We start from the raw sequence: 60948 nt of genomic DNA, 5'->3' as shown, positions 1-60948 counted from the left end.
CCCCTCCCTGTCCCATCTTTCTTGCCACATTCAGTTGACTTTTTCCCAGATTACACACTTAACCTCTGCTTTACTGATACTAATGTGCATTTCCACATTTTCTTTTTTTAAACGCCCTCTTTGCCAACTCATCCACCCTCTCATTCCCCTTCACCCCTACATGTGCTGGAACCCATAGAAATTTTACCTGACCTCCCTGATTTGCAATTCTTGTAACTAACTGAAGGACTTCATAAAGTACATCTTGCCAACTGTTTGTGTGAAAAGACCTTAAACTTGCTAGAACTGAGGATGAATCTGAACATATCAATGCTTTGGCTTGTCTGGCTTTCTGCACCCATTGCAATGCAACCAACACTGCCAGCATCTCCACTGTAAACACCCCTAACTTATTAGATGTTCCTCTGCTGATTCCAATTTCTTTTGCTGGTATTACCACCCCAAACCCTGTCACTCCTGTTTCAGGTTCCTTCGCACCATCCGTATAAATGTGAGTATAATCACTATACTTTTCTATCACATGACAGTTAAATGCATTTACCAAATCTGTTTTATATCTTTCTTTCCTTTTTACCTCTAACAAATGCCAGTCTATGTCAGGCCATACAAGCTTCCATGGAGCTACAACCGGATAAGCTACTGAAGGACTTATCCTCAGATCAAATACTCCACATTCTTTCGCAATATCTTCCCTACCCGACTAAAGGTATCCCTCTGAAATCTCCCATTTTCCCAGCACTCCTGCAACACTCCTTTAGTAGGGTGAGAATCATTGTGCCCCTGCAGGTTAGCCCAGTAGTTTGCCATCAGTTGCATCCTTCTTAGTTCCAAAGGCATTATTCCCATTTCTACCTGTAGGGCTGACACTGGTGACGTTTTAAAAGCCCCACTGCACACTCTCAAGGCCTGAGCCTGAATCACATCCAGTTTCCTTATAAGAGACCTAGCTGCTGATCCATATACTATATTTCCATAATCCAATACAGATCTCACTAAAGCCACATACATTCTCTTCAAAGCTGAACAACTTGCTCCCCATTCCCTACCAGTCAAACATCTCATCACATTTATTACTTTTTTACATTTCTCCTCAACTTTCCTGATATGGTCTGCCCATGTTAATGGTGAATCAAATATAACTCCCAGAAATTTAAATGATGCAACCCTTTCTAATTCAACCCCATACATTCTTAACTTCTTCCCTACCTCAACCCTTTTCCTGGTAAAAAAATACAGTTTTAGTTTTATCTACTGAAAATCTACATCCCCAATCCTAACCCCACTCCACCACTTCATCAATTGCTTCTAGTAGTTTCCTGATTATATGGTCCATGTTCCTGCCTCTTTTCCACAAGGCCCCATCATCCGCAAACAGTGACCTACCTATATCCACTGGTACCTTTGTGAAGACATCATTGATCATAATCATGAAAAGTAATGGGCTAATCACACTACCTTGAGGTGTGCCATTTTCCACTATGTACTGTTTTGATAATTCTGATCCAATCCGAACTTGAATTTTTCTACCAAACAAAAAATCTTTAATCCAATTTAAAAACTCTCCCACCAACTCCCATCTTGTGCAGTTTAATTAATAATCCTTCCTTCCACATCATATCATAGGCTTTTTCAATGTCAAAGAACACTGCCACTACTGACTCTCTATTTGCCTGGGCCTTCCTTATTTCAGTCTCTAACATAATCACTGAGTCCATGGAATTCTTTCCCTTTCTAAAACCACTCTGATAACTTGCCAGCATTCCCCTTTTCTCAAGCTCATATGATAAACTGTCTGTTATCATCCTTTCCATTATCTTACATATACTTGATGAGTCACGGGTTCAATTCCCGCCGCTGCTTGGTTCTCCCCGTGACTGCCTGGGGTTCCTTCGGGTGCTCCGATTTCCTCCCACAGTCCAATGACCTACCGGTAAATAGATTAATTAATCATTGTAAATCGTCCCATGATTAGGCTAGGATTAAATCGAGGACTGCTTGCTGGGCGATGTGTCTCGAAGGGAGGAGCCTATTCCGCGCTGAATCTCAATAAATAAATACATTTATTTTATAAGCAATTTTTCATTAAAACTCATTGTCTGGTGAAGTATATAATTGCAATTTGCGGTTTCAGTGAAGTGGGTGAAAAGGGCAGAAATATTTGCCTTCAGGTAGTACTACATCTGGGAGTTGAGGAAATCAGGAAAGGACGTCACCAGTATGAGGCTTGGAGCGGTGCAGCGTGATTATATAAAAGGGAATTGAAAAGCAGCCGCGCTGTACACTGAGACGCGGGTATGGCAGAGAATATGTTTCTGTATTGGGGCTCCGGTTCTCCACCCTGCTGGAGGATTATGATTGCCTTGGAAGAGAAAAAACTGCAAGGCTATAAGGAAAAGTTGTTGTCCTTCGAGAAGATGGAGCACAAATCGGAAGAGGTTATGGCGATTAATCTCAGGGGTCAGGTACTGATTGAGAATATGCTCCTTTCCGTAGACTACTATATAAGACTGATTTTACTTTTCAATTAAGTCAGCGGCTGCAGAACACATTAATTTTTATTTACAATTTATTTTTAAAAATAAAAGACGAAATGAAATCAAATTGGACTTCTGATTACTTTATTTTAAAAACTGCTTCAACATTGTAATTGCAGTTACCCAGTTTCCGTCATGGGGACATTATCCTGAACGAATCTTTTGGAGTCTGTCTATATTTAGAGGTAAGAATCGTCTCCTACTGCCACCTCCCAAAAACAAAACAAACTACAAACTTCGCTCTTTAAATCTCCCAACCTTTTGTTTCTCGGCGCTGTTGCCTTCCTCTGTAATGGAGAGGGCGGTGGAATGGTTGTTGGCGAGGTATCACCTGAGTATCAGGCGGCTGTGTTTCCCGGGTTGCAATGTCTCGGCGCGCTCATTCTGGAATTGTCTTGTCTTTCCTCAGAACCAGTTCAAGTCTCAAGGCACCCAACTGATTCCGGACTCCGGAGCTGAGCAGGCTCTTGTTTACCAGAGAATGTTCGAGGTTCTGGCTCTGCAGGAAAAACTTGGTAAACCCACCCTACACTCCCAGCCCCCATGTGGCACCTGTTATGGTTTCATGTCACTTCAAAGCACAGTTGCCATCTGAGCCTAACTGACTTTAGTCTCTAGAGCAATTATTCTTGTGTAAATGTTTTGGTGCTTCTCATTGCTGTGAGAGGGAAGAAAAAGATTGTACACAATATTAAGCCAAAGAAAAACATGAAAGGCAATTGTTCAGAAATTGCCTTGAGTTGTAGTTTGTCAAATCATTGATAAAATGATGAATGTCTTTCCCATATGCTCACAGAGCTCGTTTTTCAGTTAAACTGGTGAATCTTGAAATGTCTATTCCTCTAGATATTTATTTAGAGTACTTGACAGAATTGCTTCCTGCAGCAATCATGTTTGTTGTTAACATATCTTTTACCATCTTGTTTGGTTGTAAATGCAAAATATAACAAACTGGCTGTACAAAGTAGTCTGTCACAGTCCTTTCCCTTGTCTTCCTGATGCTTTGAATATTGCAGTTTCTGCTTGAAGGAGATGGGTATTTTGGGGTGAAGCCAGCATAGACTGTTAAATATCAGGGAGGTTTGTTAATGCTATTGGGGAGGCTTTAAACCAGATTTGCAGGGGGATGGGAACCAGAGTGCCAGAGCTGACGGTGTGGCTGGGGTGAAAATAAATGATGTTAAAAGCTCAAGCAAATCTGCTAATAGAAAGGTTGTGAGTGGTGGTAAAAATCTTCTGAGGTGTATATATTTCAATGCTAGGAGTATTGCGGGGAAGGTGGATGATTTGAGGGCATGGATTGACACATGGAATTATGACGTTACAGCAAGTAGTGAAACTTGGCTACAGGAGGGGCGGGACTGGCAGCTAAATATTCCAGGGTTCCGATGTTTCAGATGTGATCGAGGCAGAGGAATGAAAGGTGGGGGAGTAGCATTGCTTGTTAGGGAAAATATTACAGCAGTGCTCGGGCAGGACAGATTAGAGGGCTTGTCTACTGAGTCCTTATGGGTGGAGCTGAGAAACAGGAAAGGTATGGCCACATTGGTGGGATTGTATTACACACCACCCAATAGTCAGCGAGAATTGGAAGAGCAAATCTGCAGAGAGATAGCAGGCAACTGCAGGAAACATAAAGTTGTGGTGGTAGGGGATTTTAATTTTCCATATATTGATTGGGTCTCCCATACTGTTAGGGGTCTAGATGGTTTAGAGTTTATAAATGTGTTCAGGAAAGTTTTCTAAATCAATATATAGAGGGACCAATGCAATATTGGGTCTCCTGTTAGGAAACGAGTTGGGACAAGTGACAGAAGTCTGTGTAGGGGAGCACTTTGGTTTCAGTGATCATAACACCATTAGTTTCAACTTGATCATGGACAAGGATAGATCTGGTCCTAGGGTTGAGGTTCTTAACTGGAAGAAGGCCAAATTTGAAGAAATGAGAAAGGATCTAAAAAGCGTGGGTTGGGACAGGTTGTTCTCTGGCAAGGATGTGATCGGTAGGTGGGAAGCCTTCAAAGGAGAAATTTTGAGAGTGCAGAATTTGTATGTTCCTGTCAGGATTAAAGGCAAAGTGAATAGGAATAAGGAACCTTGGTTCTCAAGGGATATTGCAACTCTGATAAAGAAGAAGAGGGAGTTGTATGACATGTATCGGAAGCAGGGAGTAAGTAAGGTGCTTGAGGAATATAAGAAGTGCAAGAAAATACTTAAGAAAGAAATCAGGAGGGCTAAAAGAAGACATGAGGTTGCCATGGCAGTCAAAGTGAAGGATAATCCAAAGAGCTTTTACAGGTATATCAAGAGCAAAAGGATTGTAAGGGATAAAATTGTTCCTCTTGAAGATCAGAGTGGTCGGCAATGTGCGGAACCAAAGGAAATGGGGGAGATCTTAAATAGGTTTTTTGTGTCTGTATTTACTAAGGAAACTGGCATGAAGTCTATGGAATTGAGGGAAACAAGTAGTGAGATCATGGAAACTGTACAGATCGAAAAGGAGGAGGTGCTTGCTGTCTTGAGGAAAATTAAAGTGGATAAATCCCCGGGACCTGACAGGAATGTTCCCTCGGACCTTGAAGGAGACTAGTGTTGAAATTGCAGGGGCCCTGGCAGAAATATTTAAAATATCGCTGTGTACAGGTGAGGTACCAGAGGATTGTGGAGTGGCTCATGTTGTTCCGTTGTTTAAAAAAAGGATCAAAAAGTAATCCGGGAAATTATAGGCCAGTAAGTTTAATGTCGGTAGTAGGTAGGTTATTGGAGGGAGTACTAAGAGACAGAATCTACAAACATTTGTATAGACAGGGACTTATTAGGGAGAGTCAACATGGCTTTGTGCGTGGTAGGTCATGTTTGACCAATCTATTGGAGTTTTTCGAGGAGGTTACCAGGAAAGTGGATGAAGGGAAGGCAGTGGATATTGTCTACATGGACTTCAGTAAGGCCTTTGACAAGGTCCCGCATGGGAGGTTAGTTAGGAAAATTCAGTCGCTAGGTATACATGGAGAGGTGGTAAATTGGATTAGACATTGGCTCGATGGAAGAAGCCATCGATGGAAGAAGTGGTGGTAGAGAATTGCTTCTCCGAGTGGAGGCCTGTGACTAGTGGTGTGCCGCAGGGATCAGTGCTGGGTCCATTGTTATTTGTCATCTATATCAATGATATGGATGATAATGTGGTAAATTGGATCAGCAAATTTGCTGATGATACAAAGATTGGAGGTGTAGTAGACACTGAGGAAGGTTTTCAGAGCCTGCAGAGGGACTTGGACCAGCTGGAAAAATGGGCTAAAAAATGGCAGATGGAGTTTAATACAGACAAGTGTGAGGTATTGCATGTTGGAAGGACAAACCAAGGTAGAACATACAGGGTTAATGGTAAGGCACTGAGGAGTGCAGTGGAACAGAGGGATCTGGGAATACAGATACAAAAATCCCTAAAAGTGGCGTCACAGATAGATAGGGTCATAAAGAGAGCTTTTGGTACATTGGCCTTTATTAATCAAAGTATTGAGTATAAGAGCTGGAATGTTATGATGAGGTTGTATAAGGCATTGGTGAGGCTGAATCTGGAGTATTGTGTTCAGTTTTGGTCACCAAGTTACATGAAGGATATAAATAAGGTTGAAAGAGTGCAGAGAAGGTTTACAAGGATGTTGCCGAGACTTGAGAAACTCAGTTACAGAGAAAGGTTGAATAGGTTAGGACTTTATTCCCTGGAGTGTAGAAGAATGAGGGGAGATTTGATAGAGGTATATAAAATTATGATGTGTATTGATAGAGTGAATGCAAGCAGGCTTTTTCCACTGAGGCAAGGGGAGAAAAAAAACTAGAGGACATGGGTTAAGGGTGGGGGGGGGGAAGTTTCAAGGGAACATTAGGGAGGGGGCTTCACACAGAGTGGTGGGAGTATGGAATGAGCTGCCAGACGAGGTGGTAAATGCAGGTTTTTTAACATTTAAGGATAAATTGGACAGATACATGGATGGGAGGTGTATGGAGGGATATGGTCCGTGTGCAGGTCAGTGGGACTAGCCAGAAAATGGTTCGGCACAACCAAGAAGGGCCAAAAGGCCTGTTTCTGTGCTGTAGTTTCTATGGTTCTATCCTTCTAGGTAGTTAAGAGGTTGCAGGTTTGTGTGGTGCTATTAAAATGTACAAAGTAGATATCAAGCAATATACATCAAAGTTGCTGGTGAACGCAGCAGGCCAAGCAGCATCTATAGGAAGAGGCGCAGTCGACGTTTCAGGCCGAGACCCTTCGTCAGGACTAACTGAAGGAAGAGTGAGTAAGGGATTTGAAAGCTGGAGGGGGAGGGGGAGATGCAAAATGATAGGAGAAGACAGGAGGGGGAGGGATAGAGCCAAGAGCTGGACAGGTGATAGGCAAAAGGGAATACGAGAGGATCATGGGACAGGAGGTCCAGGAAGAAAGACGGGGGGGGGGTGACCCAGAGGATGGGCAAGAGGTATATTCAGAGGGACAGCGGGAGAAAAAGGAGAGTGAGAGAAAGAATGTGTGCATAAAAATGAGCAACTTCCTACATTTGTAACCACTATTGTGTGTGATTCTGTTCAGTTTGTAGCTAGTTATAATTTTTGAAATGGTAGAATTAAATATCGTGTGTGTGTGTGTGTTATGTCCTTGCATTGATTTCCTCACCCCATTGACATGCTTGTTAGTAGGTGAACTGGCCACTAATTGGTTCCAAGTTTAGGTGGGGGGGGCAGGAAAATTTAGGGGTCTGCTTCACAAGTACTTTCACTCTACCTGTGACCATGTGTATGTTTTCCTGGTGGACATGCATTTCAATTCTACTTTCCATTCCCATTCTGACATGTTGATCCATGACTGTCTCTACTGCCTCGATGAGGCCACTCTCAGGCTGGAGCAGCAACACCCCATATCTGTATGCATAGCCTCCAACCTGATGGTTTGAACATTGATTTCTCCAGCTTCCTGTAATTTCTTCCCCTTCTCTCTTTTTCCATTTTCCTTTCTGATTTCCCTCTTGACCTTCTTACCAGCCTGTCCATCACCTCCATTTATGCCCCAGGGATTTGTTTTTTTTAATTCCCAGATTCTTTTAGGAGTCCAAGAATGAGTGAAAACTTGTTGCTTCATGATCATTTATTTTAATGTTTAAACAAAGAAACAGATAAAGAGCATACAAAATTAGGGGAAGACAAAGAAATGAGATGGTGATTTATTTTTGTTTTGCAAAGCCTGACACTTGAAAGGCAAATTCCTGAGATAAGGAAGGACTAATTAAAATGTATACAATCACAGCACTGTCACGTGCTAGCACTTGGCCAGTGAAAAATTGTGTAACTGCTTTTCTGCCAGAAGGTGGAGACAAACACTAGTTGTGAAAATTACAGGTTAAAAATGTTAGTACAGTAATTGCAATTTCAATCTTGCATTAATTCAACTGATACCTTTATAGAACATAGAATAGTACAGCACTGTACAGGCCCTTTGGCCCACAATGTTGTGCTGACCCTCAAACTCTGCCTCCCATATAAGCCCCACCTTAAATTCCTCCATATACCTGTCTAGTAGTCTCTTAAACTTCACTAGTGTATCTGCCTCCACCACTGACTCAGGCAGTGCATTCCACACACCAACCACTCTGAGTTAAAAAAAACCTTCCTCTAATATTCCCCTTGAACTTCTCACCCCTTACCTTAAAGCCATGTCCTCTTGTATTGAGCAGTGGTGCCCTGGGGAAGAGGTGCTGGCTATCCACTCTATCTATTCCTCTTATTATCTTGTACACCTCTATCATGTCTCCTCTCATCCTCCCTCTCTCCAAAAGTAAAGCCCTAGCTCCCTTAATCTCTGATCATAATGCATACTCTCTAAACCAGGCAGCATCCTGGTAAATCTCCTCTGTACCCTTTTCAATGCTTCCATATCCTTCCTATAGTGAGGTGACCAGAACTGACACAGTACTCCAAGTGTGGCCTAACCAGAGTTTTATAGAGCTGCATCATTACATCGCGACTCTTAAACTCTATCCCTCGACTTATGAAAGCTAACACCCCATAAGCTTTCTTAACTACCCTATCCACCTGTGAGGCAACTTTCAGGGATCTGTGGACATGTACCCTGAGATCCCTCTGCTCCTCCACACTACCAAGTATCCTGCCATTTACTTTGTACTCTGCCTTGGAGTTTGCCCTTCCAAAGTGAACCACCTCACACTTCTCCGGGTTGAACTCCAACTGCCACTTCTCAGCCCACTTCTGCATCCTATCAATGTCTCTCTGCAATCTTCGACAATCCTCTACACTATCTACAACACCACCAACCTTTGTGTCATCTGCAAACTTGCCAACCCACCCTCCTACCCCCACATCCAGGTTGTTAATAAAAATCACGAAAAGTAGAGGTCCCAGAACCGATCCTTGTGGGACACCACTAGTTGCAATCCTCCAATCTGAATGTACTCCCTCCACCACCACCCTCTGCCTTCTGCAGGCAAGCCAATTCTGAATCCAACCCTCTGCCTTCTGCAGGCAAGCCAATTCTGAATTATTAAAAGCACAAAAATGATTCCAACACCTTTCCCCCCCCCCCCACCACCCCACTCACCATCCCCCTCACCTGGCTTTGCCTATTACTTACCAGCTTATACTCCTTCCCCTTCCCCCACCACCTTATTCATATTTCTTCTCCCTTCCTTTCCAGTGCTGATGAAAGGTTTTGGCCTGAAACGTTGACTCTTTATTCCCCTCTGTAGATGCTATCTAATTTGCTGAGTTTCTTCAGCATTTTGTGTGTTCCTCTGGATTTGCAGCATTTGCAGAATCTATTGTTTCTTCAGTCTAGATCCCAAAGCATTTGGTTTGGACTTGTCATAATTTGTAACCCCCCCCCCCCCCCAGCTTGTAGTTTAAGAGCTCCAATTATTCAAGACTTTTTTTCTTGTAATTCCTGTAATTCTTGAGGAATCTATATTGGGTCTTTTCTCTTGCTTTAACATTCATACCGCTAACTGTAAGCCCGACACTGAACACTGCTCACACCAATTCAGCCAGACATGTCTGTGGTTACACTGAAAGAAGTTGCATATTTTATCCCACAGGAAATGCATGTCTAGTGATGCCTGAATCTGAAGTAACACAAAATCCATCAAAAAAATCCAGACAAACGGCCTTGATCTAAATGTCTGCTGTCTATTTCACTCCTGGATGCTGCCTGGACCACTGAGTTCCTCCAGTATGTTGTGACACTGAATCCTTCAGTGCTGTTTACTTGCTCTGGAATTATTCATATTTCAGATTTATTTAGATATGTACTTGGAAATAGCTTCCACCTTTTGGGTATTGCTCCAATACCTAATGAGTATTGATAAAATCTCATCCCTTGCCCACCTTCAAATGTGATCTGCTAGTCCACCAGAGGAACTTCTCTTCCATCAAACATCTGGTTGCCTCAAAGGATAAGACTTTGAGAACTGGAGTTCATGCAGTAACAACTTAAATGTCAGCTTTACCCTTTCAGCTTCGCATTTCATCAGTAATGAGGTGCTGCTTTGAATGTTATAAATCAAATTGACTAATATTCACATTCCCACGCTTGTATTCTTGAAGAACTTAATTCTAGATGCATACTGTTAGTGGATCACTTTTCATTTGGGTACTTGTACTGTTGATAATGCCTCCAGTTTTTGGTGTTCAATAAATTACAGCTTAAGCTCCAACTTTGTTGAAATTACTCTGGCTGAGTGTAGCTCATAGGCCTAGAGTACGGAAATACCAGACACTAGTCAAGAAACCATAGCAATTGCAACTGTTTGCTTCCCGTTTGCAAACCTGTTTGCAACTCTCAGTCAGGGCTTTTCACTGGGGTGAAAAAGGCAAAAATGATTTTTCTCTTGTCTTTGTTATTTTAACTGGCATTTCCAGCTCTGAGCATATTTTTCTTGTGTTGGTAGATGATTTTTATTCCATTACTTGCACATACAATCAGTCTGTCTATAAGAATCTTGTGCATATACAGCCACCCTCAACAGTTCTTTACCTTTACAGCCATTTTACCTGTTCTGCTTGTCTCTTCCTAGCTTCATTTCTCCCCTCCCTGCCCACCTGGCTTCACCTATCACCTAGCTTCTACTCCTTCCCCTTCTCAAACCTTCTTGATCTGGATTCTTTCCCCTTCCTTGTCCTGAAGCCCAGCAGAGACCCTACTCTGCTCAAAACACTGAATTCTTGTTCATGTCTATAGATGCTGCCTGACCTGCTGATTTCCTCCTGTATTTTCTGCGTTATTCTGGATTTCCAGTATCTGCACAATCTCTTGTGTTGGAGTTACTTGTACATTATTATAGAGTTGCTTTTATTTATAGTCTTTGGGGTTTTTGTATTTCTTGTTTTTAATGCTACAACAGATCTGGAGTAACAATCCTTTTATTTTCCTTTACAGTTGTACTGAAGAATGACAATATCGAATATTGAATCTGGAATCTAATTAATCTGATTTCCTTGCAGCGGCCATAGTCTATTACTTTATGAAGATTCCAGAAAATGAGCGCCATGACTCTGCTGTGGAGAGGAACAAGAAGGCACTGAATGCAGAGCTGAAGTTGTGGGAAGGATACTTTGAGAAGGTAAAGGGGTGTTTATGAAGAAACCGAGAGTTAATTGCTTGGTCAGTAGGAGTAATGACAAATTTTGCTGCAGAAGTATTGTATTTTTCATTGAGTACCTGGATTTGAGCTCAGATCCAATCTACATTCCAGATGCTGTTTGAATTTGGCTGATTTGACTCCCTCTGTTTTCTGTTCAATTTGGTTTAAATCTGCAGTGGGGTTCTGCAGCCCAAAAAGCAAAGGTAATTGGCTCCAGTAAGATGGTGGCACACTCAGATGCATTGGCCTCTAGGCAGCCAACCAAAGAAATTATTGTCCTTTTTTAATTACTTTATGATTACAAGACACTGCTGAAAATTAAGAACTTCAAGTACTGCAGGTCTGCCACATCAGTGGAGGAGCAGGATGGTGTGGACTGTTCAAAGGCAGTGTTCAGTCTAACAGCATTTAGTCTTACCAGTCTCGGACATTTTTCTCGTGATCATAAGATCCTGTTCAAATTTGGCAATGTGGAATGCTGCAAGTCTGGTTCACTGGTTTATTGGTGGGACTGGCAGTGTGTGAGCTGTGTGGCCTTGGTTGTAGCACAGACATGCTACACCTCATGCTGCAACTACTCCTTGAGGAAGCAGTATAGTGCAGCATCAGTATGGTGCTGGTATCAGTGCTGCTCTCTAGTGTTTGCTTAGTGGAAAACCAGCTGGATTGCATTTATCTGCAGACTGCTGTGGGCTTCTTGCTGATAACATTCATGCACTGAGGGATGTGGGCTGTTTTATTTTTGTATGACTGTATATTTACTGCCATCTTGTGTGGCTTGTGCTCAGTATGAATGTTAGTAATGTTTTGCACCCTGGTCCTGGAGGAACACTGTTTTGTTGGACTGTATTTGTGTATGGTTGAATGACAATTAAAAGTAAATGACACATTCAAGACAAACTGTTGCAAAGACATGCTAACCTTCCAAATATCCCATATGTGTATCTGTTCTATGCCTGTGAGTAATGTACTAATAAACACAGGAGATTCTGCAGACGATGGAAACCTTGAATAACACATAAAATGCTGAAGGATATCAACAGGTCAGGCAGCATCTATGGAAAGGAACAAACAGTTGACATTTTGGGCTGAAACTGGACTAGAAAGGAAGGTGGGGGTGAGAAGTCAGAATAAAAGGTGTAGTGATGGTTGGGGAAGGAGTACCAGTTGGCAGGTGAACCCAGATAAGGGGGTAAAGGGAGGATGAAGTGGAAAAAGAGTTAGTAATAGAACCATAGAACACTACAGCACAGAAAACAGGCCATTCAGCCCTTCTAGTTTGTGCTGAAATATTATTCCGCTAGTCCCATTGACCTGCATCCAGTCCATAACCCTCCAGACCTCTCCCATCCATGTACCTATCCAATTTATTCTTAAAACTTAAATGAGCCAGCATTTACCATGTCAGATGGCAGCTCGTTCCACACTCCCACCACTCTCTGAAGAAGTTCCCCCTAATGTTCCCCCTGAACCTTTCCCCTTTCACCCTAAAGCCATGTCCCCTCGTATTTATCTCTCCTAATCTAAGTGGAAAGAACCTATTCACATTTACTGTCTATACCCCTCAATTTTGTAAAACTCTCAAATCTCCCCTCATTCTTCTACGCTCCAAGGAATAAAGTCCTAACCTGTTCAATCTTTCCCTGTAACTCTTGAAGACCGGGCACCATCCTAGTAAATCTAATGGACTGTTTGATTACATTATATACCCCATCATTAGTATAGAATGTTTTGCCTGTTTTTATTGGCCCACACTGCCTTTTAATATTGGCAGTGTTTCAGTCATCTCTTTAATTTTATAATGCAAAATGTATTGGATTCCCGGTTAAGATCATTGTAGTTAGTTTTGCAGGTCAGTGTTTTATAAAGTCAAACCAAAAACAAAATTAGGACATGCTTCAAGCTAAGTGTCATTGGAGAGGAAGTTAATTAGTCAGAAATTGTAACATTCTTCTCCTCTCCTGCAGATGCTGACTGTCTCCTGAGACTTCCAGCATATTTTAGTATAACGGCTTATACTGGAAACATGAAATACTCTGCTTCAGAATGTTAGTTTAAATTTGTTCATTGCTATCAAGATTTTCTCTTGTTTGTGGCTGTAAATTGACCAGGAGAGCTAGTTGGCTGTTTATAAGGGTAGTAATCAGCTCCAGATAAATTCAATGCCACTTGCCCTACAGTTTGTCTGTTCCCATGTGTACAATTAATAGCTCTTGCTTGCTCTTTAAATTTGCCCAAAAGTACTTTTTTCTTTTAATAAAAAAAAAAGTGTGTGTGCTTTTTAGGGCGGGGGAATGTTCTTCTTTTATAGAGAAAAATCGTGTTTCTTACCCCAGGTTGTAACAACTTTATCTTGTCTGTTTGCTATGTAGAAATTTTCTTAATGGTGTTATTGAATTACTGTCCTTGGGAGTGTCATCGATAGATGTATTTGTTTTTTTACTCATCATTCCAAAGTTATCTTGATTAGAAATATTTTGGATTTTTCAGTTGTATGAAAGAATACAACAATCAATCTGAGCCTCAACTCTGACTGTTTGGCATCAATCCAGATTTGATGAAACTCTTGTTGCACGATGATGTAGAGGGGGGGAAAATGCAGTCACTTTCCAACTAACATGCACTGATGCCTGGTCTGATAACACCCAACCCTTGTTTAAGTGGTGCCATCAGCTCAACTTTTGGATGAATTATCAGATGCTGGAACATAAATCTTTAAGTTGCTGTGAAAGTATTGGTCACATTCTTTTTATGACACTTAATCTCTATTCTATTTTGGTTTAGTTATCTTTTACAGAATAAACTCAGTTCTATGATTTACCATTTATTCTCTCCATTTTTAAGTATCTATCAGGGTGCATCTTTTGATCAATTGCACATCTGAGTTTGCTTTCTCTTCTAGTTGCCTACCGATTCCCACATTGCAGGGAAGAGTTTCACAATGGCGGATGTAATGCTGTTCCCACAGTTGGCCTGTGCTATTCGCTTTGGGTGAGTGGAAAAATAGAATTAGTTTATTGACATATTTTACCAGCATAGCCATTTCCTGTTTGCCGTCTCTAGTGTCTTTCACTCAGAGGCTTTTTCCCAGGGCTGAGATGGCTGCCACAAGAGGGCACAGGTTGAAGGTGCTTGGGATTAGATTCAGAAGAGACGTCAGGGTAAGTTTTTTACGCATGGAATGGTGAATGTGTGGAATGGGCTGCTGACAATGGTGGCGGAGGCGGATACAATGGGGTCTTTTAAGAGACTTTTGGATGGGTACATGGAGCTTAGAAAAATAGAGGACAATGGGTAAGCCTAGTAATTTCTAAGGTAAGAACATGTTCAGCACAACTTTGTGGGCCTGTATTTTGCTGTAGGTTTTCTATGTCTACCAGTGTTTCAACTGTGCAGAAAATGGCATAGCTAGCTTGTGCACAGTTAGCTCCACCAACCCATTATCTCACTGTTTAGTTTCAGTAATAAAATAACCAAAATGTCAGGGGCAACTGTTCTAGTGCCATGAAGCTATTTCACATCTGAAGCTATTTGATGATTTGTCTTGGTTATTGTCCCTCAAAGGGTACGGCTCTTCCTGTGCTATGTAGCATTACCCTGAATTTTCTGCTTGTTCTTTGCACAAGGAAAACATTGGCTCTCTAGCACTTCACTGACAGACGTTCAGTTCAAAGAGAACACCCAGTGTTATAAGGGGGGGGTGTTGGTGGTGGACCCAAATGCAAGACAGACACTGAAGTACTAGGAACAGGACTAAGTGTCAAAGCAAGGGAAAAAAGTGGAGAAGAAACGACTCTGGACAAGACACAGGCCCTGGATGAGACTAGGATACAGGGCCTGGGCTAGGACTAGACTAGGAAAGCGGGACCTGGACGAGGAATTAGGAACTTGGAACCAGGACAAGAACTCCGAGCCAGGGACTGGACGGGGACCCGGAACCTGGGTCTTGACTCTGGCTCGGACTCCAGATCTAGGTGAGGACAACACGTGACAAGGCAACAGGACTGAACTTGGCGGCAGGATGCGGCACCAGAATTGGGTGAGGGCACGAAGCTCAGACTTGGACTTGGGAGACAGGAACGCAGAACACAGACCCTTGGTTTTGGGAGACAGGAACATGGAACGTAGGGCCGGGACCCCTCCTTGGGAACAGGACATAGGGCCAGGACTCATACACAGAATGCTGAACATGACGAGACGGTTCCCAACGCAAGGTAGCGGCAAATGGCCGGACCTACCTTGCGAAGGTGTGGACACAGGTGGTTCCCAACACGGTAGCGGCAAACGGCTGGACCCCACACACAGACAGTTCCAAACAACGATAGACAGTTCCTTATCTGGACACAGCAAGGTTCCGGTCTTGCTCTGGCGGTAGAACTTGACGGCGAGAGTAGGCAAGGACGCAGGCGAAGCTACAGCCAAGTGCTGCAGAAGGAAGGGAAGGGAACAGTCCAGCAACTCAGGCTGAACCCAGGAGCAATTTATGTAGCAGCCCAAAATGAGAATCATGTTCCTCAATAGAGGCACCCCAACAGAACAAGGGAAAAGCAGAAAACCTGGAATGAGGATCGTTGGACCGGACCGAGAACCAGAATGCGGACTTTATGGACTGGACCATGACACCCAAGCCTACTGTAGAGCTGAGGGAATGCACAATTCCCTTCCCTACCTGTTGGTCTTGTCCAATTTGCATGTAAAGTCTGTTGCCTAATGCTAATTGCTAACCCTTTGAATATTATAGAATATCATTTCACTTCCCTTGTGCTAAAAGTTCTTGAATATGAGAATGCATAATTTCACTTAACAGTGTCTTCCACCCATTCTCCATGATAACGAATAGTGGAGTTTCACTGTCAGATGGCAACATGATCTATAAGCTTTCTCAAATTGGACTAAATCTATACAGCAGATCTGGTCCAAAAGTTGTTCCAAGGCAGCTTGAGCATGTGTCAAATTGTAGGAAGGTATCTATTCCCGATTAGATATATAAGTACCTCTGCTATAGTTTAACTTGCTTTCAGTATTCTTCCATTGATTTTCTAGGCTGTCAGTTGACAAATACCCCAAGCTGTTCAATTATTACACCAGAGTGAAAGAGCGGCCAAGCATCCAGGCCTCATGGCCTCCCCATTGGAAGGAGAGCCCTCCAACCATAGATGTACTGAAGGATATTTGAGGTTCTAGAAAGCACCACTGTCTTGACTTTTTAATTCATGTAACGTATGGTGAAATGTTGCTCCTGTTTGCCTTGGAATTAGCAGTAACAATGCAGGATTGTGCTGTGCAATAAAGGCTGTAACACACTGCAGGCTTATTTTTGTTGCATTAAAAGTTAATAAACTATTCAGAAATCTGTCTTGTATTTGTGTTCTCTTGTCTACATCACCAAATGGGAATTTGGGTGAGTTGCCAAGAGGACATTAGTCACTGGCAAGTACTTTGTTCCTCATTAAGGGCAAGCCTCTCAAAATCCCGCCAAGGGCAATTGGGAGTCTTTGGTGAAAAGTGAATTATGCTGATGTATTATGTGTTGTTTTTGGGTGGTTGTACAGATTTGGTCCAAGATAAGAGACCATACTCTACCACATTGGCATCAATACACTTGTATGTTTATAAAAATACATGTCACATACAGACATCTCTATTATCCATTTCTTTTATCTTCTGTCCCTCACTTTGGAGAACAATATCACTGAATTTATTATTAACTAATGAGAATTGAGGACTAAAACAAAACAATTGTGCATATGAAACTGAGAACCAGTAGAATTTTGCATTGTCTTCCCTGTCATGTGCTGTTATGACCATTAGACCATTATGACCATCAGGAGTAGAGCCAGGTCATTCAGCCCATTAAGTTTGCTCTGCTATTTGATCATAGGTGATTTATTAACCCTCTCTACCCCATTCTCTTGCTTTCTCCCTATAACCTGTGACAACGTCACTAATCAAGAACCTGTCATGCTCCACTTTAAATATACTTGATGACTTTGTCTTCACAGCTCTGTGCAATGAATTTCACAAATTCTGAGGGTAAAGAAACTTGTCCTCATCTCTATTCTAAAATAATGTCCTTCTATTCTGAGGTTGTCCCTTCTGATTATAGACTTGCCCACTCTACTCTTAACCTGGCCTTCCACCATTTAGTAAGTTTTAATGAGATCAGTGAGAAAATTTAATAATTGTCACTTTATAAAAGTCCTTGCACTGTTCCCTCCTGCTTCATTCCATCACCACAACCACCACATCCCTTTTTAAAATAACTTTGCAATTCCTAGGGCTTTGGCAGACCTATCTATGAAAATTCATGAGCCCAACTATGGGGCAGGGGTTGAGAATCTATTTCCTATGCTGCCAGTCAGAAATAATAAACAAACCTTCACAGCAACCCTACACCAGAAAGTAAGTCTGGGCAGCAGGATTAATCCATTGCCTTTGAAGCTAAGATTATCAGGTTGTCACAGAATTTGTTTTTAGCCTCTTTAAGAGAGGGAGGAGATCACAGCATGCACTCTGCTGACTTCCACACAGTCCTCTTGATGTGGTGATATTGGAGAAATCAAATGCCACTTTGCAAATCTCTCCCCTCAGCAGTGGAAACCCTGAATTTATAGTTGTCTGCCACTTTAATTCCCTGTCTGTCCCACTTCACCCCTCCACCTTTCCCTCTTCCTCACCCTCACTTTCTCCCCCCCCCGGCACCTTTTCTCCCTCACTCGTTCTCAATATCCTCTAATATATCAACTGGGCAGTTCATATCACCATGGAAACCTTTTCTGCATCCTATCGAACATATACCTTCAACCCTCCCCCATCTCTGCAAACTAGAGCCCCCCTTTTCTCACTTTTCTAGTTTTGAAACACACTATTCACTAGCTCCTTTTGTACATGCGTTACTTGCTGAGTGTTTCTAGAGTCTTTTGATTTTCGACATCTGTCATCTTCATTTTTTTCTTGTTTTTCCACAAGGTAAAAATGTCAGTCTCCCAAAATAGAACAGAGAAATTAGAGTACTATTGTTACATACCCGTGGGTATCTTGTGACTGTCTTATGACCATGATGTAATTGAGTATCTTGTGAGCATGATGTAATTGTCTTGTGATGGTGGGGTGATGTAATTTTCCTGCCAGTGAGGTCACATGATGTAATTTTCCTGCCGGTGTGAGGTCATGTGATGGCATGTTCCAACAGGTATATAAGGGGAAACCCCTGTTGTCAGTTAGTTTGTTAGTTAGTTTTGCTGCGTATTCGTCTCATGATGCAGTTTCATTTTAAAGTGGAGTTTTTACTTTCTATTGTAAAGTGTAAACACATTGTGCCGGCAGTTTTGCCAGTCGCTGCTGGTTCTTGTTTGCTGCACCTTTCTTTTACCTTTATAGTCTAGTATTCGACAGTGGCAACCTTACCAAAATATGGGAACTTGAAGGATTGAGTAAAGTTGGTGTCGTTGGGCAGTTTTATTAAGGATTGACCTTATTGAATCTTCGTTCAGGAATAGTGGCCTGCATCTGAGATAACCCCTGCAAGATCAGGAAGGTTTGTGCAGTGTTCACCCTCCAGGAAAAGGTCAGTTCCTTTAAGCTGTTTTATTTCCTTTGCCCTGAATCCTTTGGACAAGGCATCTCACGGCTGGGATCAGCAGTAATGTCACGTCTTCGAAGAAATCAGTTTCCAGGAAAGTCTCTCCTTACTGACTGTATAAATCACTTGGACTTTTGAATTTACCACTTTAAGACTGCATTTGAATTTACCACTTTAAGAACTGTTCCAGAGTTCAGTTGTTGGTTAAATTGCTGTACAGCAGTTAACTTCAGGTTAAGTTAGTCATTTGTTTACTTTTCACTATTGTTGAGTAGAGTTTAATAAATGTTTATGTTTGTTTATATAACTCAATTCTATATTCATTGTTGCCAACCACGTAACCTTTTTATCAAGCTATTTTAACAATACAAGCATTATAATGTAAAAGTTGCACTGATTAAATTTGCTAGTCTTTATTGACATTTCGAATCTCTTCAAATTGCTTATGAAATATAGGTGCTGACATATGTTCTTTGTTATTTCATTAATATGATGGGCTGAGTGCAAGGTTGTTGTTGTGACAGCACTCCGACAGCTGATTACCTCACTTATGTATGCCTCCTCATCACCATCTCTCTCCTCAGGGATTCACTGACTGCATGCACCGCTTACAGTATCTCTCATACAGTGTTAGCAAAACTACTTTTTTTCACACTGTATTTCTGGGAGCTGAATGTGCGCTCACTGGCTGCTGTATTTTCCACAATACAATGGGAAGCCCATATCAGAAGTGTTATTCTCCAGATGCAAATCCAAAGCACCACACACAAAATGTTGGAGGAACTCAGCAGGTCAGGCTGCATCTATGGAAATTAATCAGTTTCAATTAATCATGATTTAGCCAGGACCCTTCACCAGGACTGGAAAGGAAGAGGGGAAAGAGTAAGAAGAGGAGGGAGTACGGTGTAGGTGGTGATAGGTGAATCCAGGTGGGTGGGGAAGGGGTGATAAAGTGCAGACATCCTGCCCTACAAAAACTCATTTCAGGGAGGTAGCAGCCCCGCCCCCCCCGCAACCCCATATTCCCCCTCACCCCCGGGTGGACTACCAAGGGTGTGTGTAATACTTTGTTTAGTGATTTTGTCTAATCTGTAAAGCAAGTTGGGTATATGCAGAAAATGTGACATTAAAATATGTAAGTATATTATATTATCATGTTTATTCTATTACAACTTTAAGCAAGTCTACAGGGAGTTTGGCGTCATCACGTAGGATATCAATAGAGTAGCTCCTTAGCACCTAGCCAGCTAGTTTAAATAACGCTAATGAACGAATGACACCTGTTAAACTCACCTCAACATGTCTTTTACATTTTAACCCACCATGGGCAATAGAAAAGTCACTGTTGCAAACAGTGCAGCGAGCAACGCTCATTATTTTTGAGGTTGACTGTAAAGCCCGCCCACAAAGAAATCTGATAGGTCTACTTAGCATGAAAAGAGACCAATCAGGATGCTGGCTCTCGCTCTCCCTCTCCCTCTCAAAAAATCGATTTGCGGGATATTGTGTATAATTTTCAGGCATCAGGGAGCCACCATGCAGGAGACTCCCGGAACTTCCGTGAGAGGTGGGATGTCTGTAAAGTGAGAAATTGGGAGGTGATAGGTGGAGAAGGTAAAGGGCTAAAGAAGAAGGAATCTAGAGGACCATGGGAGAAAGGGAAGGAGGAGGGGCACCAGGGTGAAGTAATAGGCAAGTGGGGAGTAGAGAAAAGGTAAATGGAGAGGCAAAGTACGGAACTGAATAGACTGCAGAAGGAGAAGAGGGAAAAACTACCAGAAGTTCAAGAAATAAATGTCCATGCATCCCATTCCTCCTTTCATCAGCATAGAGGCCAACCAGATGGAACATAAAGTGTTGCACCTCCAACATTAGAGTGACCTCATCATGGCAGTAGAGGAGGCCATCGATCAATGTACCAGAATAGGAATGGGGATTGGAATTAAAATTGTTGGCCACAGGGAAATCCTGCCTTTCATGGATGGAGCAAATGCAGACCCCAATCTATGCTGGGTCTACCAATGTAGATGAGGCTTCATCAAGAGCACCAGATGTAATAGAGGCTCCTAACAGATATGCTGAAGTGTTGCCTTACCTGGAAGACTGTTTAAAGCTCTGAATGGAAATGAGGGTTGAGGTGAATGCATGGGTGTGGCACTTTTTCCATTTGTGGGGTTAAGTGCTGGGAAGGAGATAATGGGGGGGGGCAATGCATGGACAAAGGAATCACAGGGAGAAAACCTTGTAGATAGCGAAGAGTGGGGAGGCGGGCAGGTAGATAAAGATGTGTTTGGTGGCAGGATCCCATTGAAGATGGTAGAAGTTGTGCAGAATGATGTGCTGGATACAGAGGGTCTGTGGATAGATTCCAGGGGCTGAACAGTGGCTGGGAAGTGGACCAAAAATTACAAGAGGAAAAAGAAAAGGTGTGTCAAAAGGGCAATGTTATGATAGTCATGGGAAATTTTAACATGCAGGTTGTTTGGGAAAATCAGATTGGTAATGGATCTCAAGAGAGTGAGTTTGTTGAATGCCTAAGAGATAGCTTTTTTAGAGCAGTTTGTCATTGAGCCTACTAGGGGATCAGCTATACTGGATTGGGTGTTATGTAATGAACCGGAGGTGATTAGGGAGCTTAAGGTAGAAGAACTCTTGGGAACCAGTGATCACAATATGAGTTCAACTTGAAATTTGATAGGGAGATAGTGGTATGAGAGACGAGTTGGCCAAAGTAAATTGGAAGGGGTTGCTGGCAGGGATGTCAGCAGAGCAGCAATGGCATTTGTTTCTGGGAAAGTGAGGAAGGTGCAGAACATGTGTATTCCAAAAGTGAAGAAATACTCATATGGCAAGATAGTACCATTGTGTCTGGCAAGGGAGGTCAAATCTAACGTAAAAACAAAAGAGAGAACATACAACAAAGAAAAAATAGGGGATTGGGGTTTTTAAAAATCTGCAGGGAGCAACCAAAAAAATCATTAGAAGGGAAAAGATGAACTATGAAAGCAAGCTAGCAAATAATATCAAAGTGGATAGTAAAAGCTCTTTCATGTATGTAAAAAATAAAAGAGAGATGAGAGTGGATATAGGACCACTAGAAAATGAGGCAGGAGAAATAATAACGGGAGACAAGGGGATGGCAGATGAACTAAATGAATATCTTGCATCAGTCTTCACTGTGGAAGATGCTAGCAGTGTGTCAGATGTAGTGTGTGAAGGAAGAGAAGTGGGTGCAGTTACTATTACAAGGGAGAAGGTGCTGAAAAAGCTCAAAGACCTAAAAGTACATAAGTCACTCAGACCAGATGAACTGCACCCGAGGGTTCTGAAAGAGCTAGCATTAGAGATTGTGGCAGCATTAGAAATAATCTTTCAAAAATCATTGGACTCTCACATGGTGCCAGAGGATTGGGAAATTGCAAATGTCACTCCACTCTTTAAGAAAGGAGGAAGGCAGCATAAAGGAAATTATAGACCAGTTAGCCTGACCTCAGTGGTTCAGAAGATATTAGAGTTAATTGTTATGGAGAAGGTTATGGAGTACTTGGTGACACAGGACAAGATAGGATAAACTCAGCGTGGTTTCCTTCAGGGAATATTCCTGCCTGACGAACCTTTTGGAATTCCTTGAGGAGATTACAAGTAGGATAGATAAAAGGGATGCAGTGGATGTTGTATATTTGGACTTTCAGAAGGCCTTTGACAATGTGCCACACATGAGGCTCCTTATCAAGATAGGAGCCTGTGGTAGTACAGGAAAGTTACTAAGATGGTTAGAGCGTTGTTTGATTGGAAGAAGGCAGTGAGTGGGAATAAAAGGATCCTTGTCTGGTTGGTTGCTAGTGACTAGTGGTTTTCCTCAGGGATCAGTGTTGGGACCACTTCTTTTTATGCTGTCTATAAATGATTTAGATGATGAAATAGATGGCTTTGTTGCCAAGTTTGCAGATGATATGAAGATTGGTGGGAGGGGCAGGTAGTGTTGAGGAAACAGGTAGGATGCAGAAGGATGGACAGATTAGGAGAACAGGAAATTATGAGTTGGGCAAGAAAGTGGCAAATGAAATATAATGTTGGAAAATGCATGGTCATGCACTTTGGTAGTAGAAATAAATGTACAGATTGTTTTCTAAACGGGGAGAAAATCCAAACATCTGAGATGCAAAGGGACTTGGGAATCCTTGTGCAGAACACCCTAAAGAGGAGATTTACAAGGATGTTGCCTGGATTGGGGAACATGCCTTATGAGAATAGGTTGAGGGAACTTGGCCTTTTTTCCTTGGAGCGATGGAGGATGAGAGGTGACCTGATAGAGGTGTACAAGATAATGAGGGGCAATGATCGTGTGGAGAGTCAGAGGCTTTTTCCCAGGACTGAAATGGCTAGCACAAGAGGGCATAGTTTTAAGGTGATTGGTAGTAGGTATAGAGGAGATGTCAGGGGTAAGTTTTTGACTGTGTGGAATGGGCTGCCGGCAGCAGTGGTGGAGGCAGAAATGATAGGGTCTTTTAAGAGACACCTGGATGGATACATGGCGCTTAGAAAAATAGAGGGCTATGGGTAAGCCTCGATAGTTCTAAGGTTTGGCACATGTTTGGCACAGCTTTGTGGGCCGAAGGGCCTGTATTGTGCTGTAGGTTTTCTATGTTTCTGTGTTTCTATAAAGGATAACTTGCAGGTTGAGTCAGTGGTGAGAAAGACAAATGCATTCATTTCAAGAGGTCTAGAATACAAAAGTAAGAATGTGATGCTGAGGCTTTACAAGGCACTGGTGAGGCCTCACCTTGAGTATTGTGAACAGTTTTGGGCTCCTCATCTTAGAAGAGATGAGCTGTCATTGGACAGGGTCCAGAGGAGGTTCACAAGGATGATTCCAGGAATGAAAGGGTTATCATACAAGGAACATTTGATGGCTCTGAGTCTGTACTTGTCAAAATTTAGAAGGATGAGGGGGATCTTATTGAAACCTTTTGAATGTTGAAAGAATTAGACAGAGTATATGTGGAAAAGATGATTCCCATGGTGGGAGAGTCTGGGGCAAGGGGGCACAGCCTCAGGATAGAGTTGCGTCCATTCAAAACAGAGATGCGGAGAAATTTCTTTATCCAGAGGGTGGTGAACTTGTGGAATTTGTTGCCACATGCAGCAGTGGAGGCTAGGTCGTTGGGTGTATTTAAGGTAGAGATTGATAGGTTCTTGATTGGATATGGCATTAGAGGTTATGGGGAGAAGGCCAGGAAATAGGATTGAGGAGTAAAAAAGTATCAATCATGATTGAATGGTGGAGCAGACTGGATGGATCAAATGGCCTAATTCTGCTCCTATGTCTCATGGTCTTATGGTCTATACTCTATTCCCCTTGAAATTAATGCCAACATTCCAATTGCCTTCTTTACCACAGACTCACCCTGTAAATTAACCTTCTGGGAGTCTTGCATGAGGACTCTTGTCCCTCTGCATCTCTGATGTTTGAACCTTCTCCCCATTTAGGTAATAGTCTGCACTTTTACACCTTTTACAAAAATGCATGCTCATACATTTCCCAACACTGTATTTCTTTTTTGCCCATTCTTCCAATTTGTCTAGGTCCTGCTGCAATCGCACTGCATCCTCAACACTGCCTACTCCTCCACCTATCTTTGTATCATTCACAAACTTTGCCACAAAGCCATCAATTCCATTATCCAAATCACTGACAAACAATATGAAAAGTAGTGGTCCCAATACTGACCCCTGAGGAACAGTACTAGTCATTGGCAGCCAACCAGAAAAGGCCCCTTTTATTCCCACTCACTGCCTCCTGCTGTCAGCCATTCTGCTATCCATGTCAGTATCTTTCCTGTAATGGATTTTATCTTGTTAAGCTGCCTAATGTGTTGGTGAGTTCTCTTGCAACCCAATGTATTTTATTTTCTATTTTTAAATACACTATTCAGGGAAGGGGTCCATAGGCTTCACCAGACTGCCAAAGAGATCCATGGCATAAAAAGGTTATGAACCCCTGCTGTAGAAGGAGGGTTCTAGAATTTTGAAAGGTGATCACAGAATCTAGTAAGATTCCAGTCTTAGACTCTGGAAAAAATGATTTGGTGTTTCATCCTGATGCAGTCTGCCATGTCCTTGTTCTGCCAATGTGTAATCATAGCTATGAGGAGCTTCTGAGAGAGTGCCATAGGGCAGCTCTAGTGGATCTGTTGTCTCACAACTTCAGTGACCTGCGAGTTCTGGTGCTGTTTGCATTGAGTCTGTGCACATTCTCTGTAACCAAACTCCACATGCGTTTCCTCCTACATCTCATGCAGGTTGGTGGGTAATCTGGCCACTGTAAGTTACCTCTTAGTGTGTGGGTGAGTGAAAAATATGGGATGGATTCAAAAATAAAGTAAAATTTATTATCAGACTACATAGATGTCACCACATATAACCCTGAGACTTTTTTTCCTGTGGGCATACTAAGCAAATCTATAGAATAGTAACTGTAAACAGGATCAATGAAAGAACAAGAGCATAGAAGAAAAACTGTGCAAATACAAATACAAATAATTAGCAATAAATAACAAGAGCATGAAATAACAAGATATGAGTCCTAAAAGTGAGATTATTAGTTGTGGGAACATCTCAATAAATGAGTGTAATTATCTTCTTTTGTTCAAGAGCCTGATGGTTGAGAAGTAGTAACTGTTTTTGAACTTGGTGGTGTGAGTCCGAGGCACCTGTACCTTCTATCTGATGGTAGCACTGAGAAAAGAGCATGGCCTGGGTGGTGAGGATCTTTGATGATGGATGCTACTTTCCCGCACCAGTGTTTTATTTAGATGTGCACAATGGTTGGGAGGACTTTACTTGTGATGTACTGGGCCGATACACTACCTTTTGTAGGATTTTCCACTAAAAGGAAAGGTGCTCCCATACCAGGTCATAATGCATCCAATCAACACACTTTCCACTACACAGCTATAGAAGCTTGTCATGGTTTTTGATGTCATGTCAAATCTCCACAAACCCCTAAAGAAGTAGAGGCACTGTTGTACTTTTTTGCAATTATATTTATATGATGGGTCCAGGACAAATCCTCTGTGATAGTAACACCTTGGAATTTACTGACCCTCTCCACCTCTGATCCTCTGCTGAGGACAGGCTTATGGACCTCTGGTTTCCCTTCCCTGAAGTCTACAATCAGTTCCTTGGTCTTGCTGACATTAAGTGGAATGTAGAGGTGAAGGTGAATCAGGAGTGCTCTGTGCGAGTGGGTTGAATTGTCTTCCTTTATGTTATAAGAAAATATGGAAATATGGACACTCTGGGATTCTACTACATTAGATTGGCCTGGAGAGGCTGATTGTATCATTGTTTTCTGCATTCTCATCAGCAATAGCCTTCATCCCCCGCATGGTTGCAGGATTACAGGAAGCCAGTAGATGGCGACAAAAGAGAAGAGTTCTGGATTTGTTTTTGTTAGGTTTTGAGGAGCCTGTTAGGGCATGAACAGAGACTCCATGTCTGAACCTCACCTTCATTTGGGTTTTGAATCACAGAGATATCCAGGCAGTGCCTGGAAATGACCATCAACTCCAGTGGTGTTACCACTATTTTATCTTTGACATTTAATGCAGAGACATCCAATGGTAACTTTGAAGATTGCCATTGTCTATGAAATGCTCTAGGCCAGGCACTAAGCTGTCTTGACCCTGGCAGTATGTGTGTTTAAGGTTTTCTTCTTTCTGCCAGACTTTGGGGAGAAGAGTGTAGAGTGAATGTCTGGGGTGAGTGGTGTCTTTGATTATGCTGGCTGTTTTACTGAGGCAGCAAGTGCAGATAAAGTCTATCAAAGGGTGTGTCTGGGTGGGAGTATTTGCTCACAGGGTGTGTGCGAAGAGTCTAGTGCAGTAGTGTAGTAGTGCTTGTAGCTAGTGCATGCTGCATGCTGTATGCCGCATAGTGCTCTCTGCTTGCTACTCTCTGCTTACAGCTATTGCCGCTGGCTAGCCTGCTTAATAGAGGGTGAAAAGGAGAGCCTAGTGTGTAAGCTTCTTCCTGCCAGTACAGAGTCCCTCCACCACCAAGGTTCCTGCAGTGCCTCCTCGGGGCCACACACGGAAACTGGGTATCTTACGGTCTCAAGCTAAACTACAGGGGATCTCGGAGCAGCAGTGCGCCCCAGAGACGTGGCGTGCAGGCCCACCATAGAACCATAGAACCACTACAGCACAGAAACAGGCCTTTTGGCCCTTCTTGGCTGTGCCGAACCATTTTCTGCCTAGTCCCACTGACCTGCACACGGCCCATATCCCTCCATACACCTCCCATCCATGTATCTGTCCAATTTATTCTTAAATGTTAAAAAAGAACCCGCATTTACCACCTCGTCTGGCAGCTTATTCCATACTCCCACCACTCTCTGTGTGAAGAAGCCCCCCCTAATGTTCCCTTTAAACTCCCCCCCCCCACCATGTCCTCTGGTTTTTTTCTCCCCTTGCCTCAGTGGAAAAAGCCTGCTTGCATTCACTCTATCTATACCCATCATAATTTTATATACCTCTATCAAATCTCCCCTCATTCTTCTACACTCCAGGGAATAAAGTCCTAACCTATTCAACCTTTATCTGTAACTGAGATTCTCAAGTCCCGGCAACATCCTTGTAAACCTTCTCTGCACTCTTTCAACCTTATTTATATCCTTCCTGTAACTTGGTGACCAAAACTGAACACAATACTCCAGATTCAGCCTCACCAATGCCTTATACAACCTCATCATAACATTCCAGCTCTTACACTCAATACTTTGATTAATAAAGGCCAATGTGCCGAAAGCTCTCTTTACGACCCTATCTACCTGTGACGCCACTTTTAGGGAATTTTGTATCTGTATTCCCAGATCCCTCTATTCCACTGCACTCCTCAGTGCCTTACCATTAACCCTGTATGTTCTACCTTGGTTTGTCCTTCCAACATGCAATACCTCACACTTGTCTGTATTAAACTCCATCTGCCATTTTTCAGCCCATTTTTCCAGTTGGTCCAAGTCCCTCTGCAGGCTGTGAAAACCTTCCTCACTGTCTACTACACCTCCAATCTTTGTATCATCAGCAAATTTGCTGATCCAATTTGCCACATTATCATCCAGATCATTGATATAGATGACAAATAACAATGGACCCAGCACTGCTCACTGTGGCACACCACTAGTCACAGGCCTCCACTTGGAGAAGCAATTCTCTACTACCACTCTTTGGCTTCTTCCGTTGAGCCAATGTCTAATCCAATTTACCACCTCTCCATGTATACCTAGTGACTGAATTTTCCTAACTAACCTCCCATGCAGGACCTTGTCAAAGGCCTTACTGAAGTCCATGTAGACAATATCCACTGCCTTCCCTTCATCCACTTTCCTGGTAACCTCCTCGAAAAATTCCAATAGATTGGTCAAACATGACCTACCACACACAAAGCCATGTTGACTCTCCCTAATAAGTCCCTGTCTATCCAAATGCTTGTAGATTCTGTCTCTTAGTACTCCCTCCAATAACTTACCTACTACCGATGTTAAACTTACTGGCCTATAATTTCCCGGATTACTTTTCGATCCTTTTTTAAACAACGGAACAACATGAGCCACTCTCCAATCCTCCGGCACCTCACCTGTAGACAGCGACATTTTAAATATTTCTGCCAGGGCCCCTGCAATTTCAACACTAGTCTCCTTCAAGGTCCGAGGGAACACCCTGTCAGGTCCCGGGGATTTATCCACTTTAATTTTCCTCAAGACAGCAAGGACCTCCTCTTTTTTGATCTGTACAGTTTCCATGATCTCACTACTTGTTTCCCTTAATTCCATAGACTTCATGCCAGTTTCCTTAGTAAATACAGACGCAAAAAACCTATTTAAGATCTCCCCCATTTCCTTTGGTTCCGCACATAGGCGACCACTCTGATCTTCAGGAGGACCAATTTTATCCCTAACAATCCTTTTGCTCTTAATATACCTGTAAAAGCTCTTTGGATTATTCTTCACTTTGACTGCCAAGGCAACCTCATGTCTTCTTTTAGCCCTCCTGATTTCTTTCTTAAGTATTTTCTTGCACTTCTTATACTCCTCAAGCACCTTATTTACTCCCTGCTTCCTATACATGTCATACAACTCCCTCTTCTTCTTTATCAGAGTTGCAATATCCCTTGAGAACTAAGGTTCCTTATTCCTCTTCACTTTGCCTTTAATCCTGACAGGAACATACAAATTCTGCACTCTCAAAATTTCTCCTTTGAAGGCTTCCCACCTACCAATCACATCCTTGCCAGAGAACAACCTGTCCCAATCCACACTTTTTAGATCCTTTCTCATTTCTTCAAATTTGGCCTTCTTCCAGTTAAGAACCTCAACTCTGGGACCAGATCTATCCTTGTCCATGATCAAGTTGAAACTAATGGTGTTATGATCACTGGAACCAAAGTGCTCCCCTACACAGACTTCTGTCACTTGTCCTAACTCGTTTCCTAACAGGAGATCCAATATTGCATCCCCTCTAGTTGGTCCCTCTATATATTGATTTAGAAAACTTTCCTGAACACATTTTACAAACTCTAAACCATCTAGACCCCTAACAGTATGGGAGACTCAATCAATATATGGAAAATTAAAATCCCCTACCACCACAACTTTATGTTTCCTGCAGTTGCCTGCTATCTCTCTGCAGATTTGCTCTTCCAATTCTCGTTGACTATTGGGTGGTCTGTAATACAATCCCACTAATGTGGCCATACCTTTCCTGTTTCTCAGCTCCACCCATAAGAAGTCAGTAGACAAGCCCTCTAATCTGTCTGGCATGAGCACTGCTGTAATATTTTCCCTAACAAGCAATGCTACTCCCCCACCTTTCATTCCTCTGCCTCGATCACATCTGAAACATCGGAACCCTGGAATATTAAGCTGCCAGTCCTGCCCCTCCTGTAGCCAAGTTTCACTAATTGCTATAACGTCATAATTCCACGTGTCAATCCATGCCCTCAACTCATCCGCCTTCCCCGCAATACTCCTAGCATTGAAATATATACACCTCAGAAGACTTTTACCACCACTCACAACCTTAAAAATTAGCGGATTTGCTTAAACTTTTAACATCATTTATTTTCACCCCAGCCACACTGTCAGCTCTGGCACTCTGGTTCCCATCCCCCTGCAAATCTAGTATAAAGCCTCCCCAATAGCACTAACAAACCTCCCTGAAAGGATATTGGTCCCCCTGTAGTTCAAGTGTAACCCGTCTCTCTTGTACAGGTCCCATTTGCCCCAGAAGAGGTCCGAATTATCCTGAAATCTGAAACCCTGCTCCCTACACCAGTTCCTCAGCCACTGTGTGAAGATGTCCTGGCACCCGTCAACCACTGTCCCAGCTATGGGCAGATAGCCCCTCTGCCTTGTGGTAAGTCTGTTGAGACAAGGTTAAGGGAGCACACATGACAGAAAAGCAATGTGCTAGTGGCGCGCAATAGGTGGGCCTTAACAGACCAAAGACCCGGCAGCCTCGTGCAGCCAAGATGTGGGACTGGTTGTCCTGGGATCACCCTTGCCACCAGGATTTACCTCATCATGGTGAAGATAGTGCTACTGGGGATGGCACTTTAAAATCTTCCTTGCTCAGGTCTCCACCTCTGACCACGGCAAACAATACCATCAAAGGGTGGCTGGTTTCCATGATATGATGAGCTGTATCGACAGCTGTGCACTTTCTTATAGTCCCAGGCAGAGCTGTTGTCATGCTAAGTCATTATATCTCCAGGTATTTATTAATATCTACTGTGGGTGCCCACAGGAAAATGAATCTCAGGGCTGTATATGGTGATATACACACACATACATGTGTGTGTGTGTATGTATATATATATTTAATTTGAACTTTGAATGCTGAGACAGAATGCTTTCTATGGTATTGTGATAAACATTGGTAAGGGTCAAAGGGGACATACTAAATTCTTTTAGGCTCGTGGGGAAGTAGAGATGCTGATGTGCTTTCTTGGGCCTGGTGTCTATGTAGTTGGACCAGGCCAAGTTACTGGTGATGTTCATTCCAAGGAATTTGAAGCTCACTACCCTCTCAACCTCAGTACCATTAAGATAAACAGGAGTGTATGCACCGTCCCCTTTCCTGAAGTCAATGACCAGTTCCTTTGGTAAAACTGAGGTGGGAAGAGAGAGGGAGGTAATGGAGCACAGAGTGGTGCAGAAAGAGGCAGAGAAGGTAGAGAAAAAGGGGACTGGAAGACGAAAGGAGAGTGAAAGGAGAGATTTGGATTCTCCCCATGACTATATGGGTGTTCTTTGCATGCTCTGGTTTCCTCCAGTGTATCAAAGATAAATGGATCAGTGGGTTTAATATGTGTGAGAAAGTGATAGAATCTGGCGATGGCGTGGATGGGAGAAAAATATGTAATTAATGTAAAGGGATGCTTGGATAACAGTGCAGAGTCAGTGGGTTGAAGGGCCTTTTCCCTTGCTGTGTGACTCTATGAATGCAATCAGTCTCAGAACATCATGCTGCCATGGGTGCTATGGTAACGTAGCAGTTAGCATGATGCTATTACAGCTCAGGGCACTGGAGTCTGGAGTTCATTTTCAGTACCATCTGCAAGAAGTCTTTGTCTGTCAACCCCAAGAAATGTGTGGGAGGAGGTGCTCCAGTTTCCTACCACAGTCCACAAGCGTACCAGGCCGGGTTAATTGATCATCGTAAATTGCCTCATGATTAGGTTAGGGTAAATCAGGGTTGTTGGGAATGGCTGAGGTAGTGTGGCTCAAAGAGCTGGAAGGGCCTATTCACTGTATCAATAAATAAGTAAATAAATAAATAACCTTCTTTATTCAGCAGCAGCCCTCCACTCCATAGAACAACAGCATAAGCATCAAATTAAAAACAGTTTTACATTGCTGCTATCTCTGCCAGATATAGCAATATAAATGCATCAAGGAAGGAGGAACTTGCTATCATGAGGACAGATACCTTTCTAGAAAGGAAGAATGTATATATTCATACAGTAGATTACAAAAATAGACCTCAGGGTAGTCCAATGTTGGACTATCCTGAGGTCTAACATAATGAATGAATTACTTTCCTTTTGTGGTATCATTGATCTGAAGCAGGTCACTAAGAAGTAGAAGGAAGTAATATGACTAATTCCATGTTGAGTTGTTGCAACTGACTCATGTGGGGATTGTTTGGACTGGAAGTCACCAATTGGCTGACCCTCCAAATATCCGGACATGCTTCTCGGTTTTTTTTTGCACGACTTTACTTCCCATTTTTCTATTTTCTATTTATGATTTATAATTTAAATTTTTAATATTTACTAATTTAAACTATTTTTAATATTTGTAATCCAGGGAGTGTGAAGCACAGAAGCAAATATCACTGTGATGATTGTACATTCTAGTACCAATTGTTTGGCGACAATAAAGTATAAAGTAAATACAGCTTTTCATTTACTTTCCCCTTTCAATAAACAGAAAGCCCACCAACTTATACTTCCTTCCCCTCTCTCCAAATTCTTATTCTAGTTTCTGCCCTTTTCCTTTGCAGACCAGATGGAGGGTTTCAGTCTGAAATATTGACTCTTTATTCCCCTCCATAGATGCTGCCTGACTATTTGAGATCCTCCAGCATTGTAGCTGTGTTATTGTGGCTGCCTAAATTGATTTCATAAGATATGTAGCATAGAGGCAGGCCATTCAGACCAAGCAGTCAATAATTGCATGTAGGTTTCACACAAACTATCTCCTAACATTTCCCTCATATGGGGATAAGACTCTCTAAATTCATTACTCCTGTATGTTTCTCCAGCTTGTCTTTCTGTGCTAAATGTCTCAACTCCTCATGTGAGCAAGTTCCTCCTACCTTCATACATTTATATTTCTATTTTTGACCACAGAAATAAGTTTCTTTTGAATTCTACATTTAATATACAAATTTTGCTCCAGAGATTATGAGATTGAGATTAGTTATTTTAAGATAGAAGGATGATGTAGAACAGCAAAAAGAAAGAACATTTCTGAAAGGATAAATTTGAAATACAGTGAACAAGCTTGCTTGTTCTAGACACACAAGATGCTGGAGGAACTCAGCAAGTTAGGCAGCATCTATGGAGGGAAATAAACAGTTGATGTTTTAGGATGAGACCCTTTATTAAGATTGGAAAGGAAGGAGGTAGAAGTTCTGCTTCATAAACTTAATAGTTTCACTAGCAAAGGGTTTTACTTTACATATATGCTAATTATCTACATTGTGCCATTATTTCCAGGTTAGTTAATTTATTTTTTTGTAATCTACACCAAGGCGTAATGAAATTCCTTGCTTATATGAAACTTACAGAGTACACATGATACATTTATTATCGAACTATGTATGTGTCTCCATACACTACTGTGAGACTCATTTTCTTGTAGGCATTTACATGAAAATAAAGAAATACAATATAATCCATGAAAAACAAAGACTGACAAATGACCAATGCATAAAAGAAGACACATCGTGCAAATAATGAAAGAAATTACAGAGAACATGAGATGCAGGAACTTTGAAAGTGTGTCTATATCTTGTCAAGTCAGTTCAGCGTTGTGGTGAGTCAGTTATCGATGCTACTTCAGGAGCTTAATGGTTGTAGGATAATAACTGTTTCTGAACCTACTGGTGTGGGACCAAGGTGCAAAAATTTCTAGTTCTTCTCAAGAGGGTAATAGTCAAACATGGATACACATTTATATCATTGTTCAGCAAATTCCCTGCAATTGGTGCTAATAGATTTGTTTACTAATTATCTGATTCCATTTATAGCAAATGTGTATGATTCTGCCCCTTCTATTTCACTGGTAAAGTGTTAAGTGCTAAGGTTAGGCGGAGGAGTATTAACTGATTCATAGTGGGATTTTGGTGGCTGTGAACTAGGGAGAGGTTTGCATGCCCTGATCGGTTTGCAAAACTGACCTCCCATGCTAGTGCAGAATGGTTGCTCAGAGTATCAATGTGGGTTTACAGCTTCCTGTCACCTGCAAGCCTGACTCTAGTTTTGCAAGGCTGATAATTTTAGCTGAGGATTATATATGACTTTTTGAGATGCTATCTTAAAGATCTCACCGAGTATGACTGCGTTGCTCAGGTCACGCCATGAGCATTTGCTGTTCTCCCTACATTGAAGTAATGGCGGTTATATTTTCAGTAAAGTTTATAAAAATAGGCCTGCTTTAATGTTGCACACCATCATGTTACGCAAACATTCCAAAACACTTCATAATTGCAGAAAGTCCAGCAACATGGGAGTAACCACAGGCCAATTAGCCTAAATAACATCTGTTGTTGGTAAAAATATTCAAATCAATTAGTAAAGACGTAATTAGAGCACATTTGTAAAATCATAATCTTATCAATGAGGTTCAGCAGGGCACAATCAAAGAGAAATTGTGTCTCACAAGGTTATTGAAGTTTTTTTGATAAAGCCTTAGCCAGGATGGAAAGAGGTGTTCAGAAAGTTGCCTCACAAAAGGATAGGACAGAATTGCCTATGGTACAGTATTAGAGATAATATATTGGCATAGACAGAGTATTGGTTGATAGGTAGCAAGGAGCCAATAAGTACAAGATTAATATTTTCAGACTTCGTAACCTATGACCTGTGATGTCCTACAGGGATCAGGTTCCCCCGCCCCACCCCTACCCAGCTACTGTCCTCTTTACCTGATCTCACTTATCAACTTCCAGCTTGTATTCTTTCCCCTCCCTCTACCCTTCCTTTCCAGTTCTGATGAAGAGTTTCAGCCTGGAATGTCAGCTGTTTATTCCTCTCCATAGATGTTGCCTAACCTGCTGGGTTCCTCCAGCATTTTGTGTGTGTTCCTGAAAAGCACCAGCACATTCTCCCTGTGTACGGCAACACCCAGTCTGGTATCACTTCTTGCTCTCTCATGATGTCCCTAGCAGACAAGGTGAAGGAGAATGTACAGATAAGTTAGGAGCAAAGGAATTGCAAGTGGCAAAATTGGTCCTCTGGAAGACCAGAGAGCCAAAACAGATGGGGGAAGATCTTAAATAAATTCTTTGCATTTATATTTACATAGGAGATGGACGCAGAGTCTATAGATAAGGCAAAGCAGCATCAACTTCATAGAGGCCGTACAGATTACAGAGATGGAGGTGTTTGCTACCATAAAAACATAGAACCATAGAACATTACAGCACAGAACACAGGCCCTTTAGCCCTTCTTGGCTGTGCAGACTATTTTTCTGTCTAGTCCCACTGACCTGCACCTGAACCATATCCCTCCGTACACCTCTGATCCATGTACCTGTCCAAGGTTTTCTTAAATGTTAAAAGTGAGCCCACATTTACCACTTCATCTGGCAGCTCATTCCACTACTCTCTGTGTGAAGAACCCCCCCACCAATGTTCCCTTAAAACTTTTCCCTCTTCACCCTTAACCCATGTCCTCTTTTTTTTTTCTCCCCTAGCCTCAGTGGAAAAAGCCTGCTTGCATTCACTCTATCTATACCCATCATAATTTTATATACCTCTATCAAATCTCCCCTCATTCTTCTACACTTCAGGGAATAAAGTCCTAACCTATTCAACCTTTCTCTGTAACTGAGTTTCTCAAGTCCCGGCAACATCCTTGTAAATGTTCTCTGCACTCTTTCAACCTTATTAATATCCTTCCTGTAATTTGGTGACCAAAACTGCACACAATACTCCAAATTCAGCCTCACCAATGCCTTATACAACCTCACCATAACATTCCAACTCTTATACTCAATACTTTGATTCATAAAGGCCAATTTACTCTGAGGCAAATCAAGTTGGGTAAGTCCCCAGAGCCTGACAAGGTGTTTCCTTGGAGCCTACAGGAGGCAAGTGCAGAAATTGCCAGGACCTAGCAGAGATACTGAAAACATTCTTAGCAACAGGGGAAGTACCAGAGGATTGGAGAATAGTCAACATTGTCCCACTCTTTCAAAAAGGCTCTAAACAGAAACCAGGATATTATAGGCCAGTGATTCTGACATCATCTGTGGGAAATGTATTGGAAGGTATTCTAAGTGACTGGATATATAAGTATTTGTACGGACATGGACTGATTAAGCGTGGCTTTGTGCATGGTAGGTCATGTCTAACCAATCTTATAGAATTTTTTGAGGAACAAAATATCCTCCCATGTCTTCGGCAGAACTTTGCCATTTCTTTAACATCTGTCTGTTTTATAAGGCTGAGTTGCTAACTTGATGCTCAACCCAGCATGGATGGAAAGCATGCAAGGAGCCAGCCGGATTTGAACCTGGGACTACTCATCTTGAAGTCTGATCCACATGCCATTACATCACCGGTTGAGGAAGTTACCATGAAAGTGGTTGAAGGCAAGGCAGTGGATATTGTCTATATAGACTTTAGAAAGACATTTGACAAGATTCTACAGGAGAGGAAAGACAAGATTGTTCAGTTGCTTGGCATTTAGGATGAAGTAGTAAATTGGATTAGACGTTGGCTTTGTGTGAGAAGCCAGAGAGTGGTAGTAGAGGGTTGCTTCCCTAACTGTAACTGGAGGCCTGTGACTAGTGGTGTGCCACAGGGATCAGTGCTGTGTCCTTTGTTTTTGTCATCTATATCAATGATCTAGACGATGCTGTGGTTAACTGGATCAGCAAATTTGCAGATGACCCCAACAATGGGGACAGTGAGGAAGGATATCATGGCTTACAGAAGGATCTGCATCAGCTGTAAAATATGGCAGATGGAATTTAATGCAAGCAAATGCAAGGTTTTGCACCTTGGTAGCACCAACGGTGGAGCACTGAGCAGTGTGGTGGGACAAAGGGATCTGGGAACAAAGGATCATGTTTCGTTGAAAGTGGTATCACAGATAGACAGGGCTCGTAAGGAAAGCTTTTGGCACATTGGACTTCATGAATCAATGTACTGAGTACAGAAAATGGGATGTTATATTGAAGTTGTATAAGACGTGGGTGAGGCCTAATTTGAAGTATTGTGTGCAGTTTTGGTCACGTCCTACAGGAAATGTATAAACACATTTGAATGAGTGCAACAAAAATTAACAAGCAAGTTGCTGAGTCTGGAGGAACTGAGTTATAAGGAAACATTGAATAGGTTAGGTCTGCATTCTTTAGAATGTAGAAAACTGAGAGGTGATTCGATAGGGGTATATAAAATTCTCAAGGGTATAGATAGGGTAAATTCAAGCAGACCTCGTTCACTGAGGTTGGGTGGGATTACAACAGTTGGTCATGGATTAAGGGTTAAAGGTGAGAGGTTTAAGGGGAACATGAGGAGGAACTTCTTCACTCAAAGGGTTGTGAAAGTGTGGAAAGAGCTGTCAGCACAAGTCATGCATACAAGCTCGATTTCAATGTTTAAGAGAAGTTTGGATAAGTTCATGGATATTAGTGGTTCAGAGGGCTATGGTCCAGGTGCAGGTCAATGGGAATAGGAAGTTTAAATGGTTTCAGCATGGACTAGATGGGCCAAAGGGTTTGTTCATGTGATGTACTTCTCTATGACTCTATCTGTAAATTGGTGAGACTGATAGGAGCTGTTTTTCTGTGTTGGTGCCAAGGTTGTGGTAGATAAGCAGAAGTATTTTTCAATTAAATCTCTTCAGTTCCTAGCACAAACTCTCACCCACCCAGCTGCTGAATTCCATCCTAGCAACTGTTCATTACAAACTATTTACAATCCTGGAGTTATATTTCACAAACAACTATTGTACATACACAGAACATAGAACAGAAAATGCAAGAAACATTCAGCAGGTCAGACAGTGCCTGTGGAAAGTGAAACAATTGATATTAATAGTTTACAAAGGAAATGTCTCTGATAAAGTGAGAGCAAAAGGGGTAAAAGCCTGCTTGTGACAGTTACAAAGGTTTAAGTAAGCAGGCACAAGTAGCCATTTACCTATTAAGTTTCCTCCTATCAGAGATATTCCTTTTCTTCTAGCCAACCCTTCATCTGCCTTCTCTCCAACTGAAGACTAAACAGTTATTTTTCTCTTTATTTCTGTCAATGGTGCTGCACCTGAAATATTTACGCTTCTTTCTCCCTCTACAGATGCCGTCTGATTTGCTAGTGTTTCTGGAATTTCTTTTTAAATTTCAGATTTCTGGACATTTACGTATTTTTGATTATTCATTTTTATTATCCATGCATTTTTATTGTTCCCTATTCAGCTTATAAAATTTATTGGCAAATATTGAAACGATGTTTGCTGCAACATTGCCATTTATTGCCAGACGTAGAAGTCTTTCCAATGTCTATCTTTAAGATTTAGGGAATTGCTGAAGTTTTGTACAAGTTCAATCTAAAATGGCAGTAACCTGCAACATTGTACTTTACATTTTCTCAAGAACATAACAATGCAAGAAAATAGGGGCAGGAGTAAGCCATCAGGACCTCAAGCCACTCTGTATGATCATGGCTGGTCTATGCTGGCCTCAAATCCTCACAGCCCTTAATTCCTCAACCTTCCAGATTTTTATCCATCTCTACCTTAAATATATCTAAAGATCTGATTCCTACCACCCTTGGGGACAAAGATTAACTACTCTCTCAGGAAAGGGAAAATAAGTTTCTGCACATTATTCTTTGGATGTTTACCATAAGGGATATATCATGAAACTAAAAATATAACTACTGTTGTCGGTAAATACAGAAATTAAATATCTATGTCTGTGCTTCAACATGATTGTAGTGTTGTTATCTTGTTTTTCATGTATTCTGATTCATTATATTTACGTTAAAACTTATGGGGATTTCCTTCTGTCCCTTGAACTTCACTAAAAAAGTGTTAAGTGTTAATACATTGGGAGAGGGGAGGAGATCAGTGCGATTTTGGTTGTTGTTTTGCAGTGTCCTGACCAGTTTGCAATGCATGGTCACTCTGCAACACTGACCTCTCATGCTACTGCAGAATGATTGCTCAGAGTATCAACGTGGGTTTACAGCTTCCTGTTGACTGCAAGCCAGCACTCTATTTTTACAAGGCCTATAATCTTAGTTGAGGATCATGCATGACTTTTTGAGATACTATATTGAAGTATGAGTATGACTGCATTGTTCAGATCACCCCATGAGCGTCTGCTGTTGTCCTTACATTGAAGTAATGGCTTTCAGTAAAATCCATAAAAATAGGCCTGCTTTAATCTTGCACACCATCAGACATACTCAAACATTCCAAAAGACTTCAGAGTAGTAGAAAGCCCTGCAATATGGGAGTAACCACAGGCCAATTAGCCTGGTAACATCTATTGTTGGTAAAATTATTGGAATCAATTATCAACAATGTAATAGCAGCACATTTGTAAAGTCATAACATTATCAACGAGGTTCAGTTATTGGAATATTTTGATAAAGTCTCTGCTGGAGTGGATAACCAGTAGATATATTGAACTTCCAGAGTTGTCTCACAAAAAGTTAGGACACATGCCCACAGTATTGGGGATAATATACTGGCACAGGCAGAGGATTGGTCAGTAGGTAGGAAGCACCCAATAAGTGTAAGATTGACATTTTCAGGTTGGTAACCTATGACCTGTGATGTCTGTGAGGGATCAGGTTGGAGGCTATTTAGGTGGAATATGAGTTGTTGCTCCACCAGCCTGAATTTGGCCTCACCATGGCAGTAGACATGAATACCAACATTTATTTCTCTAACACCTGGTAATTTCTACCCCCTCCCTCTTCAATTTTTCAATTCCTCATTCTGTTACTATCTCACTCTTTTTCTTTTGATCATCCATCACATCCCTTTGGTTCCTCTCTTCCTTTCCTTTCAACAGGCAACTGCCCTCTCCTATTAGATGCCTTCTTCTTCAGTGCTTTAGCTCTTCCAGCTTATTATTTGTCCCACCCTTCCACACCCACATAACTTACCCCTCACCTATCACCTACCAGCTTGTACTCCTTCCCCTCCCTCTATACTTCCTTTACAGTTCTGATGAAGTGTTTCAGCCCAGAACGCTAACTGTTTATTTCTCTCCATATATGCTGCCTGATCTGCTGTGTACCCCCAGCATTTTGTATGTGTTGTTCAAAAACACCAGCACATTCTCCCTGTGCGTACTACAACACCCAGTTTGGTCTCACCTCTAGCTCTTTCATGATAGAAACATAGAAACATAGAAAATAGGTGCAGGAGTAGGCCATTCGGCCCTTCGAGCCTGCACCGCCATTTATTATGATCATGGCTGATCATCCAACTCAGAACCCAGCCTTCCCTCCATACCCCCTGACCCCTGTAGCCACAAGGGCCATATCTAACTCCCTCTTAAACATAGCCAATGAACTGGCCTCAACAGTTTGCTGTGGCAGAGAATTCCACAGATTCACCACTCTCTGTGTGAAGAAGTTTTTCCTAATCTCGGTCCTAAAAGGCTTCCCCTCTATCCTCAAACTGTGACCCCTCGTTCTGGACCTCCTCAACATCGGGAACAATCTTCCCGCATCTAGCCTGTCCAATCCCTTTAGGATTTTATACGTTTCAATCAGATCCCCCCTCAATCTTCTAAATTCCAACGATAACAAGCCCAGTTCATCCAGTCTTTCTTCATATGAAAGACCTGCCATCCCAGGAATCAATCTGGTGAACTTTCTTTGTACTCCCTCTATGGCAAAGATGTCTTTCCTCAGATTAGGAGACCAAAACTGCACACAATACTCCAGGTGTGGTCTCACCAAGGCCTTGTACAACTGCAGTAGTACCTCCCTGCTCCTGTACTCGAATCCTCTCGCTATAAATGCCAGCATACCATTCGCCTTTTTCACCGCCTGCTGTACCTGCATGCCCACTTTCAATGACTGGTGTATAATGACACCCAGGTCTCGTTGCACTTCCCCTTTTCCTAATCGGCCACCATTCAGATAATAATCTGTTTTCCTATTTTTGCCACCAAAGTGGATAACTTCACATTTATCCACATTAAATTGCATCTGCCATGAGTTTGCCCACTCACCCAACCTATCCATGTCCCAGAATCTGTAAATTGGTGAGACTGGTAGGAGCTATGTTGGTGCCAAGGCCTTGCTAATCACTTGCCTGCCTGACATCCTGTACTGGCAGAGCATAAGTATTTTCCAACTAAATCTCTTCAGTCCCTGGCAAAAACTCTTCCCACTCCGAGCTGCTGAATTCCATCCCAGTACCTAGCAACAGTTCATTACAAACTATTTACAATCCTGGTGTTATGTCTGACTTGAAAATGAATTTTGGGTATCTGCCATTATCTTCACTAAGATTATCTGTATAATCACATTTATATTCAATTCTGCTTTAGTTCATATTCTGATGAGAGCTCCATTCACATATTCTCTAGAGTCACAAAGCAATAACTTATACAGCATTGAACTGGGCCATTCAGCCCATCGAGTATCCACCCTTCATCAAGTCTGTTAGGTTCTGCCACTCACCTACGCACCAGAAGAAATTTGCAGTGGCTAAGTCATTTACCTCCCAGCACACCTTTGTGACATGGGTGAGAATAGGAGCAACTGCAGAAAACCCACACAGTCATAGGGAGAACATGCAAACCCCACAAAGAGATCATGATTGAAGCTGCTTCGCTGCAGCTGTGAGGCAGAAATTCCAGTTACTTGCATGCCATCCAAAACCTGACAGTCCCAAAGTATCCCCACTTCAATTCCCTCATTCTAATCTCTGTTAATTAACAATGTGGGCTACATCCTAACACAGCTCAAGCAACACTTCCTAACACCATAAAGCTTGTTCGACATTGCCTTCCTATTTTAAAATACTCATTTATATTTCTAAATCCTTCCATGACCTCTGCCTTCTTTATCTCTATAATCTAATCTAGTTTTCCATATGATCCATATCTATTCCCTTCTGAGCTCTTGATTACAATCTGATCTTCATCACTGCAACATTGCTATTTATTGTCACATGTATAAGTCTTCCCAGTTTCCATCTTTAAAGTTTAGGAACTTGCTGAAGTTTTGTACAAGTTGAATCTAAAATGGCAGTAACCTGCAATATTGTACATTACATGTTCTCAAGAACACAAGATGTACGAAGATAGGGGCAGGAGTAAGCCACCAGGACCTCAAGCTACTCAATATGATCATGGCTGGTCTATGCTGGCTTCAAGTCCTCTTCTGTGTCTGTTCCCCATAGCCCTTAATTCCTCAACCTTCCAAATATTTATCCATCTCTACCTTAAGTATATCTAAAGATCTGATTCCTACCACCCTTAGGGACAAATATTCATTAGTCTCTGAGGAAAGAGAGAAGAAGTTTCTACACATCATATTGTGGTGTTTACCATAAGTTCATGAAACAATGAATATAACTATTTCTGCTATTGAATGCAGAAATTAAATACTTGTGTGTGTTTGGACATGATTGTAGTGTGGAATATTTTGTTTTTTATGTGTTCTGATTCAGTATTTTTAGGTGAAAAATTATTGGGATTCCTTTTACATTGGCTGACTAAAGATGTTGGCATTTGGGTGAATGCTTTGTAGTTGAGCATTAGCATCGTTACAGGTGTGCGCAAAATGTTCTTCCTATTCTGGCTTAAAGCTTCTCTTTTTCTCATCATTCCTATCTTATTATTATTAATGAGGAAGTGTTATAAAACGGGTTCTGATGTGTGGGACTGCACTCTGCAGGGAGATTACAGGAATAGCACATACTCACTGCAATGGCTGAAAAAAAAACATGGAACAGAGACCATAGAATATAGAACATCAGACAGTACAGCACAGTACCAGCCCTTTGGTTCACAATGTTGTGCAAACCTATATAAACCTTTCCATAAAAATCTAACCCTTCCCTACTCCATAACCTATAACCCCCATTTTCTCACATCTGTCTGCCTATCTAAGAGTGTCTTCAATGTCTATATTTTATACGCCTTCACTACTACCCCAGCAGTGAGCCCCAGGCACCCACCCTCTCTGTGTAAAAACATTCGACCTCTGTCATCTCCCCTAAACTTTCCGCCACTCACCTTAAACACATGTCCTCTGGTATTGATCATTACTGTCCTGGGGAAAAGGAACTGGCTATCCACTCTGAACATAGTCTTATACACCTCCGTCAAGTCACCTCTCATCTTCTGTTGCTGCAGAGAAAAGCCCTAGCCTGCTCACCCTACCTTTATAAGACATGCACTCTAATCCAGGCTGCATCCTGGTACAGAATACAGTCTGACTGCAGATGTCAGATGTCATAGACGCTCACAGTTCATATTTTAACTCCAGTTTTCCAGGGGACAACATCCACTGGCTATTATAGCCCCTCTTATACATCTCTGCCAAAATCTGGGTTCCAAGGAATGCCTTTGCCATGAACCTGTGAGAGCTACAATAAAGGAGCCCCTGTCTGTCTACTCCTCTTATACAAGTACTAGTTATGATGAGCTGGCACTGTCCTCAGCATCCTATATAATTTGCAACTGGTATGAGAGGGCATTTATTATAAGGATGTGGTTAATATTAGGAAGGTTTAAACACAGATGAAACTGCAGTGCGAGCCTGCATGGACTCAATGGGCTGAATGGTCTTCTTTGTGATGTAAGGAAACATGAAAGTATGGAAGTACAAACTATTCTCTTATCTCAGATTCAGATTCAAATATACCATATTTTCACATTTCCTTATGTCAGTAAAGGAGACCATTCAGTCCATTGAGTCTATGCAAGCTCACACTGCAGTTCTATTGCCCCACTAGTTTTCCCTGAATTTCATGTGATCATGACTAATAGGCAATATTAAGGGGTATGTTTACTGGAACTCCCACCTGATTGTAATCTCTGTAGAGCCGCCTAATGTTGCTGACTGTTACCCCTGTTTGGGTCTTTCTGCCAGCTGGCTGTTGCACTCTGGTTGGAACAAGATCTTAACAAGCTTCCTTAACAACAGAACCATTAAAAATAGCTTCTACTGATCCTCCCCCAGGTTATGAACACCCGTACATATGAAACACAAGAGATTCTGTAGATGCTGCAGATGCTGGACATCCACAGCAACACACAAAAAATACAGCATCTATGGTGGGGATTAAACAATTGATGTTTCAGGCTAAGACCCTTCATCAGGACTGGAAAAGAAGAGGAAAGAAGCCGGCATATGAAGTTGGGGGGAGGAGAAGAGCACAAGTTGGCAGGTGATAGGTAAAGCCAGGTGAATGGAAAGTGGGTGGGTGGAGGAGCAGAGATGAAGTGAGAAGCTGAGAGGAGGTAAGTGGAAAAGGTAAAGGGCTGAAGAAGAGATCATCTGACAGGAATGAAGAGTGGACCATGGAGGAAAGGGAAGGAGCAGGGGACCAAATGGAGATGATGGGCACATTAGGAGAAGGGAAGGGGTTAGAGGGGAGCAAGAATGGGGAATGGAAAAGAGACAAAGGGAAGGGGGGAGAAATTACCAGAAGTTAGAAAATCAATATTCATGCTGTCAGGTTGGAGGCTACTCTCCAATTATACCTATGACAAGTGGTAGGGGGTTTGGTGTGATGGATTTGACAGCTACTTCAGAACTGCAGGCATTTTCTGCCACCTGTGAACTCAGCGTGCCACTGTATTTCTGCTTTGTAAACTGTCCACGTCATGAATGGTCCACAGGAACAGAACCCCACCTAGGGAGGATGGGTACTTTGTGAATATTCCAGTAATTTGCAAATCTAGGCGGCAGATGCTGTAGAAAGCCATGCCAAGCAATGTATCAATCAAAGGTGGGGGGGGGGGGAAGCATCGAACTCAGACCATGAGAGGCCTGCGTCGGGCATTTTCATGCCTTACAAGGCACAGATTGGAAGTCCTTGTGGGGCGCCACTCCTCGCACAGACACCAGAGCAATGTGTGTTTAAGTGCCTTGCTCAAGGACACAAACACACTGCCACAGCTGAGGGTCGAACTAGCAACCTTCAGATCACTAGCTGAATGCCTTAACCATTTGGCCACGTGCCCAACACAATCAAAGGTTATTTCAATTTAACACTGCAAATATAACAACAGTGGCAAACTATAAAATACATTTGATCCCCCGCACCCTCGCAAAAGTTAGTAGGGCCTTAAGTGAGGCTTTGCTTTCCTCCTTGGGGTAGGAAGTAAAATTAAAGAAACACTGTAAGAAGGTTAAATCCAGAATTAGAAAGCTCCATGAAAATTATTATGAACAGAATTTATCTGTGACCACATAATTCTAATTTTATTTAGAGCAATAGTCTGCAGGATAAAGAAGTTCACAAGGAGTGGATATTCAGCATAGCATTCTGATGATTTGTCATTCTTCAGTCCATATAAACATAAAACACTGCTTTAACTTTATAAAAGCTTGTTTTTATAAACCTAAATAAACACAATACTCTAAGAAATTCATATCATTAACAACCACAATCAAGACACCCTCGAGGAAAATTGAGACTTTATTCGAGGAAGATAAAACTTTATCAAGGTGAAAGTGGAAGGTGAGTGAGAGTTTCAGCACCGACTGCCTGCCTTGTGATTGCTACTGGAGAAGGAGTCTGTGAGCAGCCTATTGCAGTGTGGCTCCCTGTGGCAGGTAGGTAGGCCTCTCTGCCTTGTGTGGTGTTCCTCTTTTTCAATGAATGCCGATGATATCGTAGGATTGTATTATGGTTCAGTGTTTATGAATTGGACTGTTGTGTTTATGGATTGTGGACTTTTTCAGGTTTATGGCTTTATATTCTGTGTTTTTTTTAATTGCCTGTTCCTTTTCTGTTTTGTTCTGCAAGAGGAGGGTGTTTGGGGATTGATATTCTGTTGAGTTTTGTTAGATCTTTTTGTGCAAGGAAGGGGTTGTTTTTTGGTGGGCAATGTTCCTTTTCCATTTTGTGCAGGGGTGGGGTATTGGGGGTTGATGTTCAGGATGCCATTCTTTTTTGTGTGGGAGGGTAGGTTTGATGTTTCTCTCTGAACGAATTTTAGGTTCTTTATTTGGAAAAGCCAAATTTCAAGCTGTATGCAGATACATGCTTCGATAATAAATGAATCTTTGAAATTTTGAACCTCAGACTAATTTCTAAATGGGGAGCAAATTCAGAAATCAGAGGAGCAAAGGGACTTGAGAGTCATCGTGCAGGATTGCCTAAAGGTTGAGTCAGGGAAGGCAACTATGATGTCAGCATTCATTTTGAGAGGACTACAATGCAAAAAACAAGGATCTAATGCTGAGGCTTTCTATGCCATTGGTCACAAAGCATTCAAAACGTTGTGAGCAACTTTGGGCTTCTTATCTAAGAAAGGATGTGCTGACATTGGAGTGTGTCCAGAGAAGGTTCACAAGAATGATCCTGGGAATGTATGTGAAACATTTGATTTTTCCTGACCAACCACCGCTATTGGATCGCGTTCACAGAGTTCCATCATACTTGCTTAGGTCAGATAAACCTCGACATGTCATTTTACGGTTTCATTACTTTCAAGACAAGGAGAAACTGTTTCGATTTGTTCGATCTAAAGGTTTCATTGATTTTTTGGATCTCAAATTCCGATTCGTGGAAGATTTCAGTAAACCAATCCGGGATCAACGGGTTCGTTACAGATCTGTGATGTCGGAACTCTACAAGATGGATTTAAAACCAGCGCTTCTTTACCCTGCACGTCTAAGGATTTGTACGTTGGATGGAGCCCTCCGTTTTTTTGACTCTCCATCGCATGCCCAGAGTTATCTGGATCAATTTTCACCTTCAACATCTTAATTGTAATTTTTTAAACTATCTCCGTTGATCGGAGGCTGTGAATTTGTCGATCTTAATTTTTTTTTTGCCCTATTTGGGCAGAAAAGTTTATTTTTGATTACTTAATATGGTTGCTAAACTTTCTTTTTAACTGCGTCATTTCTTTCTTTTTCCCAGGGGATTCTGGGTAGTTACTTCCTTATTGTCATTTTACGTATTTCCTTTGTGGCCTTAAATTTTGTAGTTTTTTTAAAATCTATTTTGTTTTGTAGGTTTTTATAACTAGTTAATGTTAATAATCTTTTTTTTTTGTTGTTCTGTTTATTCATGGGTCTGGGGTTTATTGCGGTTTTTTAAGTATATTTTCTGGCTTTTATTCTGTTATGTGTTTATTTTAATTGAGTTATCTTTTTTTATTCTTTTACTGTTTTATAATCAGCTGATCTTTTTTATATTTACACTTTTTTTTTAGGGAGCGTATACCGGAAGTCATGGGGGTAGTTTTAGTGCTTGCTTCTTTCGGGCTGGTCTGCGTTAGATTTAGCCTTGGGGTCATGGGGTGGCGGGTGGTGGGAGGGGCTTCACGTTTTAGTTTCTTTCTTTTTGGGCTATATACATTATTGAAGTATTGGTTGCGTTCTTCTTCCCGGTATCTCTTGTATGTTCTGTTCCCTCTCCGGGTTCGTGGGTCGAGCCTATCGTCAATCCTCCTTGTTGTGGGTTGACTTTAGGGTTTATGGAGTCTATTATTAATTTTGTCTCCTGGAATACTAATGGTCTTAATCATCCTATTAAAAGGAAAAAAGTTTTTAAAGTGTTCCGGAGACTTAAAGCACAAATTTTATTCTTACAAGAGACCCATGTGCGGAGGGGGGACAGACTACGTTTTTTTAAATTCTGGAAGGGAAAACAGTTTCATTCGAACTCCAATGCTAAGATTCGAGGCGTCTCTATTTTTATAGACTCCTCAGTTACTTTTATACAACATGATATTATTTCTGATCCGAATGGTAGATTTCTATTGGTTAGTGGTTTACTATTCAATAAAAAAGTAGTTTTGGTTAATGTTTATGCTCCTAATATGGACTGTCCGGAATTTTATAAATCATTATTTCATCAGTTTCTGAATTTGAATGAGTTTTCATTGATCTGGGGCGGAGATCTTAATACCTGTTTGTCTCCAGCTTTGGACCGTTCGGCTCCTTTACGGACCTTACCTAATAAATCTGCAACTTTGATTAATTCATTCCTTTCTGATTCTGGGTCGACGGACATTTGGCGCTTTTTGCATCCTCAGGAAAAAGATTTTTCTTTTTTTTCACATGTTCATCATTCCTATTCAAGAATTGGTTATTTCTTTATTGATTCTCGTCTTATTTCCTCAGTGATTAAATGTGATTATGATTCTATAACCATTTCGGATCATGCTCCACTTAAGCTTTCTATTAAAATTCTGGCCAATATACAAAATAATAGACAATGGCGTTTTAATTCGCTGTTGCTTCAGGACTCGGACTTTGTTAACTTTATGAATGAACAGATTGATCTTTTTTTTACAATTAACCATACAGAGGATATTTCTGTTAACACTCTTTGGGACACTTTTAAAGCTTATATTCGTGGTCAGATTATCTCGTATTCTGCTGCTTTGAGGAAGAAGCAGAAGCAGGAGGAGTTGGTAATTGTGGACAAGATTAAGGAAATTGATAAGAAATATGTTATAGCTCCTTCTGAGGAGTTATATAAACAAAGAACTGAACTTCAAATGGAACACAGTTTATTACTCTCGTCCTCGATTGTAAACCAATTAAAGAAAACAAGAAGTGAATTTTATGTACACAGTGACAAAATTGGCAAACTGTTGGCTAATCAATTGAAGTCTAATTATGCTAAATCTCAAATTAATCAGATTTATAACCAAAATGATCAACTGATACTTGATCATGTGGGGATTAATCAAACCTTCTGTGATTTTTACTCTTCCTTATATCAATCAGAGTCTCCTCGAGATTCTAAATATATGAATGATTTTTTAGATAATTTAGACTTCCCTGAGATTTCACAGGATATGGCTTCTATGTTAGATACTCCTATTAACATGGATGAGATTAAGAATGTTATTTTCTCTATGAATTTGGGGAAAGCTCCTGGCCCTGATGGGTTTACCGTAGAATTTTATAAATGTTTTGCTCCTTCATTAATCCCTTGGCTCTGTAGGGTTTTTGAGGCTTCATTGAAACTTGGTAAACTTCCTGAATCTTTTAATAGAGCGTCAATTTCTTTAATATTAAAGAAGGATAAAGATCCTGCTCAATGTGCATCTTATAGACCAATACCTTATTAAATGTTGATTCTAAAGTTTTTTCTAAGTTATTAGCAAATAGATTAGAAAAAGTACTTCCCTCTATTATTTCAGAAGACCAAACGGGTTTTATTAAAGGTCGTTACTCTTTTTATAATATTCGTACACTGTTAAATATCGTTTATACTCCCTCACAAAATGTTCCTGAATGTGTTATCACTTTAGATGCCGAGAAAGCTTTTGATAGAGTAGAATGGCCTTATTTATTTAAGGTGCTTGAAATGTTTAATTTTAGCTCGAAATTTATATCCTGGATTAAACTCTTATATTATTCTCCTGTGGCCTCGGTCCATACTAACTCTTTAAGTTCACCTTTTTTCCCTCTTTTTTGAGGTACTCGACAAGGTTGTCCTCTTAATCCCTTATTATTTGATATTGCATTAGAAACTCTTGCAATTGCCATTCGAGAATCTCCAAATATTACTGGGATAACTCGGGGCTTAAAGTCCCATAAATTATCACTCTATGCTGATGATTTACTTTTATATATTTCTAATCCTCAAAAATCTATCCTGGCTGTTTTAGAGTTATTAGCACAATTTGGTCTTTTTTCAGGTTATAAATTAAATCTTAGTAAGAGTGAACTCTTTCCGATTAATAAACAACTTCCCTTATATTATAAATTTCCATTTAAATTGATTAATAATTATTTTTCATATCTTGGGATTAAAATTACTTGTAAATATAAAGATTTATTTAAGACTAACTTTTTACCATTAATAGACCATATTACTCAACTTTCATCTAAATGGTTTCCTTTATATTTAACTTTGATTGGTCGTATTAATGCAGTTATGATGTTTTTTTGCCAAAATTTTTATATATATTTCAGGCATTACCAATCTTTGTTCCAAAATCTTTTTTTGCTAAAGTTGACTCTAAAATTTCTTCATTTATTTGGCAGAATAAAAGCCCGAGACTGGGTAAAATACATTTACAGAAAGCTAAGAGAGATGGAGGCTTAGCATTACCTAACTTTAGATTTTATTATTGGGCAATTAATATTCGACATATGAAATTCTGGTTACTGGACCAGGATATACTATCCATTCCTAAATGAGTAGTATTGGAATTACAATCTGTTCAGGGTTTTACACTTGACTCTATTTTAGGTTCCTCTCTTCCTTTTGATTGGAAACGCCTTAAATAGGTGTCTAACCTGATAGTTAAGTATACCTTGCGTATTTGGTTTCAATTCAGAAATTTTTTTGATCTTAACCAATTTGGGTTAGCGATTCCTATTTTAGGTAACATATTTTTTTCTCCCTCTTTTACGGATCGTGCTTTTCAAACTTGGAAGACTAAGGGTATTTCACGGTTTTTGGATTTATTTTTAGATGGTTCCCTTATGTCTTTTGAACAATTATCTAATAAATATAACTTATCAAGAATACATTTTTTTAGATATCTACAAGTTAGAAATTTCCTAAGTACTATACTTTCCTCCTTTCCAATGCTTCCTCCTACATACATTTTAGATACTATAATCAACCTTAATCCATGTCAGAAAGGTGCATCGGCTATGATTTATAATATTATTATGAAACTTAGGAAAGCTCCATTTGATAAGATTAGGGTAGATTGGGAACAGGAATTGGGGTTTACCATTTCCGTGGATGACTGGGGGCAGATTTTACAATTAGTCAATACTTCCTCTATCTGTGCTAAACATTCCCTAATTCAATTTAAAGTTGTTCATAGAGCACATATGTCCAAAGATAAGTTAGCGCGCTTTTATTCTCATTTTAATCCTTTTTGTGATAGATGTCCGGGGCAGATGGCCTCTTTAACTCATATGTTTTGGTCTTGCCCTACTTTGGAAACTTTTTGGAGAGACATTTTTAATATTATCTCTAAGGTATTGAATATAGATATCTCTCCTCACCCTATTACTGCTATCTTTGGACTACCTAAAATTTCCAGTAATCTCTCCCCTTCAGCCCGTAGAATGATTGCATTTCTTACTTTAATGGCGAAAAGATGTATCTTACAACATTGGAAAGAGCTTAATGCTCCAACTACCTTTTTTTGGTTTTCTCAGATGATATTATGCTTGAATCTGGAGAAAATTAGAAGCAATCTTTATGACTCCTCATTTAAATTTGAACAGACTTGGAGATCTTTTATTCAATATTTTCATTTAATGTAATATATACCCTTCTTGTTTTTTTTACTGTTTTTAATGGAGGTCGGGATTGAGGACGTGATTTTAAGTTTAACTCTGTTTGGTTTCAAGTTAGCCCATTGCTTTGCTTTGTTTTTAGTTAGTTGCACGGTGGGTTTTTTTTTGGGGTTTTTTTTTCCTTTTCTCTATTGATATATATATAAAATTAGTATACTATTATGTTACCTTGGTATGTTATGTTTAAATTACATTGTTTGTAGTAATTTTTTTTGTATTAATATCTTCTGAAATTTTATTATATTCTAACAGTGTATTAGTGTCTATATGGCTTACTCTTTTGTATACTTATTTAATAAAAAGATTTAAAGAAACATTTGATGGCTCTGGACCCGTACTCACTAGAGGTTAGAAGAATGAGGGATGATCTTATTGAAACCTATTAAATATTGAAAGGCCGAGATAGAGTGGATGTGAAGAGAATTTTTCCTATAGTGGGGAAGTCTAGGATCAGAGTTTCTATTCTATCAGAATAGAAGGACATCTGTTTAGAACAGAGATGAAGAGGAATTTCTTTAGACAGAGGATGGTGAATCTGTGGAATTCATTGCCACGAATGGCTGTGGAGGCCAAGTCATTGGGTTATATTTAAACCAGAGATTGATAAGTTCACGATTAGTAAAGGAGTCAAAGGCTATGCGGAAAAGATGAGAATAGGGGTGAATGGGACAATAAATCAATCGCGACGGAATGGTGGAGAAGAATTGATTGGCCAAATGGCCTAATTCTGTTCCTATTGCTTATTGTCTAAATACAAGGCATTTTCAAACAAATTACTTCTGTTTTACAACCCTAGGCAAGAAAGATGATATCTTTAACATAAAATGATTTCAAAAACTTTTCCTTGATTTTTTGTGCAGAAATTATGTACTTGAAAAATATACTATACATAATTTGGATTATGACTCATTGTCAGGGTTTTTCCTGAGTAGGGCTCATCAACTTGAGTTTGTCATTACCATAAACCTAATCCTGACTTTTGGTGCTGACTTTGCGGAGTTTGCATGTTCTTGTGACTGTGTGGGCTTCTTCTGTGTGATCCAACTTTCTCCCGCATCCCAAATATGTGTAGCTTGGTAGGTTAATTGGCTATTATGAAGTGCCCTAGTGTATAGGTAAGTGGTAGAATCTAGCGCGAATGCGGGGAGAATAACTTGGGATTAGTGTAGGTACACACTCACCTACACAGGTCTTGATGAAGTCATTGACAACTGTGACATATTTATGCAGATCTGAAGATGAATTCCTAATGAAGGTCCAGTTCACCAAACCAAAGCTGTTCTGTATATGTTCCTCTGCCTCCCTGATCATACTTTTGCAGTCTTAGTGTCTTCAGACTGCTTAAATGCTGGGAGTAGAAGCACAGCCAGGCAGGGGGTGCAATGGTAAGTGTTCTTGATGGTGTTGTTACAGTGATCAAGTGTGTTGGCTCCTCTAGTTCTACAGGTGTCATGTTGGTGGTAGTTTGTCAGAGCCTTCTTCAGGTTGGCTATGTAGAAGCCCCCATGATGATTGGAATGTCATCAGGGTTGCTCTTGGTGCTCGGCTCCTTCAGTGCCAGCTTGATGTTTATCAGGGTGGAATGTACTCTGCAACTAGAATGATAATGACGAACTCTGTCAGCAAATATAATGGTGACAATTGACTGGCAGATGTCCCCAAGTTGGGACAGCAGGACTGAGGCTTTTGCCTGCCACACCAGTGAAGCACCTGACCAGCCTGCCACTACCCTACTGAACAACTATTAATAATTTTTCTCAAAATTTTCAACTAGCAAATTTTATTTTGCTTAATTTCTCCAAACATACAAGTCAACTAATTTTCTTTCAATCTGAATTTAACATTTCAATGTGATATCCACTTCTTGTCAACAAGTAGCCTTAAATAGAATTGCATTCATAAGCAAACTGACAGGAGAGGCAAGTGACATCATCTGTAGGTGGTTACCTTCTGATGAACTTTCTCAGCAGTGCCTCAGAAAGCCAGCACCCACCACCCACCACCCAGGACATGCCCTCTTCTCATTGCTATCATCAGGAAGGAGGTAGAGAAGCCTGAAGGCACACCCTCAGCAATTCAGGAACAGCTTCTTCCCCTCTGCCATCAGATTTCTGAATGGACATTGAACCCATGAACACAGCCTCACTACTTTTTTATTTCTATTTTTGCACTACTTATTTAATTTATCTACTATATATATACACACACACGCAGTTTTTCCCTCTATTATTATGTATTGCATTGTACTGCTGCCACAAAGTTAACAAATTTCACAATATGCATCGATGATATTAAAGCTGATTCTGATTCGGACTTCCTTGTTTCGTAGGGCCTGTGTTTCATGGTATGCTAAGAGAAGTTCTTGATGATCCTCTCCTGTGCTTCATAGTGTGTCAAGGGAAGTTCTTGATGATCCTTTGATGTTTCTGGAACCAGGCTAAAATTCAACATCAGCATGTGAAGCCAAGATTGAAAGTTGTGTTTACTGTTCATTGTCTACCTATGCCATTAACCTAATATGGTGTCCCCATTGGCTAGAAACTGAAATTAGTATCTGTATGTACAAGACCAGTAAAAATCCTCAGTCAAGTCAGGAAAAAATGACCAATGTGATGCTGCTGGTCTGAAAAGGATGATCTTTTATCCAAGAGTCAGACCCTGAACTTAAAAGAATCTTGGTATCAGAACATTGTGCAATGATGAGGAATGATAATGGATGCACTGCTGCACAAATACTATAAACAGAAAATATTTGTTGATTTTCACTGTGCTCTACATGTTATTTTAGATGGAACAGTTTAGCAGTGCCTTAGGCAAGGCATATGGTGGATATTTTGACTTATGAGAATAGGTTGACCAATCAAGGGCATTTCTCTCTGGAGTGAAGGAAGGTGAGGAGTGACTTGATAGAGGTGTACAACATGATAAGAGGCTTAGATTAAGTGAATAACCAGAGACTTTTAGCCAGGGTGGAAATGGCTAATATGAGAGGGCATAATTTTAAGATGGTTGGAGGAAAGTATATGGGGGATGCCAGACGTAGTTTTTTTTACACAGAGAGTGGTGAGTGGTGAATGCCCTACTGGGGTGGTAGTAGATGCTTATACTACCACCCCCAGCATTAGAAAATCTTAGAGGGGCACATGGATGATATAAAATGAAGGCCTATGTAGCACAGAATGGTTAGGTTGTTATCAGTGTACTTTAAAAGGTGGACACAACATCATGGGCCAGAAGGCCTCTACTGTGCTGTAATGTTCTATGTTCTAAGAATGGCAGAACTTTCCTCCTCGAAACCCTTTCTTCCTTCTGGTAGATGGTATTGGGAACCAAAATCCATTCAGAGATATTCAGCAATTAGTGTTTTCTGTGGAGAGAGGGACATAGTTAACAATTCAGATTGAAGTTCATTCATCCTGAGCAACTTCAGCACATCCTGCTTTTATTTCAGATTCTCAGATAGTGCTTGTAACTTCATTTGGCATCAAGTTGGGACACTCACCAATGAGAATGCTTAGCAGAACTGTCACTTTACTAAATGATTATTCAACTTTTGTTCTCTTACTTGTGGATATTAGAAAACTTTGCTCCAGTGTAAACTGGAAGATAATAAAAAAGCTCACACAAGAAAGTTGAGCGGTTTACTACAGTGCCACCCAGTGAAAAGATTGTTCAACTGCAGGCTGTTCATTTTTGGGCATGTTCAGCAGACAGACATGTTAAATACAGTTGAAACAGCTCTAACACCATAAGGAAAGTGAAAGCATAGCTGGGCAGCACTGATCCATGAAACTGGAAAGTGTCACTGATGCAGCAGTTGACTGGGAATCAGGTCATTGACAGAACTGCTGTGTTGAATTTCTTTAAATCGCCTAGTTAACATGTGCATCTTATGGTTCAACATTAACACTCGGAAGTTCAAAGTTCAAAGTAAATTTTTACATATATGTCACCATATACTACATTGACATTTATTTTTTGAAGGCATTTACAGGAAAATAAAGAAATACAATAGAATTAATTTTAAAAAACTATATATAAACAAAGATTGGTTTGTTGTTTATGGTTCAGGAGCCTGATGGTTGAAAGGTAATAACTGCTCCTAAACCTGGTAGTGTGGGACCTACAGCTTCTGTACTTCCTTTCTGATGACAGAGCCTGGATACTGGTGGTCCTTGCTGTATGCTGCTTTCTTGTGGCAGTGTAGCCTTGTGCTGTCTCACATAGTCTAGTGCAGTTCTGTGTTGTTTTATGTAGCACCGGGGTCCTGGAGGAACGTTGTTTTGTTTTTACTGTGTACTATACCAGCACATTATGGTGGAAATGACAATAAACTTGACCTGACTTGAGATTTGTAAAATAGAAATAATTGTTTTTTTGATTGGAATCTAAAATTAGGCAATGCCAAGAACTAGTGTATAATGTTAGAAAAATAAATCGTACATCCTAAAGTAAATTAGACAGATCACCAAGTAAATATGGGAAAAATATTCAAAAACATGTTTCAAAACCATTCACCTTAAAACATCTTTCTACAAACACGCAGTCTGAAGTAATTGCTGCTTAAAGTGATGCAGATTTATACAAGACTGAAAAGACATGTTGGTCAAACATGTCTGTGCTTCTCTTTGCCCACCTGCACCAATCTCCATCACATTAGACCCACGACTTTCAATGCCCTACTTTATGAGGGTCTGTCTAAATGCCTCTCAAATCTCTCCCCAATCCTTTTCAAAATTCCCGACCCTTCTTCCAAGTATACACTAGCTTGTTTCTTATCCTCCTACTATTGAATAAACCATAGTAGATGTCCAGCCTTTCTATGCTTCATCTCATTTAATTTTTTATACTATTAGTTCACCCTCAACCTTTCATTTTGAGGAAACTTAGGCGATACCATCTTTTCTTATAGCCGAAGTCCTCCCATTCCAAGAAAAAAAATTTAAAGAGTAATCCCCATTCCCTGTGGCCTAATATATCCTTCTATATTGTGGAGACAGGACTATCCTGGATAATCCTAATGTTATTTAAAAAGAATGATATAAAATTCCAAAATTGCATTCCAACTTTTATATTCTACGTCCTAACCTAGGAAAGTAAGCATTCTGCACTATCCTGTGTTGCCACTTTGAACCCAAAGGTTTCCCTGTTGAACAACATTTCTTAGCAGCCCAACATTTCTTGTATGTGCCCTGTCCCTTTGTGACTTACTGATATGCATCACATGGCACTTGCCTGGATTAAGGCTCAATTTCAAACATCCCTACCACTGTAATCTAATCTCTGACTGCTGTATTTACTGTTTGACATTCCGTGAACTATAGATTAAATGTAATGGATTTGAAAGAGCGTGCAACTCAATGCTGGCAACTACTTGGCATTATGAATAGGAGCGTGGAAAAGTCGAAACTGAGCTGCACACTCCCTCAATAGTCTGCAAATAGCATGGTGAAGCTATCTGGAGATTACAAAATCATATTATATTCACCACCTTCTGTACCTCTACAGAGTATGTTACTATAAAGCCGCTTACTTACTCATTTTCTGTTGGTACCTCCAGTTGAAATTTGTATTTTTGTGTGTTTTCCCCCAGCCATCAGTCTGTGGTTTTGTATTGCCATGTGCTCTTGTTTGTTTTCATGCCCTATGTGCTCCTGTCCCCACTCCTGCTCTACTCCGGCCCCTGTATTACTGAGTACTCCGCCTCTCACTTGTTTTTCGTTATTACCTGTTTTGCTGCCACTTCTGTCTCATTGTGCTCCACCTATCATCTGCCTCTCTGTCTATTGCTCAGTGTATTTTAGTCCTGTGTTTTCACCTGTTTGTCGCCAGATTGTGCCAATGAATTTCCCTGAGCCTTTCCAGCATTCGTATCTGTTCTTTGTCCATCTGAATATCAACTCTCCTGTTTCCCGATTCTGGTTTTTGGTTTTCTCTGGATGTTTTGAACTCTGCCTGAACTTTGACGCCGACTTTGTTTGCACCTTGGGATTTGTTGATCAATTAATATCACTGTGTGCACAGTACTGGGTCTGCAATTGGATCCCTGCTCCAGTGTCCTGATATCTTCACATAATTGAACTGCAGTTTACTCTTCACTACATGTGTGAAACAAATTTAGAATTTCGACGTGATGCCTGTTGTCATGGTTATTGGATGAAGTCTTTGCACTCCAAAAAATATACAATATGAATATCTGAAGTAGCATCATTATCGCTGAGGTAGAGACATGCAGCATATGAATGAGGATCAGGTATTAGTAGTTGATATGGATTATTTTAAGAACATTTCTTCAAATGCAACCATCATTTTTAATGCACTAGATGTTAATTTAAGGAAAATATTTCAATATCGCAACATCATTTAACTTTTTTCCATTATCTGTTCCGCCGCAGTACCAACTCCACTAAAGATATTTGTGAAAAAGAATTCAGCTACCACCCACATTATTGTGTGTGAAACAGTTGCCCTTTATCCCAATAACTTCTCGCCTACTTGGTATAAAAGTGGCACTGAAGTAGTTATGGACATACAGGCCAAGACAATGAAGAACACCCAGGGACTTCATGAGTTTCAAACACTTGACAGTGCTGCAGCCAGCTCAGAACAACACAAATTATACTTGTTTGCTATCTCATGTCTCCCTCAATACTTCAGCGGTAACAGTCTATTCTTATTTACATAATCTCCCAGCTGTGGACTCAGACCAGGCCACCACAAGCATTTACTTGCTCTTAGGTGGCAGAGATGCAGGAATAACGAGTCTGGAGCCCTTCAGCGGCAAGCCATCTAGAATGGTGAGTGTGTGACTTTCAAACCCAGCAAGGGCTGAGTTTGTGAGCTCCTTTCAGAACAGCTGACCATCCATGAGTATTGCATGACCTTGCAGCAGATTTGATCCTTTTTCAGCTCAGCACAGATTTAGTCTAGTTTACTCTGTGATTCACGATAATGTTACGTAACCGGCAACAATGAATATTAATCGAGACAGGTTTTATAAAAACAACCAAACATTTATTAAACATGTATAAACGATAAGGGGAAAATAAACAAAGGAAAACTTTAACTGGAGGTTAACAGATATGCAGCCGTTCACCAACTCCACTTGGCTCTGGTTCTTAAAGTGTTAAATGCGAAAAACAGTCCTTAAAGCAATACAGTCAGATATAGTTCTTAAAGCGATAACTTCGAAAGTCCAACAGTTTTACACATTCAATTGGGAGATACTTCTCTGGAGAAAGATTTCTTCACAGATGCACCTTTACTACTGGTTCCGTACACAGGATTCCCGATGCCGAAAATAAACAGTTTAAATCAACTGACTTTAAATTCCTTTAGAGAGAGAGAGCACCTTTTTGCATGAACTCATTGCCCTTTTGCAAGAGTTATCTCGATGCAGGTTCTCTCTAACGAAGACTCAATAAGGTCGATTTATTAAACTGCCACATGATGCTGACTTCTCTCGATCCTTCACTTCGATGAATTCTTCACTCTCCCTTCAAAACTGTCGGAATTGAGTAAATTGGCACTTCAAGCCACAAATTTCCAAATGAAACTGCATCGCAAAAACAAACATGCAACAGAAACAGAGGCACAACATGTTCTTCCTGGAAATCTACAAACTCAAAAACTAACTGCGTTACCTGGGTTGACCCCTACATAGTTACGAGGCACATATCATCAGGTGACACGTGACCTCACATCGGTGGGAAAATCACATAAGGTGACCTCCAAAAGACCATTACTCATTCTCACAAAAAAAACAGATCTCCTTGAGCATGTAACACCTCCCTCCAGAAAAAATTTTGGTCTCTTGAAGAACAAAATTTTAACAATTTATACAAAAAAATACAAAGGTATAAAATTTACAAAACACACAATATATACAATCTTATCTTTCAGCCCTTTACAAACTAATGTGCAGTAGGAGTGTTACAAATGATAAAATATCACTCCAAAAAATAGCAAATTTTCATTGTACATTTAACATCTAGACAATCAGCGATCACATTGTCTTTACCCTTAATATGAGTGATCAAAATATTGTACTCCTGTAACATTAAACTGGATTATTAAATTGGAGTTTAATTTCCTTAAGCCTTTTCCTTAACAGTCACAGTAGCAACTTCTCTCTCATAATACGAATTTATCATATTTATATGACACAGCTGTGTTGTCTTTCTCCGATCTGGAGTTTTTAACCACATTATCCACATCATTTACCTTCCATTTAATCTCATAAAGACCATGGAATTTGGCTTGTAATGGGTTTGTTTGCACTGGGAAAAGAACCAACACTTTATCTCCAGGCTTAAATGACCTCATCCTGGCTTCCTTATCATACCACGTCTTCATCTTCTCTTGAGCTAACTTTAAATTTTTCTTGGCCAAACTACAAGCTTTGTACAATCTCTCTTTAAATTTCAAAACATAATCTAACAAACTAGTGTGTACTTCTTTATTAATCCGCTGTTCCTTCAACAAAGCCAAAGGTCCTCGAACTCTATGTCCAAACATGTTCAAAAGGACTAAAACCTAATGATTCCTGTACTGCCTCCCTTACTGCAAGTAGTAAATGTATACCTTCATCCCAATCCTTTTCATTTTCTACACAATATGTCCTAATTTTTAGTGTAGAATGAAACCTCTCCAAGGCTCCTTGTGATTCTGGATGATAGGCTGAGGAAATAATCTGCTTTGCTCCCAGTTTATAAACTATCTGCTGAAACAACCCAGACATAAAATTACTAACTTGATCTGATTGTATTTCCTTAGGCAGCCCAAAATAGGTGAAGAATTTTATAAGAGCCTTTGTCACAGTTTTGGCTGTTATATTCCTAAGAGGTACTGCCTCTGGAAACCTAGATGCTGTGCACACAATAGTTAACAAATATTGATGTCTAGTTTTAGTTTTTGGCAAAGGACCTGCACAGTCTACAATGATTTTTGAAATCGGCTCACCAAATACAGGAATTGGTTGCAGTGGAGCCACTGGAGTAACCTGATTAGGTTTACCAACAATTTTATATGTATGACATGTTCTACAAAATGTCGCCACATCTTGTCTTAAACTAGGCCAATAAAAATGTTTAGAAACTTTGTTCATAGTTTTCTTTACTCCTAAATGACCACCCAAAGGAATTCTATGAGCCATAGTCAAAATCTCATTTTGGTAAATTTTAGGAACAACAACCTGATGCTTAACTTCCCATTCCTCACTAGCAGGAATTGTAGGCGATCTCCACTTTCTCATTAATATCCCCTTTTCAAAATAATATCCAACTGGTACTTTTCCAATTTCACTATCTGGAAGAGCTTGTTCTTTTAATTTAACTATCTCAGGATCCCTACCCTGCTCTGCTATCATCTCCTTCCGAGATAAAGACAAATCTTCCTGATCAGACTTACCACCAAAATCCTGACCAAATAAGGAAGGTAAGAAAGTTTCTGATACATCCTCAAAATTCAAATCTTGATTTGAACTGTTGTGGGTAACAACCACATCCTTTACATCAGTCTTTTTAGCCATAGCTCTTGTTACAACACAGGAAGAATCTGTGTTAGAATCCCTCTGTGGTTCCTCAGGATTTGAATTTATTGTCAAATGCACTTCAGGAAAAACTTGTCCACCTGCTAAATCATTCCCTAACAAAAGAGAAACATCATTCATAGGTAAACTGGATTGTAGTCCTACTTTAACAATCCCTGTAACAAATCCTGACCTTAAATTTACTCTGTGTAAATGTACTGGCATAAGATCACTCCCTACTCCTCTTATATAATTTACCTCACCAATGTCAGACTCATCACTAAACCTTAGCACACTGTCTAATATTAGTGATTGTGAAGCTCCAGTATCTCTAAGTATCCTTATCGGTACTGCATTGGATCCTTCTTTCAAGGATACAAATCCTTCTGTTATAAAAGCTTCATATCCCTTCTTAACTTG

At 40.7% G+C, this 60948-nt stretch overlaps 1 protein-coding gene across 1 annotated transcript; it reads left to right on the top strand.

Moving 5' to 3' along the window:
- Positions 1 to 2224: 2224 nt before the first annotated feature.
- On the top strand, positions 2225 to 16549 carry LOC134356078 (glutathione S-transferase A-like). Its single transcript, XM_063066639.1, has 6 exons — positions 2225 to 2462; positions 2654 to 2719; positions 2944 to 3049; positions 11034 to 11152; positions 14076 to 14164; positions 16217 to 16549. Exons 1-6 carry the CDS (start codon positions 2295 to 2297, stop codon positions 16347 to 16349), a joined length of 681 nt encoding a protein of 226 aa, XP_062922709.1. The 5' UTR covers positions 2225 to 2294; the 3' UTR covers positions 16350 to 16549.
- The last annotated feature ends 44399 nt before the right edge of the window (positions 16550 to 60948 follow it).

The sequence above is a fragment of the Mobula hypostoma genome, chromosome 14 (assembly GCF_963921235.1).
Source record: "Mobula hypostoma chromosome 14, sMobHyp1.1, whole genome shotgun sequence".
NCBI lineage: Eukaryota > Metazoa > Chordata > Chondrichthyes > Myliobatiformes > Myliobatidae > Mobula > Mobula hypostoma.
The sequence above is the reverse complement of the archived record's forward strand: the minus strand, read 5'-3'. Positions and strand labels throughout refer to the sequence as shown.

Excerpts from the sequence above, each read along its gene's own strand:
- LOC134356078 (XM_063066639.1), top strand. The coding sequence starts at position 2,295 with ATGGCAGAGAATATGTTTCTGTATTGGGGCTCCGGTTCTCCACCCTGC. Across the intron at positions 2,720-2,943 it reads GAGTCTGTCTATATTTAGAG|AACCAGTTCAAGTCTCAAGG; the intron begins GTAAGAATCGTC and ends GTCTTTCCTCAG. Across the intron at positions 11,153-14,075 it reads GGGAAGGATACTTTGAGAAG|TTGCCTACCGATTCCCACAT; the intron begins GTAAAGGGGTGT and ends TTTCTCTTCTAG.